Source organism: Oncorhynchus kisutch, linkage group LG7 (genome assembly GCF_002021735.2).
Source record: "Oncorhynchus kisutch isolate 150728-3 linkage group LG7, Okis_V2, whole genome shotgun sequence".
Lineage (NCBI taxonomy): Eukaryota > Metazoa > Chordata > Actinopteri > Salmoniformes > Salmonidae > Oncorhynchus > Oncorhynchus kisutch.
In genome coordinates, this window is record NC_034180.2 from 12,492,286 (window position 1) to 12,564,374 (window position 72,089).

Sequence of the window (72,089 nt, forward strand, 5' to 3'; positions counted from 1 at the left end):
TCAATGGAGGAACGAGAAATGCTGAAATGCTGATGAATGTCTTGCTCGAGTTGTGGTTAACCTCTGATCCTCACAGGCAAAAATATATTTGGAAGATTGGAAGAGATTTCTGAATGTTCTTTGCCCAGCATACACCCCTCCAACCAGACATGCTTTATCTACTCATTTGCGGGATGCAGAGTTCAACAGAGTTCAAGTGAAGGTCAAGCAAATCATAGAGAAAGCAGACTGTATTGCAGTAATCTCTGATGGGTGGCCGAATGTTTGTGGGAAAGGAATAATTAACTACATAATCTCCACCCCTCAACCAGTATTCTACAAGAGCACAGACACAAGGGACAACAGACACACCGATCTCCACATTGCAGATGAGATGAAGGCAGTCTTCAATGACCTTGGACCACAGACGGTATTTGCACTAATGACACACAATGCTGCGAACATGAAGACAGCTTGGTCTACAGTGGAGGAGTCCTACCCTTACATCACACCCATTGCTGTGCTGTCTGCTCTCCAAGGACATTATGGCACTGAAAACAATGGATACACTCTACAAGAGAGCCAAGGTGAAGGTAGGTGAAGGGTAATCAAGTTATAGCAGCAATCTATCTCACCAAGTAAAGTGATAAGAATAAGAGTACCACATTGAAGCTGCCCAGCAACACCCGTTGAGGTGGTGTTGTCATCATGTTTGACAGTCTCCTGGGGGGAAGGAGTCTCTCCAAGAATTTTCCATATCACAGTCTGCCGATATGGACAGCCCCATCAAGAGGATCCTCCTGGATGATGTATTTTGGGGAGATTGGTAAGCAGCCTGAAACCTATAGCAGTAGCCATTGCATGGATTGAGGGAGACAATGCCATCCTATCTGATGTTCAGACTCTGCTTACAGATGGAAGAGAAGAAATCCATACTGTCCTGCCCACTTCACTGTTGCTCCAAGCAGAGGAAACTGCAGTTCTGAAGACTTCTGCCTGATGCCCATACACGTACATGTTGGACCCCAAGTATGCTGGCAAGAGCATCCTGTTTGGTGCAGAGATCAACAAGGCCTGTTGTGTCATCACTACCGTGTCTTGGTTCTTGGCAGTCTGGCGAAGTACACTTCCAAGCAAGGGCTTTGGGATGGAGATGCAATTTGGCAGTCGTGCCAACATATCTCATCAGCCACCTGGTGGAAGGGACTTTGTGGATTTGAGGATCTTTCCCCTGTTGCCTCCATCATCCTCCAAATCCCACCAACATCAGCCGCCTCAGAGCGCCTGGTCCTTGTTTGGGAACACACACACCAAAGCACACAACAGGCTGACCAATACAATGGTTGAAAAATGGGTGGACATCCGGGCAAATTTGAGGCTTTAAGAACCTGACAATGAGCCATCCTCAACAAGGGTAGAAAATGACAGTGAAGACGAGGCCTCAGAGTCTGATGTTCAGAAGTGGACATTGAGGAGGTCCAGGGAGAAGACATGGAAGCCTGAGAGGAAGACAACCAAAGCTTTAGTTTCTAGACTATCATTTTACAGATGTATGTTGAAAACGTTTTTGGGAGATGTGATGGATCATTGGGGATCATTCAATATTCTCTTCCTTTCGCAGTTCAGTGAAATTATCCCATGTGAAGAGTCAACTCATTTAATTAAAGTTTCATCATTTGCAATTATGTCTAATTATGATAAGGTAAAAGTTTATGTTTCTGTCTCCATATGATATGGTAAATATATCCAATGCAAAAAACATCTACATTTAAATGGTATTAATATTAATTTGCATATATTTCCATTAATTCCCATATATTCCCGTTAATTCCCACATAAAGTTTCCACCTCTGAATATTCCCCAAAATGTGCAACCCTATTCTGCTGTACTATTGGATAGAGCGCAATCAGTGCAGCTGTTTCTTCGTGCATGACAATTTTCCTTAGGTGATACCATCCCATGTTAAATGTGAAAGTGGGCATGATCAAAATTTAACTTTATGACCAACATTATGCTTTTACACTTTAGTACATTTTTACAATGGAATCATTTTGACTAATATCGATGCAACATAGGCCGTTTCCAACCAGATAAATGGTTTTTTAAGCTCTATGGCCAGTAAACATTAGTGCCTTGCAACATATATAACAACATATGGATATAACTATTAGAATGGACATGCCCATCAAGTCAACCGTCTGTTATGGGCGAGGGGCTTGGTCACTTCTAGTAATTCTATTTCTGTGTGTGCAATTTTATAGTAAAGCTCTGTGTTCTCTCAATGTTGTTGCTATGCAAACCATAACAGCTAATGGAATCATAGACAATTCTCTATGTGTGTAATTTGGTTTTGGTTTTCTCAGAGAGAGCCCAAGGCCACAATTTGTGGATAGTGCGTATATCAGGGACAAAGTTGATGCAAGGTTACTAGCTTGTGAATCTGTTGGCTTGCTGAGTTTCCAAGTTGCTCTGAAAAATATACCATCCTAGTCAGAATGAGACACAAGACTCTTTCTTTGAAATATTTATGTGAATTAATTCTGCCCTCTTTTCATTTTAGATCAATGTCAATTTCAGGTAAACTGACTACTGTATTCACATACAGTCATTGGGCACTCTCTGAAGTTTGACATCACAAGAACACAATGCCCTGACACTGGTTAACTTATCCTGTTCTCTCAAAATATATATTTAGTTGCTGTAGACACCTGAAAAGGCGTATCAGGGAGTGGGGGGAAAAAACAGCTAGACAATAAAAAACAGCTTCCTTCCCCATCCGGCCCCCCCATTTATTCAGACTCTAATTCATTCAAATGCATTCATTTCACACCGCAGCCCTGTGATTTGAAAAATGTCCCTTCCACTTTGAAATGTACACCGAGCCGCAAATACATGCACGTTTTCCTTCTCCCTCTCGCGGTGAGCAGACCAGCACCAACATTTTAAACTTTAGCATTGCTGAACCCTGCTCCACCTACGCTGCTCAACCCTTTCCCTCCCTCTCGCTCTTGATCTCTCCCTCTTTCCCTCTCTCGCTCACTCTCTCCTTCTACTGTCTTGCTTTGTCTCTCTCCTTATCTCTTGCTCTCTCTGTGTAACAGCAGGTTTACATTTCACTTGACAACAGTCCCAGGACCTGTACAGTTTTTTTTAGGTCATACATACATACATACATACATACATACATACATACATACATACATACATACATACATACATACATACATACATACATACATACATACATACATACATACATACATAATGTCATACAGCATATACCACATATGTCAGCATATAGTTTAATATAATTGATTATGAATTATGCTGTTTGCAAATCATCAACAGAGGGCCTGTTCTTTGAGTATAGGAATCTGGAGCGTAAACAAGGATACATAGTATGTGTCCCAAATGCCAACCTACTCCCTACATATTGCATTACTATCGGTTCCTGGTCAAAATAAGTGCCATTTATAGAGAATATGGCACTATTTGGGATGCCCAGCCTGTGATTACAAGCTTAGCGATATGGCTGCATAAAGTTATTAAACTGACCCTAGGACCTTCTGTGGGTTTAGATTGTATGTGACATGCTTGGGGTCACGGCAATGCAGGGCTATAGAATTGCCTCCTCTCTATCGGGGGAATCATAGGAGAGCTTTTCTGATAGGAATCACACAGGCGGGTGGAATGCAGGATGCAATATCTCCTGCTGTGGCAGTGGGTTAATTTGTTACCTTTGCACTATGTTTGAGTGGTGTGTGTGTGAGTTCGTGCATGTGTGTGTGTGCGTGTGAAACAAGTGGGGACATTTAGCCGGTTCCCACAAGGAAAAAGGCTATTTTAGGATTGTTTACAATTAGAGTTAGGTTTAATTTGAGGTCTTTACCTTTATTTAACTAGGCAAGTCGGTTAAGAACAAATTCTTATTTTCAATGACAGCCTAGGAACAGTGGGTTAACTGCCTTGTTCTGGGGCAGAATGACAGATTTTAACCTCGTCAGCTCAGGAATTTGATCTTGCAACCTTTTGGTTACTGGTCCAACACTCTAACCACTAGGCTACCTGCCACCCCAATGGCTAGAGGATAGGAAAATGAGGATTTTGTCCCCAAAAGGATAGTAAAACAAACATGTGTGTGCGTGTTAGTACACACACAAAAATGGCTAAAACACTGTCATGGGGATACCTCGTGTGTGTGTGTGTGTGTTGACGGTGATGCACTGGCTCACAACAGGAAATGAGGTCACCTCAACAGCATAATGGTAGTGCACCCGAATATGTGTGCATCCAAAATGGCACGATATTTCCTACATAGTGCACTACTGTTGACCAGAGCCCACAGAGGGGTTGTACACTGTATAGAGTGGGAATATTCAACTCTTACCTTATGAGGTCTGGAGCCTGCTGGTTTTCTGTTCTACCTGATGACTAATTACAGCCACCTGGTGTCCCATGTCTATATCAATGCCTAATTAGAGGGGAACAATGAGAGAAAGCAGTGGAATTGGCTTCGAGGTCACGAGTTGAGTTTGAGGGGTCTAGAGAATAAGGTGCTATTTTAAACACAACCTTGGTTGTCAAAAAGGGCGTTGTATAGTAAGGCTCCAACCAGACAGACAAGACCTCAAAAAACAACAATGTGACCCAAACAGAAACAAAAACACACACCACCTAAACAGTCTGAAACAACAAGTATTTGATAGAATTCCCGCAAGGGTCCAACGGTGATTATTAGCTTAACAGTGCTACTGACAGCTCGCCACGCTACACTGGTGGTGGATTCCTGACACATAATTTCCTGTTGTGTGTTTGTTTGCTCACTGGAGCGGCAGTCCTGACATTCTGATAACAGACTGACAAAGTGCCCTTGAGGGAGCTGGGGGAAAAAATGCATCAGATATTGGGCCTTATCGGGGGGAGAGTGTGTGTAGGGGAGTTGGGCGCCAGTCGCTGGGGCGGTTTGGTTCACTTTCTCACAGGAGAGAAAGATAGGGGGGACTAAAGAGATAGATTAGATAGATTAGATAGATTAGATAGATAGATAGATAGATAGATAGATAGATAGATAGATAGATAGATAGATAGATAGATAGATAGATAGATAGATAGATAAACTGGGATTATTTAGCTTCACTTAGCATGCAAAATGCCCAGGGCGAGAGCGAAAACCATTTTCTGGGGCCTTTTTGGGAGATTAACTGTGAGGGAGTAGGGTCAGAGCAACCCACACTTGGCAACTGCACAAGCGAGGGAGAGATAATGAAGGGAAAACTGCAGGCGTCAGATGATTCCAGCGCAGTCATGACAGGCCACGTTTAGAGAGACCGTGGGGGGCGAGCTCTGAGTTTGACTTGTTAGGCCTCCGCCTCACCGATCCATCTGTCGTCGCTGCTGGTCCGGGCCGGCGGTAAATTAATCCGCTTCGCTTGACTCATGCCGCCGTTTTCTCAACAGAGCACCTAGGATCTGGGAAAGGACATTTACCCTCAGATTTCACACTCAGGAATTTGATCTTGCAACCTTTTGGTTACTGGTCCAACACTCTAACCACTAGGCTACCTGCCACCCCAATGGTTAGAGGATAGGAAAATGAGGATTTTGTCCCCAAAAGGATAGTAAAACAAACATGTGTGTGCGTGTTAGTACACACACAAAAATGGCTAAAACACTGTCATGGGGATACCTCGTGTGTGTGTGTGTGTTGACGGTGATGCACTGGCTCACAACAGGAAATGAGGTCACCTCAACAGCATAATGGTAGTGCACCCGAATATGTGTGCATCCAAAATGGCACGATATTTCCTACATAGTGCACTACTGTTGACCAGAGCCCACAGAGGGGTTGTACACTGTATAGAGTGGGAATATTCAACTCTTACCTTATGAGGTCTGGAGCCTGCTGGTTTTCTGTTCTACCTGATGACTAATTACAGCCACCTGGTGTCCCATGTCTATATCAATGCCTAATTAGAGGGGAACAATGAGAGAAAGCAGTGGAATTGGCTTCGAGGTCACGAGTTGAGTTTGAGGGGTCTAGAGAATAAGGTGCTATTTTAAACACAACCTTGGTTGTCAAAAAGGGCGTTGTATAGTAAGGCTCCAACCAGACAGACAAGACCTCAAAAAACAACAATGTGACCCACACAGAAACAAAAACACACACCACCTAAACAGTCTGAAACAACAAGTATTTGATAGAATTCCCGCAAGGGTCCAACGGTGATTATTAGCTTAACAGTGCTACTGACAGCTCGCCACGCTACACTGGTGGTGGATTCCTGACACATAATTTCCTGTTGTGTGTTTGTTTGCTCACTGGAGCGGCAGTCCTGACATTCTGATAACAGACTGACAAAGTGCCCTTGAGGGAGCTGGGGGAAAAAATGCATCAGATATTGGGCCTTATCGGGGGGAGAGTGTGTGTAGGGGAGTTGGGCGCCAGTCGCTGGGGCGGTTTGGTTCACTTTCTCACAGGAGAGAAAGATAGGGGGGACTAAAGAGATAGATTCGATAGATTAGATAGATTAGATAGATTCGATAGATTAGATAGATAGATAGATAGATAGAGAGATAGATAGATAGATAGATAGATAGATAGATAGATAGATAGATAGATAAACTGGGATTATTTAGCTTCACTTAGCATGCAAAATGCCCAGGGCGAGAGCGAAAACCATTTTCTGGGGCCTTTTTGGGAGATTAACTGTGAGGGAGTAGGGTCAGAGCAACCCACACTTGGCAACTGCACAAGCGAGGGAGAGAAAATGAAGGGAAAACTGCAGGCGTCAGATGATTCCAGCGCAGTCATGACAGGCCACGTTTAGAGAGACCGTGGGGGGCGAGCTCTGAGTTTGACTTGTTAGGCCTCCGCCTCACCGATCCATCTGTCGTCGCTGCTGGTCCGGGCCGGCGGTAAATTAATCCGCTTCGCTTGACTCATGCCGCCGTTTTCTCAACAGAGCACCTAGGATCTGGGAAAGGACATTTACCCTCAGATTTCACACGTGGCCTACATGAAAAGGTCGGTGCGGGTTTATTCTGCTACTGAACATCAACTGAACATATTACAAATGTTGGCTAATGTAATTCAGAGGAGCATGAGTGATGTGAGTGGAAAGCAGTTAAAGAAGCCCATATACAGTGCCTCCAGAAAGTATACATGCCCCTTGACTTATTCCACATTTTGTTGTGTTACAGCCTGAATTCTAAATATATTCAATAGATTTTTTTCTCACCTACATCTACACACAATACCCTATAATGTGAAAGTGAATACATGTTTTCAGAAATGTTAGCAAATTTTAAAAAAAATGAAACAAATATCTAATTTACATAGGTTTTCACACCCCTTTTCTATGACACTATGCACACAGTTGAGCTAAGGTGCATCCAATTTCCTTTGATCATCCTTGAGATGATTGGAATCCAGCTGTGGCCAATTCAATGTCCGACACGTGTGTTTCTTTCTAAATCATGTCCAAACAATTGAATTGGCCACAGGTGGCTTCCAATCATAAGGTCCACAGCAGGACCTTGGTGGCACCTTAATTGGGGAAGACGGGCTTGTGGTCATGGCTAGAGCGGAATAGGTGGAATGGTATCAAATACAACAAACAAGTGTTTTACATGAGTTTGATGTCATTCCATTTGCTTCCTTTCAGCTATTATTGTGAGCCATCCTCCCCTCAGCAGCCTCCACTGATAAGATCCTACAGTTGACAGTGCATGTCAGAGCAGAAACTATACCATGAAGTGCAAGGAACTGGCCAGTAGATTTCCGAGATTTGTGATGAGGCATATATCCGGGGGAAGTTTATAAAACAATTTCTAGACTCTAAATAGATCGCGCCGATGAACATCCTGACGTTTTACATTCTCCCAACCAATGTGCTATTTTGTTCGATTTTTTTTGCAACTTATTTTTTTTAACTTATTGTGTACACAATGTTGCTGCTACCGTTATCTTATGACCGAAAATATCTTATGACCGAGAACAGCGATTACTCACGGCGGACTTGAAGAACATTTTTCCTTTAACGAGTTCGATGAGAAGGGTATCATGCTTTCACTGGAACAGGCCAAGATCCACGCCTTTTGCGTGAAGAAAAGACGCAGGAAAAGGGGCCGCAGATCGGGCAGCCTTCTGAAAATCTGTAGGCGAGCGAGTAAACTCCCATTGCCATCTATGTTCTTGCTAACGTGCAATCATTGGAAAATAAAATTGAGGATCTACGATTAAGTTTATCCTACCAACGGGACATCAAAAACTGCAACATCTTATGTTTCACCGAGACATGGCTTAACGACGATACAGACAATATAGAGCTAGCGGGATTTTCCATGCACCGGCAGAACAGAGACGCTACCTCTGGTAAGATGAGGGGTGGGGCTGTGTGTCTATTTGTCAATAGCGATGTATAAAATTAAAGAAGTCTCGAGGTATTGCTCGCCTGAGGTAGAGTACCTTATGATAAGCTGTAGACCACACTATCTACCAAGAGAGTTCTCATCTATATTATTCATAGCCGTCTATTTACCACCACAGAACAAAGCTGGCACTAAGCTGACCGCTCTCAACTCTATAAGGGCATAAGCAAAGAAGAACATGCTCACCCAGAAGTGGCACTCCTAGTTTTCCGGGGACTTTAATGTTGACCACACTTAAATCAGCTTTACCAATTTCTTTACCAGCTAGACACATGCTTCTAGACAACAAAAAAATCCTAGACCACCGTTACTCCACACACAGAGATGCATACAAAGCTCTCCCTCGCCCTTCATTTGGCAAATCTGACCATAATTATATCCTCCTGATTCCTGCTTACAATCAAAAACTAAATCAGGAAGTACCAGTGACTCGCTCAACATGGAAGTGGTCAGATGACATGGATGCTACACTACAGGACTGTTTTGCTAGCACAGACTGGAATATGTTCTGGGATTCGTCCATTGGCATTGAGGAGTACACCACCTCAGTCATCAGCATTATCAGTAAGTGTGTCGACGACGTCGTCCCCACAGTGACCATATGTACATATCCCAACCAGAAGCCATGGATTACAGGCAACATCCGCATCTAGCTAAAGGTTAGAGATGCCGCTTTCAAGGAGTGGGAGACTAATTCGGAAGCTTATAATAAATCCCGCTATGCCCTCAGACGAACCATCAAACAAGCAAAGCGTCAATACAGGATTAATTAAGATTGAATCCTACTACACCAGCTCTGATGCTCGTCGGATGTGGTAGGGCCTGAAAACTATTACGGATTACAAAGTGAAACCCAGATGCGAGCTGCCCAGTGACGCAAGCCTACCAGACAATCTAAATACCTTTTATGTGAGCTTCAAGGCAAGCAACACTAAAGCATGCACTAGAGCACGAGCTGTTCTGGATGACTGTTCCCATCGGCCTTTAAACAGGTCAACATTCACAAAGCTGCTGGGCCAGACGGATTACCAGGACGTATACTCAAAGCATGTGCGAACCAACTGACAAGTGTCTTCACTGACACTTTCAACCTCTCCTTGCCCAAGTCTGTAATACCTAAATGTTTCAAGCAGACCACCATAGTCCCTTTGCCCAAGGAAGTGAAGTTAACCTACCTAAATGATTACCGACTTGTGGCATTCACGTCGGCAGCCATGCTTTGAAAGGCGGGTCATGGCTCGCATCAACAGCATCCTCAAATCAAATCAAGTTTATTTGTCATGTGCGCCGAATACAACAAGTGTAGGTAGACCTTACAGTGAAATGCTTACTTAGAGGATCTAACCAATGGTGCAAAAAATGTATTAGGTGAGCAATAGGTAAGTAAATAAATAAAAACAACTGTAAAAAAAAAAGACAGTGAAAAATAACAGTAGCGAGGCTATATACAGTAGCAAGGCTATAAAAGTATCGAGGCTACATACAGACACCGGTAAATTGGGCTGATTGAGGCAGTATGTACATGTAGATATGGTTACATGTAGATATCCTCCCGGAAACCGTAGACCCAGTCCAATTTGCATACCACCCCAACAGATCCACAAATGACACAATCTCAATCCACACTGACCTTTCTCACCTAGACTAAATTAACACCTACAGTTGAAGTCGGAAGTTTACATACACCTTAGACAAATACATTTAAACTCAGTTTTTCCCAATTCCTGACATTTAATCCTAGTAAAAATTCCCTATCTTAGGCCAGTTAGGATCACCACTTTATTTTAAGAATGTGAAATGTCAGAATAATAGTATAGAGAATTATTTATTCAGCTTTTCTTTCTTTCATCACATTCCCAGTGGGTCAGAAGTTTAAATACACTCAATTAGTATTTGGTAGCATTGCCTTCAAATTGTTTAACTTGGGTCAAACGTTTTGGGTAGCCTTCCAGAAGCTTCCACACAATACGTTGGGAGAATTTTGGCCCATTCCTCCTGACAGAGCTGGTGTAACTGAGTCAGGTTTGTAGTCCTCCTTGCTCACACACGCTTTTTCAGTTCTTCACACAAATTGTCTATGGGATTGACGTCAGGGCTTTGTGATTGCCACTCCAATACCTTGACTTTGATGTCCTTAAGCCATTTTGCCACAATTTTGGAAGTTTGCTTGGGGTCATTGTCCATTTGGAAGACCCATTTGCGACCAAGCTTTAACTTCCTGACTGATGTCTTGAGATGTTGCGTCAATATATTCACACAATGTTCCTGCCTCATGATGCCACCTATTTTGTGAAGTGCACCATTTCCTCCTGCAGCAAAGCACCCCCACTACATGATGATGCCACCCTCGTGCTTCACGGTTGGGATGGTGTTCTTCGGCTTGCAATCCTCCCCCTTTTTCCTCCAAACATAACGATGGTCATTATGGCCAAACAGTTCTATTTTTGTTTCATCAGACCAGAGGACATTTCTCCAAAAAGTACGATCTTTGTCCCCATGTGCAGTTGCAAACTGTAGTCTGGCTTTTTTATGGCGGTTTTGGGTGGGTTCTTCCTTGCTGAGCGGCCATTTAGGTTATGTCAATATAGGACTCGTTTTACTGTGGATATAGATTAATTTGTACCTGTTTCCTCCAGCATCTTCACAAGGTCCTTTGCTGTTGTTCTGGGATTGATTTGCACTTTTCGCACCAAAGTACGTTCATCTCTAGGAGACAGAACGTCTCCTTCCTGAGCGGTATTATGGCTGCATGGTCCCATGTTGTTTATACTTGCGTACTGTTGTTTGCACAGATGAACGTGGTACCTTCAGGTGTTTGTAAATTGCTCCCAAGGATGAACCAGACTTTCTGAGGTCTTGGCTGGTTTCTTTTGATTTTCCCATGATGTCAAGCAAAGAGGCACTGAGTTTGAAGGTAGGCCTTGAAATACATTTACAGGTATACCTCAAATGATGAAAGTTAGCCTATAAGAAGTTTCTATTGACACAACATCATTTTCTGGAATTTTCCAAGATGTTTAAAGGCACATTATAAGTGAAATAATCTGTCTGTAAACTATTGTTGGAAAAATGACTTGTGTCATGCACAAAGTAGATGTCCTAACCGAGTTACCAAAACTATAGTTTGTTAACAAGAAATTTGTGGAGTGGTTGAAAAACTAATTTTAATGACTCCAACCTAATTGTATGTAAACTTCCGACTACAACTGTATGTGAGAATGCTGTTCATTGACTACAGCTCAGCATTCAACACCATAGTGCCCATGAAGCTCATCACTAAGCTAAGGACTCAGGGACTGAACACCTCCCTCTGCAACTGGATCCTGGACTTCCTGTCGGGTCAACGCCACGTGGTAAGAGTAGGCAACAACACATCTACCACGGTGTGTACTTAGTCCCCTCCTGTATTCCCTGTTCACCAATGACTGCGTGGCCAAACACGACTCCAACACCATCATAACGTTTTCTGACGACACAACAGTGGTAGGCCTGACACCGACAACGATGAAACAGCCTATAGGGAGGAGGTCAGAGAACTGGCAGTGTGGTGCCAGGACAACAACTTATCCCTCAATGTGAGCGACGAAGGAGCACATTGTGTACTACAGGAAAAGGCGTGCCAAACAGGCCCCCATTAACATCGACTGGGCTGTAGTGGAGCGGGTCAAGCGTTTCAAGTGCTTTGGTGTCCACATCCCCAACGAACTATCATGGTCCAATCATACCAAGACAGTTGTGAAAAGGGCACGACAAAACCTTTTCCCCCTCAGGAAACTAAAAAGATTTGGCATGGGTCCCCAGATCCTCAAAAGGTTCTACAGCTGTACCATCGAGAACATCCTGACCAGTTATATCACCGCCTGGTATGCCAACTGCTCGGCATCTGACCGTAAGGCGCTACAAAGGGTAGTTTGAACGGCTCAGTACATCACTGGGGCCAAGCTTCCTGCCATCCAGGACCTATACAATAGGCGGTGTCAGAGGAAAGCCCATAAAATTGTCAGAGACTCCAGTCACCCAAGTTATAGATTGTTTTCTCTGCTACCTACCGCATGGCAAGCAGAACAATTAATAAAATCGCCACCAGACAATTTACTTTGACCCCACCTCTCTTTTTGTACACTGCTGCTACTCGCTGTTTATTATCTATGCATAGTCACTTCACCCCCACCTGCATGTACAAATGACCTCAACTAACCTGTACCCCCGCACACTGACTCGGTACCGGTGCCCCCTGTATATAGCTTGTTATTTTTATTCTTATTGTGTTACCTTTTTTTTGTCTACTTGGTAAACATTTTCTTAACTCTTCTTGAACTGCACTCTTGGTTAAGGGCTTGTAAGTTAGCGTTTCACAGTAAAGTCTACACTTGTTGTATTTGGCGCATTTGACAAATAACGTTTGATTTGATCTGATTTGAACGTTTCCAAGAGAACATCGGGAAATGGAAGAAATATGCAACTACCCAGGCTCTGCCTAGAGCTGGCCGTCCAACCAAACTGAGCAACCGGGCAAGAAGGACCTTGGTCATATAGGTTACCAAGAAACCAATGACCAGCCTAACAGAACTACAGTACCCGTAAAATACCAGTCTCAACATCAACACTGAGGAGGTGACTCAGGGATGCTGGCCTCCTAGGCAGAGTTCCTCTGTCCAGTGTCTGTGTTCTTTTGCCCATCTTAATCATTTTTTTTGTTGGCCAGTCTGAGATATGGCTTTTTGCAACTCTGCCTAGAAGGCCAGCATCCTGGTGTGACCTCTTCACTGTTGACGTTCAGACGTGTGTTTGCGGGTACTTTTTAATGAAGTTGCCAGTTGAGGACTTATGAGGCGTCTGTTTCTCAAACTAGACACTCTAATGTACTTGGTCCTCTTGCTCAGTTGTGCACTGGGGCCTCCCACTCTATTCTGATTAGAGCCAGTTTGCGCTGTTCTGTGAAGGGAGTAGTACACAGCGTTGTACGAGATCTTCAGTTTCTTGCCAATTTCTTGCATGGAATGGCCTTCACTTCTCAGAACAAGAATAGACTGGCGAGTTTCGAAGAAAGTGCTTTGTTTCTGGCCATTTTGAGCCCTGTAATCAATCCCACATATGCTGATGCTCCAGATACACAACTAGTCTAAAGCAGGCCAGTTGTATTGCTTATTTAATCGGAACAACAGTTTTCAGCTGTGCTAACATTATTGCAAACGGGTATTCTAATGATCAATTAGCCTTTTAAAATGCTAAACTTGGATTAGCTAACACAACGTGCCATTGGAACACAGGAGTTATGGTTGCTGATAATGGGCCTCTGTACGCCTATGTAGATATTCCATTTAAAAAATGTACTGTTTCCAGCTACAATAGTCATTTACAACATTAAAAATGTATACACTGTATTTCTGAACAATTTGATGTTATTTTAATGGACAAAAAATTTGCTTTTCTTTCAAAAACAAGGACATTTCTAAGTGACCCCAAATCGTGTTTTTTTAAACTGTAGTCGCTCTGGATAACAACATCTGCTAAATGACTCAAATGTAATTGTAGAATGTGGAGCTTGTGGTGACATCTCTATTTATATTACAGGTTAGCCATATAGTACAATGAACACAAAGAGACTACATGATGTGTAAAAGCCCTGCAACATACAGATATGTCTTCATACAGAATGTATTCACATATTCTTATATGTGTGCATATACATCATTGGTAAAGGCTCATGAGAGATATACACTATGCGTAGTGAACAGAGAACATCTCAACTCATTTGAAGGATAGGATCTAGAAAAGGCCAAAGTCATCATGGATCAATTCAAAGCCACAAACATGTACTCAATCAACCAAAAAGCTGCTTTGTTTTGCATAGTAGAGGAGATCTGTTTGTGTTGAATGGGGGCTAAATAACTGCACGGTTCCCCTTTTTCCCTGCTCTCGTGGTTGCTGAATCAGAAGCATTGTCACTATTGATAGAGAGCGTGTGTAGGTAGAGGTTTAGATATAGATCTGTGATCTTCTATGATAGCAGATGGGTATGAAAAAGACATTAGTGATGCACTGCCATCCAACCATTACTGGATCTGGGTATTTGAACATTTTACGGGTGTAGTCCAGTGTCTTCAGAAAGTATTCACACCCCTTTGGCTTTTTCCCACTTCTTGATGTGTTACAGCTTGAATTTAAAATCAATTCAAATTGGACTTTTTGTCACTGGCCTACACATAATATCCCATAGTGTCAAAGTGTAATTATGTTTCTCAAAATGTGTACAAATGAATAACAAATGAGAAGTTGAAATGTCTCGAGTCAATAAGTATTCAACCCCGTTGTTATGACAACCTTAACTAAGTTAATGAGTCAAAATGTGCTTAGCAAGTCACCTAATAAGTTGCATGGGCTGACCCTGTGTGCAATGATAGTGTTTAGCGTGATTTTTTTATGACTACCTCATCTCTCTACCCCAGACATACAATTATCTGTAAGGTCCCTCAGTCGAGCAGTGAATTTCAAACACAGATTCAACCACAAAGACCAGGGAGGTTTTCCAATGCCTCACAAAGAAGGGCACCTAATGGTAGATAAAATAAAATAAAAACCAGACATTGAATACCCCTTTGAGCCTGGTGAAGTTATTAATTACACTTTGGGTGGTGCATCAATACACCCAGTCGCTACAAAGACACATGCGTCCTTTCTAACTCAGTTGCTGGAGAGGAAGGAAACTGCTCAGGGATTTCACCATGAGGCCAATGGAGACTTTAAAACAGTTACAGAGTTTCGCTGTGATAGGAGAAAACCGAGGATTGCTCAACAACATTGTAGTTACTCCACAATACTAACCTAATTAGAGTGAAAAGAAGTAAGCTTGTACAGAATAAAAATATTCCAAAACATGCATCCTGTTTGCAACAAGGCACTAAAGGAATACTGACTCAGGGGTGTGAATACTTATGTAAAGTAGATATTTATGTATTTATATATTTTTTCACTTTTTCATTGTGAGGTATTTTGTGTAGATGGTTGAGGGGGGAAAAAAATCAAATAAATGTTGAATTCAGGCTAGAACACAACAAAATGTGGAATAAGTGAAGGGGTATGAATACTTTCTGAAGGCACTGTAAATTGGTTAAATACAGTTGTGAAACCGGTCCATCTCACCATGACCTCTGGATGGGATGGTGATGGGAGGACAAGACAACACGTGTGAAAGATAGGCATGTTAAAGCAGTCCTCTGTAGCTCAGTTGATAGAGCGTGGCCCTTGCCATGATAGTACAGTACTAAGATAGTGGGTTCAGTTCCTGGGAACACCTGTATGTAGAATGTATGCATGCATGACTACAGTAAGTCGCTTTGGATAAAAGTGTCTGCTAAATGGTATACAAATATATTTCAAATCAGCAAAATCACTGAAAGCTACAGTATAAAAGGTTAGGTGAGGAAGAGGGTGAAACCCAGCAGGTTGACTTTGCTTCAGGCCCGTTTGTCATTACTCCTAGGGACGCAGGAGAGGGACTTTCTCTTGGCGATGGGCGGGACAATGAGATGCAACGTTTTATTCATGGTGAAACGCCAGCATCTATATTACAGCGGTATTTCACTTCAGATCAATTGAATTAATGTGGGAATAGGAGAGAGTGAGTTTAGCTCCGCAGTGCATCTATATCAAAGCTAAAGCCTGAATCGTCCAGTGGGATGTGTTGTTGCTGTTTCTCTCCCCGAAACATCCCAATGGAAGCCATAACTTCAAAACAAACAACAGCCCACTTTGTAGGCCGCTTTGTTTCTTTTAGTTTGTTTGCCTTGTTTTTCGTTGATTTATAATAGTAGTTGATGCTGGCAGAAATTCATAGTTATAAATCTAACAGTGTACACAAGTGGCCTCCCCGTTTCCCCAATGCGTTTAAGAAGGGAGGAGGGTGAGCGCCAGACGATGTGGGGTACTTTTTTACCATGCTGGTTAAATTAGAAGACTGAGACTAAGCCCGTCGGCGTCAACGATGTGGGATATATTGGCTTTGTTTTACTTGTTTTTTTTCTTCCTCTCGAGCAAAATCCACTTGATGTCTTCAAAAGGTAAAAGGGCCCTGTGAGGCCGGCAGCAGATTGAAAAGCACTAAGAACTGTGTAAAATGAAAGAAACTGGAAGGAAATGAAGGAACTTTATTCAATTGTTTTCCCCGTCTGTTGACTTTAGGGACTAGAGAGAGTGGGAAGTCACGTTGGTTTGGGAGTGTTGTTGAGACAGGAAGGAGGATGCCCTTAGGATGCTATTAGTCATTTACTGTTCACTGATGGGGGAAAATACTCTAGATTATGTGTACAACATACTACACACTGAACCCTCACACTTAGGTACATGATGGCACACACACACACACACAAAGACACACACACACACACACACAGATCTCAATGGGGCACACGGGAAAACACAAAAACATGCACACACACGTAACGGAGTTAAGAACATGCCGTAAACTTAATCCACAGAAATGTTGCCAATGGAGCTATTGAATGTGATCCTTTTTCTAAAGCTCAATCAGTTCGTACATTTTTAAGTGTGTGGTCAATTGTGTTGGTGAGGTAGAGGACCCTGGTTTAAGCTCAGTCAGAGGCAAGTTCAGGGAGACAGCGCTATATAAAAATATAGCACACGGTTATGCACACACACACACCGGTGCGTTTAAAGTTTTAACAAATCGTGCTACGAATGGGTCTACAGAAGAAACCTGAAACCCTCTCAACAACACCGGCACTCGCCAGGGAGGGCCAAAATGAGGTCTATGTAAATCCTTCTAAAATAGCACGCGGCACCCTTGGGTTACGACACGAGATGAATCAAAGCTGACCGAGAGCAGGTCTCACGCAGCCTGCTGAGGACACACACACACACACAAACACAGGACTACAGCCATGCCTCGCACACGTACACACACCAACACACAGCCCTGACATTTAAACACAAGGACCTAAGATTCTGCGTATGCCCAGGGGCTGTAGGAGGCTGCAGGTAGGTAATCCACATGACATTCGCAACATGTCCTGACCGCTCCTCTGTGATTCTGGGAATATGTGTGACAGCAGGCGAGGCTCTGCCGACTTCCAACGAGGCACTTTATTTCATCAGACGAAGAGGCTTGGTAACTCATCAGGCTGACGTCACCACTCAAGACCTCTTAAGTGTGCTACTGGAGTACGACTGATATGAAAGGTACAGGGATCAAAGGTGCAAATGTTCATGTTTGCTGAACACACTAAACATGGAAGTGCATACGTGGGCGTGCTCGGCGCACGTATACTAGACTTCTATACGCATACATGGGTGAGTGTGTGTGGGCATGCATACCTGCCTGCGTGAGCTTAAGTTCAAGGCTAAGTGCAAGGCTGATCTCTACCAGTTTCCAGGGTTAGAGGGTCACCTACCACTCCCAGATGAAGGTCCGAGGTGTGGGTGGGTGAGTGGAGGGGAGTTATTTCCAACCGGCCAACCTCTCTGTCCTCACAGGGTAAAGTACCGAAGGGCAAGAGAGGAAAGGAAAGGGAAAACCTAGTCAGAGAGAAGTGGGAGGAGAGAGAGAGGTTTTGATAGAGAGAGAGGAGAGGGGTGACGTGAGGATGAAAATTGATTTATAGCAGTGCCAGGAGAAGCAGGCACTCTGGCAACATAAAAAGTGTATGGCGAGGCCCTTCCCACAGCCTGGTAATTGCTGCAGGGGTCTCGACGGACCTCGCCAGAGATCTGTGTGTGGAGATCTGTGAGTGTGCACCCCAACTTTTTATTTTAGAACTCCATTCAAGTAGTCGCCAGAGGTGAGATGGAGCAACACACCCATTCTGGCAAACACACTCACACAAACACTAGCCCAAACTTTTTTGTTCACACACCCAGTCTCTCAAAAGTAGGGCACACCAACTGCCCTGCAAGTGTACTACAGTGAGGAAGGTCGTCTGCTTAATAATGCCTTACTCACAGCATGCAACAGGAGAGCTTTTCGGAGATGGGATGAGATATGGCGTATATACAGTAATCCCACGTCATGCACTTTTCACGGGTCTGTTTATCTGCTAGCGCCGTATGGAATTTCTGCTTTCAGGGGGGAAAAAATCATGAGATGCAAGGAGAAGTAGTAGTGGAGCTATGTTGGACTTCGATGCAACAACGCAATAAATGGATAACATATTTCTGCAGATGTTGTATTTTTTTAATTACCTGTATTTAACTAGGCAACTCAGGTAACAACAAATTCTTATTTTACAATGACGGCCTACCCCGACCAAACCCTCCCCTAACCCGGACGAAGCTGGGCCACCCTATGGGACTCTTGATCACAGCCGGTTGTTGACACAGCCCGGGATCGAACAAGGGTCTATAATGACACCTCTGGCACTGAGATGCAGTGCCACAGACCGTTTGCGCCACTCAAGAGCCTTATATCTCCTGATGATGAAATCGGCTAAGCGTGAAGTCAAACGTTATGTTGAGTCGTAGTTAATGTAATGTATGCCAAAGTCTGTACAAGTATTACAAGTGTCTACGAGCCAGAAATGTGTTAACGGTATACATGCTTTTCTGATAGAAATTAATTCGCTAGAAAAGAACTAGTCCCACATCACTACTTCATTACCATACTTCCCTCTGTACTCTGGTGCTGTGATCTGTGATGTGTTGGTGATTTAAACCACAGGGCTGTTTTATGGGCCCTCTGTCTGCCTCTGACAACACTGCAATTTACTGGAGCACTCTGCAGTGTGAGGGGGCTGCAACATGGGGCCAGACACATCCAGAGCCAAGCCCAGGCCCAGTCGATACTGCTGACAAAGACTGGGGGTGGAGGGGGAGTGAGGGTCTATACGGCTGGAACTCGGCTCCCATCCAAAGCTATGCTACTGGGAGGTAAGTTGGCTGAATATGGTAGGAAGACACAGAAGTGTTCACACACACACACGAACGAACATACTCGCGCGACGCAATAGCATTTATTTTTCTCTGCAGGGTTTGTACTTCTCTGTCCTCACAAAGAGAGTAGCGGTGGATCTTGACCTTTTAGCTGAGGGTGAACTCAAAGATGCAGTCGGAGGATACAGGGAAAATACTCGGCTCAGGTCGAACAGTGTATAGACCACTGCGAGCCACTTCATTAGAGAGGATGTGTCCTTTAAAAGATGCTTGTCGGAGTCCAAGAAGTTCAAGGCCAATTAAAACACCCCTAAATATATTCACGTAGACATCACGTTTCCATTTCCTATCACAGTGTTCCAAGCAAGCATCTAAAATAGCAATTACAAAGACACAACCTCATTATTATGTCTGTATCTGTGTATAGACCGGGGGAAAAAATACCAACCGTTAGGGGATACAGGCTACATTAAAAAAAAAGTTAATCATAAAAAATGGCTTTCTCCAATGGCTCAACAGAAGTCATCCTCACAGAAATCCACATTATGTACGCCTGTATTCGTTAGAAAACTCAATATAGACGCTGCCAGAAGTTACAGTATGTGGAGCACAAAACACACACACAGAAACACAGAGAGAGAGAGAGGGAGAGACAGAGAGACAGATGGACAGAGGGAGGGAGGGAGAGAGGGAGAGACAGAGAGAGGGAGAGACAGAGACAGAGAGACAGAGGGACAGAGGGAGAGAGGGAGAGACATAGGGAGAGAGGGAGAGACAGACAGAGAGGGAGAGACAGAGACAGAGGGAGAGAGGGATAGACAGAGACATGCAAAAATCTAAGAAAGAAATTGAGAAAACTGTCCAACCAAAAACATAGAGACCCGGAAAACCTGAGTCTATGCCTTCACTATGGTGAATCACTAAAACAATACAGAAATACACTACGGAAAAAGAAGGAACAGCAATCAGCTCAAAGTAATTGAAGAATCCATAGACTCTAACCACTTCTGGGAAAATTGGAAAACACTAAACAAACAACAACATTACGAAGAATTATCTATCCAAAATGGAGATGTATGGGTAAACCACTTCTCCAATCTTTTTGGCTCTATATCAAAGAATAAAGAGCAAAAACATATACATGATCAAATACAAATCTTAGAATCAACTATTAAAGACTACCAGAACCCACTGGATTCTCCAATTACCTTGAATGAGTTACAGGACAAAATAAAAACCCTCCAACCCAAAAAGGCCTGTGGTGTTGATGGTATCCTTAATGAAATGATCAAATATACAGACAACAAATTCCAATTGGCTATACTAAAACTCTTTAACATCATCCTTAGCTCTGGCATCTTCATCATATTTGGAACCAAGGACTGATCACCCCAATCCACAAAAGTGGAGACAAATTTGACACCAATAACTACCGTGGAATATGCGTCAACAGTAACCTTGGGAAAATCCTCTGCATTATCATTAACAGCAGACTCATACATTTCCTCAATGAAAACAATGTACTGAGCAAATGGCAAGTTGGCTTTTTACCAAATTACTGTACAACAGACCATGTATTCACCCTGCACACCCCAATTGACAACCAAACAAAACAAAACAAAACAAAGGCAAAGTCTTCTCATGCTTTGTTGATTTCAAAAAAGCCTTTGACTCAATTTGTCATGAGGGTCTGCTATACAAATTGATGGAAAGTGGTGTTGGGGGTAAAACACGACATTATAAAATCCATGTACACAAACAACAAGTGTGCGGTTAAAATTGTTTAAAAAACACACAAATTTCTTCACACAGGGTCGTGGGGTGAGACAGGGATGCAGCTTAAGCCCCACCCTCTTCAACATATACATCAACGAATTGACGCGGGCACTAGAAAAGTCTGCAGCACCCGGCCTCACCCTACTCCGAAGTCAAATGTCTACTGTTTGCTGATGATCTGGTGCTTCTGTCACCAACCAAGGAGGGCCTACAGCAGCACCTAGATCTTCTGCACAGATTCTGTCAGACCTGGGCCCTGACAGTAAATCTCAGTAAGACCAAAATAATCGTGTTCCAAAAAAGGTCCAGTCGCCAGGTCCACAAATACAAATTCCATCTAGACACTGTTGCCCTAGAGCACACAAAAAACTATACATACCTTGGCCTAAACATCAGCGCCACAGGTAACTTCCACAAAGCTGTGAACGATCTGAGAGACAAGGCAAAAACGGCATTCTATGCCATCAAAAGGAACATACATTTCAACATACCAATTAGGTATGGCTAAAAAATACTTGAATCAGTCATAGAGCCCAATGCCCTTTACGGTTGTGAGGTCTGGGGTCCGCTGACCAACCAAGACTTCACAAAATGAGACAAACACCAAATTGAGACTCTGCATGCAGAATTCTGTAAAAATATCCTCTGTGTACAACGGAGAACACCAAATAATGCATGCTGAGCAGAATTAGGCCGATACCCACTAATTATCAAAATCCAGAAAAGAGCTGATAAATTCTACAACCACCTAAAAGAAAGAGATTCCCAAACCTTCCATAACAAAGCCATCACCTACAGAGAGATGAACCTGGAGAAGAGTCCCCTAAGCAAGCTGGTCCTGGGGCTCTGTTCACAAACACAAACACACCCCACAGAGCCCCAGGACAGCAGCACAATTAGACCCAACCAAATCATGAGAAAACAAAAAGATAATGACTTGACACATTGGAAAGAATTAACAAAAAAACTGAGCAAACTAGAATGCTATTTGGCCCTAAACAGAGAGTACACAGTGGCAGAATACCTGTCCACTGTGACTGACCCAAACTTAAGGAAAGCTTTGACTATGTACAGACTTAGTGAGCATAGACTTGCTATTGAGAAAGGCCGCCGTAGACAGACCTGGCTCTCAAGAGAAGACAGGCTATGTGCACACTGCCCACAAAATGAGGTGGAAACTGAGCTGCACTTCCTAACCTCCTGTCCAACGTATGACCATATTAGAGATACATATTTCCCTCAGATTACACAGATCCACAAAGAATTCGAAAACAAATCCAATTTTGATAAACTCCCATATCTACTGGGTGAAATTCCACAATGTGCCATTACAGCAGCAATATTTGTGGCCTGTTGCCACAAGAAAAGGGCAACCAGTGAAGAACAAACGCCATTGTAAATACAACCCATAGTTATGCTTATTTATTTTCCCTTGTGTACTTTCACTATTTGTACATTGTTACAACACTGTATATAGATATATATAATATGACATTTGTAATGTCTTTATTGTTTTGAAACTTCTGTATGTGTAATGTTTACTGTTCATTTGTATTGTTTATTTCACTTTTGTATATTATCTACCTCACTTGCTTTGGCAATGTTAACACGTTTCCCATGTCAATAAAGCCCCTTGAATTGGATTGAATTGACAGAGTGACAGAGAAAGGACAGAAAGCGAGAGAGAGAGAGAGAGAGAGAGAGAGAGAGACCGAGATAGCCGGCCGCAGGAATGCCAGATTAACACAGCGTTAGGGTGGCTAACTTAAAAATAAAAAAAACATAGTGATGACTTGCCGCAAACCCCCGCTGCTCAATAATAGATGCCCCCCTTTTTCTCACTCGTCGGCCAACTTCTGAGATTCAATTCCCACGGAGATGAAGGGAATACAATTTTTAAAAAGAAGGGATGGAAGAAAAGGAGAGAGAGAGAGAGAGGAAGAGTTTACGTGGCGGAGGAGTCTCTCTCGCAGCGATCAGCACTTTGCCTGTGATGTTTGCCGGAAGCTCTAAGGGGATTGATCAAGCCAGAGGAATCGGGGGATCTGCAGCGCTGGGCACAGATACGAATGTTAAGCGAGACACGTCCTATCCTTGCTTGAGATGTTATCGAAAGCAAACAGAGAGAGAGAGCTGTAAATGTCTCACGACAGACACACGCGGAAGCTCACAAGGCAGCATAAAGGTATCCTCATGGTTTGTGGGGCGGGGGGGGGGTATAGGGAGGTGAGATAAGCTATAGTTTGTTAATAGACTACAGCCAGTGGTGGAAAAAGTACTTAATTGTTATACTTGAGTAAAAGTAAAGATCCCTTAATAGAAAATGACTCAAGTAAAAGTGAAAGTCACCCAGTAAAATACTACACTGTAAGTCTAAAAGTATTTGGTTTTAAATACACTTAAGTATCAAAAGTAAATGGAATTGCTAAAATATACTTAAGTATCAAAACTAAAAGTAAAAGTAGAAATTCCTTGTTTCAAATTCCTAATATTAAGCAAGACAGATGGAACTATTTTTTTATTGATGGATAGCCAGGAGCACACTCCACAACTGGTTTGATACATTCACCTCTGAAGGTAAATAATGTACTTACATTCAGTCATCTTTCTCTGATTTGTCATCCTGAGGGTCCCAGAGATAAAATGTAGCAGTTTTGTTTGGTAAATCAGTTTTTATATTCAAATGTAGGAACTGGGTTCTACAATTTGAAACCCTACTGAACCCCCCTGTCTCTGGCTCCACACCCACCCTGCCTGGCCATCTAGATGAGTGAAAGTTAGTGTATAAGCTAATGATCCAGCATTATTAACATTCCTGGGAGTGTGTAAACTTACATTTTGTTTTACCATATTATTTTTATATGTTCTCTATAGTTTTGTACTTGAAAATGTATCAATTGACCAATTCCACACATTTGGGCAGACTACAAAATACTGTGCAGTATTACAATGCTTCACTGGATCAATTTGAAACTTTGCACAGTGCTGCCATCTAGTGTCCAAAATCTAAATTGTGCCTAAAACTGCATTATATTATATTATGGCCTTCCTTTTGAATTTCATAGATTATTAAATAAAAGAAAAACATGTTTTTTTACCAGATCTAATGTGTTATATTCTCCTACATTAATTTCACATTTCCACAAACTTCAAAGTGTTTCCTTTGAAGTGGCCTCGACAGGTCCTCCGGCCAGGACTAATTGGGTCTGGAGTTGGTGAGTAAATCAAGGGGCTGATTGCTAACCAGCTGTTCAGGGTCCATAAAGCTGCCAGGAGGGCAGCACACGAGAGGGTTGGAGGTAGTGAGAGGTTGCTACTGGCCATACGTCCTCACGGTCTGCTAGAACCGAGGACCTCTGTGTTCTACCCCAGAGAAGACAGTATTTCCCAGGGCCCTGAAGGCGTCAACCCGGAAGAGGCCAACTGAAGGAGTCCGGGTTTTTTTCTTTATTGTTTAAATAAACACCCTTGAAACTGAGGTATCACACTTTTGTCTGATCTGTGTAAACGTCTTGATCAAACTCCCTGGTCCACCACAAACCACACTGGTCACACTCAGACAGATCTATAAATATTACACCATTTACAGTGGTCCTACGTCACAGTAGGGCCGTTTTAAAATATATATTTTTTCAAGCAGAAATGCCTTTTGAACTTTAGCTAGGTGGCTAACAGCGGCTAGGCTAGAGGTTAGGGTTACGTTTAGTTAAATGGTTAAGTTTAGGGAAAGGGGTAGCTAACATGCTAAGTAGTTGTAACGTAGCAAATTAGGTAAAATTCTAAAGTTGCCTGTGATTGAAATGCACTATATACAATAATTGTATTCTGCACACGAAAAAATACATTTTTTTGTGTGCCTATCACAAATGTAAGCCTCAGGCCCACCTATCTGTCTGTTTCACAATGATCTGTGACACTGGGTTGGGATAATAGAGAGACTACTTTCTGGAGGACAATGCCATGCTGCATTTACACATTTATTCTTAAAGAGATGGGTGGGGCTAAGGCTTAAGAGGGTGTGAACAATGCTGAATGGGCGGAAACAAAGATGAGCTCTCTAGAAAGTGTGAAAATCATTCAAGGGCATTTTAGTCCTTCTTGTCTCCAAAGTGGGATGACACGTTTAAACGTGTCTAAGAAGCATAACGTTCCGAGTTCTCCAACTGTAATGTATGATATACCACTTTGAAGCTCTGAGTCTGGCTTCTTTTGCATTTTATAAAAGTACAATCTTGAAAATGTGACATTAAAGTTCACCTTCCTGAATTCAGTCATATATATATATACGATGCTTCTATCAATAACACACATATATATATATATATATGTGTGTTATTGATAGAAGCATCGTAACACCCTCAAGTTCACAAATCAAATCAAATTAATTTATATAGCCCTTCGTACATCAGCTGATATCTCAAAGTGCTGTACAGAAACCCAGCCTAAAACCCCAAACAGCAAGCAATGCAGGTGTAGAAGCACGGTGGCTGTGAAAAACTCCCTAGAAAGGCCAAAACCTAGGAAGAAACCTAGAGAGGAACCAGGCTATGTGGGGTGGCCAGTCCTCTTCTGGCTGTGCCGGGTGGAGATTATAACAGAACATGGCCAAGATGTTCAAATGTTCATAAATGACCAGCATGGTCCAATAATAATAAGGCAGAACAGTTGAAACTGGAGCAGCAGCACGGCCAGGTGGACTGAGGACAGCAAGGAGTCATCATGTCAGTTAGTCCTGAGGCACGGTCCTCGGGCTCAGGTCCTCCGAGAGAGAGAGAAAGAAAGAGAGAAAGAGAGAATTAGAGAGCACACTTAAATTCACACAGGACACCGAATAGGACAGGAGAAGTACTCCAGATATAACAAACTGACCCCAGCCCCCCGACACATAAACTGCTGCAGGATGATCACATCAGTGACTCAACCCACTCAGGTGACGCACCCCTCCCAGGGACGATATGAGAGAGCCCCAGTAAGCCAGTGACTCAGCCCCTGTAATAGGGTTAGAGGCACAGTTCACAGACAGTTCTATAACCATTTACACTATTCCTACTGTAGTTTCTCTCAGCTGTTCACTTCATTACTTCCTCAGTTTTAGGTAACTCAGGTGAAGAAAACACAACTCCAGCACCAGAACGAGTTGTAGAGGTGGCATCTACTTTTCCATAAATGCTCGGACTGTCTGGTTCTAGTAATTAACCTTAAAGCCGTGACAGGAGGGACAGGTAAGGGGGACAAAACCCAGGCTACAGTTTTATCTGGTTGTCGGTGGTCAGTAAATAAGGGAGCTTGGTGGATTGCTTTATTGAAATGCTTTCTCGGGTCGGCCCTGCCAGGCTGTCAAGCTTTATTGGGCAGGATCACTGGGGCCCAGCCAGCAGGTGTCAGTCCTGGCAGAGAGGAGAGAGGGGTGGGGGGAGAGCACTGTGGCGTGCCCTCTTTTTCCCTCTTTCCCCTGTTGTCTCTCTTCCACCCACTCTCTTATTCCTCCTCTATCTCCTCCTTTTTCTCCACCTCTCTCTTCCTCCCGTTTCTGGTGGAGCGTCTGCCCTCAGCTGGCAAGGTGTGTATGTGTGGTGTGTGTGTGTCAGGTCCACACGGTATTTCCCTCCTTCAGTATACCAGCTATTCATCCAGTCTTCTGTATGATCAAGAAAGTGGAGGACAAGCACAGGTAATAAACTAGACATTTGATCCCAGCATGTCAGGAGCCACGACACTGACATGTACAGATTATACCAACATGCATAGCATGAAGCTAGGGTGAAAGTGAGTGGGGAAAAGAGTGTAGTCATGCATATAAAGTAAACCAATTATATGACATTGATTCGCTTCTACTGTTTTTTCTTCCCAATTATTTTATCATGGTTATTAGGGACTTTGAATATTAATGACATGTTTACCTTCTTATTTTGATTCTCTCAATATTGCTAAGTGCTCTATGAGGTGAATGGGAGGTGGGTGGGTGGGACGGGGGGGGGGTATTCCAGTGTTGCTAGGCAACATCCACCACAGCAGCCTAACTAACCCGACGGTGAGAACACAACAGAACGGTTAATGAGGATACAAAAGGCGGAACTTCAAACGCCGCTGCCACAGCTGCCGAATGCCGCAGTTTGAAAAGAACAGGCTTTATGTGTTTGGTGGGAGGTGTGGGTGTAATTCAAACAGTCACGACAAGAGAATACAGTCTACCGTCACACCAGAGACACTGCTACAAGCTACATTCATGGGTCTCTGAGATTTGGTTTCAGTCAATCGCTGGCAGGCTGGCAGTGCCGGGTTGTTTACAGCGATGGTGACAGTCTCCCTCAATGTCAACAAAAATAAGGAGCTGATGGTGGACTTCAGGAGACAGCAGAGGGAACACGACCCCCATCCACATCGACGGAGTCACATCACTGACAGTCTGAAATGGTCCATTCTCTCAACCAGCTTCATAAGAAATGCTTTTCCAACAGTCTTGATGGAGTTCCCACATATGCTGAGCACTTGGCTGCTTTTCCTTCACACTGCGGTCCAACTCATCCCAAACCATCTCAATTGGTTTGTGGTCAGGTGATTGTGGAGGCCAGGTTATCTGAAGCAGCACTCCATCACACTCCTCCTTGGTCAAATATCCCTTACAGCCTGGAAGTGTGTTGGGTCATTGTCCCGTTGAAAAACAAATGATAGTCCCACTAAGCACAAACCAGATGGGATGGCGTATCGCTGCAGAATGCTGTGGTAGCCATGCTGGTTAAGTGTGCCTTCAATTCTAAATAAATCACAGATGGTTTCACCAGCAAAGCATCCCCACACAATCACACCTCCTCCTCCATGCTTCACGGTGGGAACCACACATGCGGAGATCATCCGTTCACCTACTCTGCGTCTCACAAAGACATGGCAGTTGGAACCAAAAATCTAAAATTTGGACTCATCAGACCAAAAGCCAGATTTCCACCGGCCTAATGTCCATTGCTCATATTTCTTGGCCCAAGCAATTCTCTTCTTCTTATTGGTGTCCTTTAGTCATGGTTTCTTTGCAGCAATTTCACCATGAAGGCCTGATTCACGCAGTCTCCTCTGAACAGTTAATGTGAAGCATTTATTTGGGCTGCAATCAGAGGTGCAGTAAACTCTACTGAACGCATCCTCTGCAGCAGAGGTAATTCTGGGTCTTCCTTTCCTGCGCATGAGGTCCTCATGAGAGTTCAGTTTTCATCATAGTGCTTGATGGTTTTTGCGACTGCACTTGAAGAAACATTTAAAGTTCTTGAGATTTTCTGGATTGACTGACCTTCATGTCTTAAAGTAATGATTGACTGTCATTTCTCTTTGCTTATTTGAGCTGCTCTTGTCATAATATGGACTTCATCTTTTACCAAATAGGGCTATCTTCTGTTTACCACCCCTACCTTGTCACAACACAACTGACTGGCTCAAAAGCATTAAGAAAGAAAGAAATTTCACAAATTAACAAGGCACCCCTGTTAATTGAAATGCATTCCAGGTGACTATCTCATGAAGCTGGTTGAGAGAATGCCAAGAGTTTGCAAAGCTGTCATCAAGGCAAAGGGTGGCTGCTTTGAAGAATCTCAAATTTAAAATATATTTTGATTTGTTTAACACTTTTTTGGTTACTACATGATTCCATGTGTGTTAGTTCATAGTTTATGTCTTCACTATTATTCTACAATGTAGACCATAGTACAAATAAATAAAAGCCCTTGAATGACTAGGCGTCCACACTTTTAACTGTTACTGTACAGGTTTACGCCTCTGTTCATGCGTCACTTTTCTCCTCGCACTCCTTTTCCCTATCTCGGAATTTAGATTAATGTCTCCATCTAGTGCCAGGCCCATTGAGGCATAGCTAAAGAGTCTGTGGCTCCAGCCAACGAGGTAGTAGTGACAGCATAAGCCTGGAAGGATCATAGGAGTGTGTGTGCCCGTGTGCGTGTTTGAGGGTGTGCCTGTCTGTCTGTGTGTGTGTGTGTTGTGGAGCATGGCTGTAGCTGGTACCGGATCACAGTGTGTTATAGAGTTTAAAATGATGTTTTGAGCACTCTTTGGGTTACTCTAGTATGTGTGTGTAACTAATGAGACAGCAACATCCAACGATTGTTTTGGTGCTCCGCAGTGTCTCAGTGAATCATTATGCTCTCGTTTGTGTTTGAGAGGCGAATATGAAAGAGAAATAAACTTGGTTGATTTGCATGGCGGGAGGTTGTGACTCGAGCACAATGGGGGAAATTGAGGACTCGCTGTGCCGCCGCTGGTCCTAGTTTGGGTATCATTAAACTAAGATGCTTCGGCAGGACTTTTGTATCCTAAACAGCTTCTAAATCATCTCCAGGTCCTCATTTGCCTTGTCTGGTTGGTGGCAAATTAAAGCTGGAATCCATTGCGGTGAAACTGCCACGTCGTTTGCGACAATACAACAACAAAGACTTTACTTGAAACCATAAAACCTTTCCCCCCCTCAGACATCGTTGCACATGAGATAGAACAGCAGAGCATGTATGTACTAAAAAAAAAAAATCATCACAATGCTGGATGCTCATTTCGTCAAAACAAAAACAATAAATGCCCTCGGGGCGGCCAGCAGTGGGGGAAAAAGTACCTGTAATGAATACTCAGGGAGAAAAAGGTGTAGATTCAGGCACAGAGCGCCGCAGGTGTTTATTTCACCTTCGCAGAAGGCAGGAATCGTGGTATACTTAAATATTGAAAGTAAAAGTATAAATCATTTCAAGTTCCTTATATTAAGCAAACCACAATGATATTGCGTTCTTGTTTTTTTTACGGATAGCCAGTGGCACACTCCAACACGCCAGGGCACACATAAATTACAGATACCCCCAGAAATGACTTAAGTAGTACTTTCAAGTATTTTTACCACTGGCGGGCCAGTGGTGCTGTCGCACCTATTGTGGATCTCAGCTTTAATGACTGCAAGAACAACATGTGGAAATGTGTGGAAAAACACTTTCCACCAGAAATTGTAGGGATTTGAGGCCTTTAAGCCACGCTATAAAGTAGCATGTCTGGTATCAAATGGAAAATTGTACTGCTATCCTACAGTGCCCACTCTGGTAGCTTGCATAGTGCTCTGATCAAAAGTATTGTACTATGTAGGGAGTAGGGTGCCATTTGGGACGCAAGCATAGCCTACTAAATTCTACAGTGGCTACAGCCCTAAAAAAACTAATTTAAGTCAATAAAGGTCCCTATGGTCTAATGCAATTTGGACGGGTGTAGCAGAGCACCCCAGGGCTACTTCTTCCTCAGCTCCTTCCCTTGCCCAACTCGGCAGGTGTTCACGCTAAGCCATCTTGCTTAATTTTGCATTCCCCTCAGCGGGAGCAGCCGAGCATGCTGTAGATGAGAAGTGTATTTAAGTTTGTAAACTCCACAGAGGATTGACCCCTTATCATAATATCCTTTGACTACTTGCTGAAGGCAAGGTAATGGGATTAAGGTAAATGGGAGTTTTACAGGCACTATTTCAAACAGCAAGGAAGTTTTTCATAATTTACCACCATTAAAAAGGAAGAGGCCTTGAATTTAAATTAATGTGTGGATTAAAAGTTGTTCTGAAAGTTATAGTATGTGTCCGAAATGGCACCCTATTCCCTATTCCTTACATAATGCACTACATTTTGCCAAAGCCTTATGGCCCATGATCTTCTACCAAAAGCCTCGTAAGCATCACACCAGACACGAATAGTTTTCCACTTAAAGACCACCAATATGTGGAGACAGTAATTATTGAATTGACACTTCATTCCACGTACCTAATTTAACTACATGTGGAGCGTTGGGCAGACAAAGGTAATTTGACCAGCAGATACACAATGTACCATTTATAGAAGGGAAAATATCAGTTTTCAAATCAAATTTTAACTGGTGTATACCTTACAGTGAAATTCTTACTTACGAGCCCCTAAACAACCTTCTCCACTGCAACCCTGTCGATGACAACAGGGGTGTGCTCGGTCCTCTTTTTCCTGTAGCCCACAATCAACTTCTTTGTGTTGATCACGTTGAGGAAGAGGTTGTTGTCCTGGCACCACACGGCCAGGTCTCTGACCTCCTCCCTATAGGCTGTCTTGTCTTTGTCGGTGACCAGGCCTACCACTGTTGTGTCATCGGCATACTTAATGATGGTGTTGGAGTCGTGCCTGGCTGTGCAGTCATGAGTGAACAGGGAGTACAGGAGGGGACTGAGCACGCAGCCCTGAGGGGCCACTATGTCAAGGATCAGCGTGGCGGATGTGTTGTTTTACCTACCCTTACCACCTGGGGGCGGAGGTGTTTAGTCCCAGGGTCCTTAGCTTAGTGATGAGATTTGAGGGCACTATAGTGTTGAACACTGAGCTGTAGTCAATGAATAGCATTCTCACATAGGTGTTCCTTTTGTCCAGGTGTGAAAGGGCAATAGGTGTGGAGTGCAATAGAGATTGCATCATCTGTGGATCTGTTGGGGTGGTATGCAAATTGGAGTGGATCTAGGGTTTCAGGGATAATGGCGTTGATGTGAGCCATTCTTGGGCACAGACACTATGGTGGTCTGCTTAAAACATGCTTAAAACATGTTGATATTGCAGACTCGGACAGGGAAAGGTTGAAAATGTCAGTGAAGACACTTGCCAGTTGATCAGCGCATGCTCGCAGTCCACTTCCTGGTAATCCGTCTGGTCCTGTGGCCTTGTGAATGCTGACCTGTTTAAAGGTCTTGCTGCGGAGAGCATGATCACACAGTCTTCCGGTATAGCAGCTCTCGGATGTGCATCCCTTTGTAGTCTGAACCAGTGTAGTACGATTTGATCTTAGTCCTGTATTGACGCTTTGCTTGTTTGATGGTTCGTCGGAGGGCATAGCGGGATTTCTTATAAGCTTCCGGGTGAGAGTCCCACTCCTTGAAAGCGGTAGCTCTAGCCTGAGTGTAGATGTAATCAATGGCTTCTGGTTGGGGTATGTACGTACGGTCACTGTGGGGACGACGTCATTGATGCACTTAGTGATGAAGCCAATGACTGATGTGGTGTACTCCTCAATGTCATCGGAGGAATCCCGGATCCAGTCTGTGCTAGCAAAACCGTCCTGTACCTTAGCATCTGCTTCATCTTACCACTTTTTTATTGATCTAGTCACTGGTGCTTCCTGCTTCCTGAATTATGGTCCAATTTGGTCTTGGCCATAGTGGAGTTTGGAGTGTGACTGTTTGAGGTTGTGGACAGGTGTCTTTTATACTGATAACAAGTTCAAACAGGTGCCATTAATACAGGTAACGAGTGGAGGACAGAGGAGCCTCTTAAAGAAGAAGTTACAGGTCTGTGAGAGACAGAAATCTTGCTTGTTTGTAGGTGACCAAATACTTATTTTCCACCGTAATTTGCAAATAAATTCATAAAAAATCCTACAGTGTGATTTTCAGGATTTTTTCCACTCATTTTTTCTGTCATAGCTGAAGTGTACTTATGATGAAAATTACAGGCCTCTCTCATCTTTCTAAGTGGGAGAACTTGCACAATTGGTGGCTGACGAAATACTTTTTTGCCCCACTGTATATCCCGCTCTTTACTGGGCTTATTCGCAATAGCGTTATAATTTTTTTTCACCTCTTATCGTAACTTCCTCTGACAACTAGCTGAATGTAAGATAATGTGACAATTAGCTGAAGGCAAGGTATTGTGATTATGCTGTAAATTAGACTTTTGCAGACACCATTTCAAACAGTGTTCAAACAAATTGCAATAAAACATAGGCAGGATTGACGTTTCTCATAATTTACCATCATTAAAAGAATTTGGACTTAGCCAAAGAGTTGTTCTTAAGTTTATGTTCTTATAACGAAGAGCGTCGTCACCCCGGACACAAAAGTTTTTCACTAAGGAACATTTCACTCATAAATGAAAGTTTGTCGGATGTTTTCAGATCTCAAAAGAAAAGGAGTGTCAAGACAGAACCACTTCCCATAACATCGTAGGATTGTGGCTTCCTTCTGTCATTAGACTACTTAGAGGTCTGAAAACATCTGACAAACTTTGATTTGAAAGTACAATGACACCAAGACAGCAAAAGTACAGAAAAAGAGATAACACAATTATTCTTAACTTGACACTTCATTCAATGTGACTTATTCAACTGAAGGAGTGCCGGACAGACAGAAAGGTAATGACCAGCAGATACATGACGTACCATTTATAAAAAGGGAAGAGATCTGTTTCTCCCTCTCGTTACAGTGTCCATTAGCCGTATCTAGGTGATTACTCTTTATCTGTCGGCTTCGCTGAGGAAGATCCGGGAGTAGAGGAGAAGAGAGGAATGAGGTTGAGAATAGAGGGAACGTCCTTCACTTGATCCCCATCTCCCTATTCTCTCTCCAACCCTCTTTCTCTACCTCCCCCCCCCAGGGCTACTAGCTATGATAGTCTTCATGGTTGCCTGCCGCTGACTTGCTGGTCTGAATATTGATTCGGCGGATACGGTTCAATCTTGAAACGGTCGGTTGGATCGTACTGTAGTTAGGCTGCGCTGCACATGGCTTATTGTGTGCGGTACTTTAATATTGCAGTTGCTCAGCATGACATTGATAGGGGAGAAATACGGATGTGGTAACCACCAACTAGGGTGAGTAGGCTGTGGTTGAAATACTCACAGATAGATGGGTTATTCATATCTGACAAGATCAGAGAAGTGATCGTTATCATAGAAAATGTATACATCATATTATAAACCGGGTAGTTTGGGTCATGGATGCTGATTGGAAGAAATAGCATTTCAGCAGTGTATATTAGACAATATACCACAGGTATGACACAAAGATACTTGCTTACAGTTCTATTTATGTTGGTAACCAGTTTGTAATAGTAATACGGCAACTCAGGGGTTTGTGGTATATCAAATTAAATGTTATTGGTCACATGTGCCAAATACAACAGGTGAAATGCTTACTTACAAGCCCCTAACCAACAACGCAGTTAACAAAAAAAATACGAACAAGAATAAGAAATAAAAAGTAACAAGTAATTAAAGAGCAGGAGTAAAATAACAATAGGGAGACTATATAAAGGGGGGTAGCAGTACAGAGTCAATGTGTGGGGGCACCGGTTACTCGAGGTCATATGTACATGTAGGTAGAGTTATTAAAGTGACTATGTATAGATGATAACAGATACTGGCTGTACAGTAACAGGTTATTCTTAAGCAATAAGGCCCGAAAGGGTGTGGTATATGGCCAATATACCATGGCTAAGGGCTGTTCTTAGGCACTACGCGAAGCAGGATTCCTGGACAGAGCCCTTAGCCGTGGTATATTGGCCATATACCACACCCTTTAAACATCTGCTATCTGAGCAGCTAACCGATTTCTGGAGCTGTACATAGTCCATCGGTAAATATCCCACCCATTTTACCTACCTCATCCCCATACTGTTTTTATTTATTTACTTTGCTCTTTTGCACACCAGTATCTCTACCTGCACATGACCATCTGATCATTTATCACTCCAGTGTTAATCTGCTAAATTGTAATTATTCGCCAACCTCCTCATGCCTTTTGCACACAATGTATATAGACTCTTTTTTTTCAAATTTTTCTACTGTGTAAATGACTTGTTTACTGTTTACTCCATGTGTAACTCTGTGTTGTTGTCTGTTCACACTGCTATGCTTTATCTTGGCCAGTTCGCAGTTGTAAATGAGAACTTGTTCTCAACTAGCCTACCTGGTTAAATAAAGAAAATAAATTATATATATATACACACACACAACACCCCCTCGGGCCTTATTGCTTAATAATAGCATGTTACTATATAGCCACTGTGTTACAATTTCGACGCATGTCAGTGCCTAAATCTGCCATGTCAACCCTTATACGGGTACAAGTGCAAAGGGCTATAGGTCCAAAACCACATCTCCAAGTGTTCTAAGTATATATATTTCCACACATTTCCACAATCTAGTTCTAATTTACCTTGTGAATTTGATTAGTTATCCATTACGTTATCCCTACATTCTACTTGATGGTGAAATGCCCTGCTACATTGGCTTTACTGGTGTTCTGGTGGGTGAATAGAATAGACAAGCAGCAAACAAGTGATTTATCACTATCATTTGGCTCGTGAGAAATGTGAACGTGAATGATTCCTCCAGCTATAGATCATAGATCAATGAGGCGAGGCAGCTGAGCTCACTGTAAAATCTGCTCTTTCAATACACAGTCCCTCTTCTACAGTGAGAAGATAGCAGAGGAGGAGCCTGTGTCTTATTGACCCTTCAATAAGGCAATGTGCCTCCAGCAAATCATTGTTAACGAGCAATTCATTCCAGGAACCAGTGCGGGCAACCTCTGGTTGATAGCAGCAAACGTGACAATGGCTGTGTGTGTGTGTTTGTTTTGGTGGGGATAATATACAGTCACACACACAGAGGTGTTGGATAATGTGGAGAGTGAGATGATAGATGATGTATAGAATGAGACAATGGATCATGTGCAAGAGGTTGGATAATGTATACAGTGAGAGGTTGGATAATGTACACAATGCTAGGTAGAAATCTATAATTGTGATGTCTCACAGCACTGACTACTGGATAAGAATTACAATGTGGTGTGGGAGAGAAAAGCTTATTAAAACGAATACATAGTAGTGAAGTTACTTAATTCCCCTTAACAAAGCCTAGGGGAATGAATGCCGTCACATAATAAATTCCCTCATTCTAAATAGTAATGTTTCACTGAGTATACAATGTCTTTTGGAATCAATACAACCAACCGAGGTATGGAGAGGTATTCATGCCAAAAGTACATTTAGCACATAGGCATATTTAAGGTAAATCGCTACCTCCAGTAAATGAGTGCAAGCTACTTTATTCTGAGCTGCCAGGTCTTCTACAGAAGTCATCATAATGTCGACGTTGTTGAATTATCGTCTTTGTTTTACCACTTGCCCACACAATGCTGTTCATCTCACTTGCAGTCATGTTTCATATCGTCATCATCACACTTCACATGAATGCTTATCCTATCATCGTCATTGTGCCAATCCAACACAGTGATCTCATGTACATTGTTGGAGATTCAGAAAGCTGGAGTTGATATTTACTCAACGTTTATTCACGCTTTCAGTTGTTTCATGCCACCAATGAATTAGACCTGGTTTTCTTTTAAATACTTTGAGCGGTGAATTGAGCCTGCATGCCCAGAATGCTTCGAACGGTGGGGTTTGCACTTTTCAGACTACTTTGTTGGTTCCATTGGCAGCAGGTGAGCTCAATCGAAGCGCAGCTAAAGTAACAAAAATGATATATAAAAAGGACAAATACTATTTGGATCAAGGTCTGCAATGAACTGCTTTGCCCACACATTAAAGGTATGAGAAGGATGAGGAAGTGAGTCGAGGACATTAGATAATGCAGATCCTCATCTAACCCACTAATGTGGGAAGAAAACAAACCTCAGCTAACCTCCGGTATGACACCTAGTAGTTTGAGCTACAGCAAGTCCCGAGTGACTTACTAATGCATTACAGGGTGCGACCTGTGTCACCCATCAAAGCAGAGGTGAGTAGGAGTGGCAAGAGAGATGGGGGCAGAGAGCAATGGGAGGAGAGGGAAGAGGGAGGGGACATTGGACTGTTTCCCTCTTATGCTTCCTAGCTACCCACTGTATATCTAGTCCTCTCCATCAATCGCCTCCTCTCTTAACCGGTTTGTATAGTTCTTTCCGTCTCCCTTACCACTTTCTCTCCCTCTCTGTCCTCTCTCCACCTCCCTCACACTTCCTCTCCCTCCCCTCTATCTTTCATCCCCCTGTCCCTCTCTCTTTTTCTCAGCCAGTTCAGGGATAATGAGCAGAGGATGGGTGTCTCTGCTCCAGGTCAGAGCAGCTATACTGAGGGCACTCGGTGGCGGCTGCGAGGGTGGGAGCGATATACCTCCCTCCCATTAGAGTCTCTCGTTTACCCAGCGTGAACCCCCCCCCTCACTGAGCTTCGAGGGCAGGAAGGGAGACGGGCAGGTGGCAGAGATCTAAGGGACCCGCCGGAAGAATGAAGAACTATTCACATCTGGTGCATGCTTTGGTGTGGGGAAAAGCAGGGGGGGTGATGAAGGGGGTAGAGAGAGGTGAGGAATACTGTATGTTATTCAGTCTATAATTATGCATTTTCATATCTCGCGAAGAAAGAAAAGTCAATGAAAGCGGGCAGGCAGACAGCTTTCTGGGAGAGGGTGGTTAATGGGAACAATGAAGTTGAAAGGCGCTAGAAACACACACAATGGTCCAGCACCTCTAAAGAGAGTCATCCATCCATCCATAGATTCACATTTAATCTTGCAAGATGAAATCTCTTTAGATGCACTATCAATTTTTTTTCTCATCCATCCATATCTATAACAGTATAAACTACTATAAATTGCCTAACACACATGCGTTCATGTCATGTTAGGTGAGAGGTTGCAGAAAACAGATACCAACGACTCCCTCTGTTATTTACAAACGGAATCCACACTGTACCAGCTTAAAGTACACACCAGTTCCTCTTATTCCCTCGGTTATATGTCAGAGCATGACAAATGGCACAGGAGATAGTTGTATGCGTTTCCATTCCTCCTGAGATGATGTGAACTATGACAGTAATTCTGATAATGTCTCTCGGGTTTGAAAAGCAGGGGAGATGGGAGTATTTCCATGGTAACTGTGTCAAGTGCCACTAACGTACAGTACATGGGGATATATGGTGTGTTAGAAGACTATTATAGCAATTAAATCCTAGCTGGGCGGCATCGCAACATAGAAGGGCACTGATATCATGGACATACTTTAGTGAAGAGTCTAGGGCCCGTCCCAAAGGCACCTTATTCCCGATAGGGACCTGTTCAAAAGTAGTGCACTAAATAAGGAATAGGGTGCCATTTGTAACAAACTCCTAGACTTTTTGATCATCTATGCTGATCAAACAAATATTGAATAACAACAAAAAAAGTATTATTCCAAATACTGTACAGGCAAGATAAACCAGTGTGAATACGAAAATATGTTTACTAACAAAATGAGCAACACTCCAGACAAATGTGTCTCTTTTAGTCTGAAAACAAAATGAAAACAAGTGTTAGGATGTTCTGACTCCAGATGCTGATTACACATATCAATTACAGTCTGTTAAATTGTTTTACGAATAATGTGGGATGTCGAGCAAATGTACCACCATGCCACATTTTATTAAATTGTTATTTTCCTCAACAGCTGCATTTCATTGAGATCAATTAGTAGAAAAATTCCCAAAGAGATTCATCTGGCGATATTGAATTTCAATAACCTCTGTGTAGGAACATGTCAAAACAACATAATTAGTGAATGGTTCATGTACAGGTATGTGGGATCTGGCAGCTCTGTTATGGTGTGGGGAGCATTTTCCTGGCGTGGGTTGGGTCCACTTCAAACCCTTAGAGGGCCAGGTAAACGCCTGTACATAAACAGCCATTCTGGGTAATCACCCATGGTGAATCCTTTATATCCTGATGGGTGTGGATGACAACGCCCCCATCCACTGAGTGGTTTGATGAGCATAAAAACCGATGTCAACCATTTTCCACTGCCGTCTCAGACACCAGATCTCAACCCTATTGAACACTTAAGGGAGATTCTGGAGTGGCGCCTGAGACAACGTTTTCCATCACCTTCAACAAAACACCAAATTATGGAATTTCTCTTGGATTCTGTCCTAGAGTTGCGTACACTTGTAGAATCCATTCTGGGGGTTTGTGATGGCCCAAAGCCCTATTATTAAGAAGACACTTTATGTTGGTGTTTCCTTTATTTAGGAATTACCTGCATCTATCCTTGGGCTCTGGATATTCTCCACGTAGGCTGAGAGGAGTGTGTGTGGGTGTGTGGACTCGCAAGAGAGGGGGGGAGCAGTACAGGTCAACAACATATCAATCATAGTGGAGAGGGTAACATGCCACGTGGGCTATATTTTCTCAGCGAGGTTTGACGACCCCAATATACTTTCTGTCACCTCTCCTCCCTGCTGACTCGAGTGGTAGGGAATGAAAACGAAAACCCAGGTTTTCAGATTGTATATCAGCAATATTGTATTACATGGGGGGGGGGGCTCCATTCTCTTTGCTACCTCTCTCCCATCTCAGATCTTCTATTCAGCACAGTCAGTTTGGCTACACTACAGTGACCACATTACCCCACAGCTATGGTGAAAGACAGCGGAATTTCTCCATACTGAGAAAGACTGGTAGAAGAATCGATGCCTGTTTTCACCAGATACCTTTTATCAAAAAATATTTTTGAACAATAAAAAATGAGTTTTTATTATGGCCATGGGGATTGTTTTCTTCTTTCTGATCCTTTATTTCACCAGGTGAGTCCCATTAAATCTCTTTTTTAAGGGAGTCCTGGTGCCGTAAGAATCCCGTCAATCTTACATGATATGGCCGAGATTCTATATGTCCGTTTTCCCTCTCAAAAACTGACCCTGAGTGAACTAGCTGACAGAGAACGGGTTAAAGAGACAGCTAACAAACAAACATGGCGGGGGTGGACAGGGCAAAGGAGAGGTTTCTTCACAGGGTTGGTTGTGACTGGGCAGGACAGGAGAAACTGAAGAGTTCTACTTCTTCCCCACTGAAAGCTCCTGCGGGAAGGCCTGGGATACTGTGGCTGCACAGGCTGCCCTGGGCCACTGAGACACTCCAGTTGGACCCCGGTAGACTCTCAAGGGTCTGTCAACTCAGCTCCGGGGTATCTGGGGGACTCAGAGGTGTAGAAAGAAGCGAAAGAGCAAAAAGGGCAACATGTCTCACTGAGGAGCCCTTGAAGTGACACTTCTGACCTGGGTGGGAGGTAAGATTAGCCCCTGGCTGTCCAATCGCCGTGGCCGCCCCACATAGCGGATCTGTGCCAGGGAGAGACAAAGCAAGCTGCTGGCCTAAAACCATGACCTGTAGTCAGTGTCTTGTGCCGTTAGAAGTAGGACAACAAGACTAAAAACTTTCACCAACGTTTTAATGTTGGATAACATAGAGCGAGAGTGCGAGTAGACAAAATGTAGGCAGCAAGCACAAAAAGACAACCAATTATACCAGACAGGTAACGCGTATTTAAAAGCGCAAGAAAGCGAAACACAAAATAGATCCAGGCTGATCCGGAAGAGGTAGCCTACGTAGAGGGAAGGCAGGAGCGGAAGACAAGGCCGAACCTTGGAGTTTTACATTTGACATCCATCACTTTAATGTACAAAATATGGTTGAGCGCACCAAATAATGGAATTGAGGATTTACAGTGCAGAGAGAAGGTGCTTTCGAGAGCATAAAAAAAACTGTATATCAGAACACCTGTTGTTTCAGCTAATAGCATAAGCATTTGTGTCTCGCTTTGACTATGAATGAGGCAATGTGCTTTTATGCTATAGAAATGGGACTTTGCTTCTCCTAAATGTCATGTGCAGGTATCCAGGGGTGGTGATGTTTGAAAATCAAGGCCAAGGGTTGGAGAGGTTGAAAAGTTTCTCTCATATTGGGGTATGGTTGTGATGTAGTTGGGGGATTTATTGTCCGTCTACCGAGCAAAACAAAATCGCTGCAGGCTCAGCTCCTCTTACCCTTCTGTCTCGGTCCAGATGGCGGTTAAAGACCCCAAATATTCCTGTTCGTCCTGGTAAAAAAAAGTTGAAGACCTCAAAGTGGCAGACTATACTCAGTGGTTATGCTATATTGTGAGGACAAGTTGTGTCCGTTGTATTAACACCTCCGATACAGCATAAATATTCTCACTGAACCAACAGAGTGCTTGACCTACTGTATATCAGCAATTGATTTAATTATACAGCCAATAATTTAGGATGTAAGTAAAGCCGTGGACAAATAGCCCCACATGCAAATAAACTACGTGAAGGGAATGGGCTGGCATTGGAATGTGGCATGAAATTCATAAATATACCTAATGGCTCCATTTTATGGACAGAGATTCATTCTTCTTCTTCCCCATTCCTTTCTTCAAACTGATTGGTTTTGAAAGATTGAGATGATAATGATCTGCGATATAAAATGGGGAGGCTGTGAGAAATCTAATTTGAAAAACGAAGGGGGAAGCATAGCCTTGTAAACAAAATTCTATTTCACATTGTTAAAAGGTAATTTGTCTCCATCGTGAGCTGGCAGAGCCTTCATAAATAAAACAATGCAGTGTCTCAGGTGAGCTAACTCTCTCTCTCGCTCTTTCCACTGCTTTTTCTCCACTTTGTGTCATTTGCTCTCCTTGCATGCAAATCAGAAAGTAGAGAAAGAAAAACTAAACAGATAAAAGTTGGCGCTGGAGGAGGACTGTTGAGACTTTCTTGGTAAGTTGTTTGTAAAATGGACAACAGGAAAGTTGAATATCATTGTCATACTTACTAGGTCTTGACCAGTTTACATGTGTAATGTGCTATAGTGTTCATCAGGACCATGCTCAGACCTTTCAGGGAGCAGGTGGCTAGCCTGGATATGTAAGTATATGGGGGTTAGCTAGGGTTTAGACTACCTGTGCTGCTGCTGCCCTGACACACATGTCCAACTCCCGACCGAAGAAGGGACGGAGTTGAATCAGAGGGTCCAAGATGCAGCTGCTCCTCTGTCTTTCTGCCTCTATTAATCAAATGTTATGCTGCAGCTGCTGTGGCAGTAGTGTTGATGTTTAAACTAGGTACCTTGCCCCCCCCACCCCCCCCCCCCACACACACACACACACAGTGACCGCATCTCAAACTTGCCAAAACTATAGTTTGTCTACAAGAAATTTGTGGAGAGGTTGAAAAACGAGATTTAATGACTCCAACCTAAGTGTATGTAAACTTCCGACTTCAACTGTGCCGGGTTCACCTTGGGGTCATGATAGGGGCTGTACCAAATGTTTGATGTATTATAATCATTGATTTTGCGTATATTGTATTAATAGAAGGGTTATAAGGGTTATAAGACACCTCCTTCCTTACATTTAGAGGGTCTTATACTACAGATTAACAATATATATTCATTAAAATGTTTAATATTGTTTCACCGTCTATTCTAGTCTCTGAGAGATTTGGGACTGAGAACTCTGCAGGGGAGTGTAAGAGATGAGACTAGTCAGACATTCCACTATAAATCAACTTGGGGAGTGGACATTTACTGCTGAGCTTTTAGATAACACTGAAACTCTTGTTTGTATAGTTGTGTAGTCATGGGTTTGGTCTCATGAGTAGAAGGCAATGACGTAGGCAGTGACATCACTAAGATATATGACTGTAGGCATAATAAAACAACTCTGACCGTTTTCTATTTTGCAGAACTTACATGTGTGCTATGTCCCTGTTGTCAACTTCTGTCTGCAATTGCATTCATAAATGAATGATTTACTTAGATATTATCTGAATGCCAATTTCACCAATGATTGACAAGGAACAAGGAACTAATCCCAACAACTGTATGTGGCAGGGTCTACAGACAATCACAGATTACAAAAAGAAAGCCCCCTCGTGGATATCGACGTCTCGCTCCCAGACAAATTAAAACAACTTCTTGGCGCGCTTTGAAGACAATACAGTGCCACCGACATGGCCCACTACCAAAGACTGTGGGCTCTCCTTCAACGTGGCCCGACGTGAATAAAACATTTAAACGTGTTAACCCATGCAAGACTGCCGGCCCAGGCGGCATCCCTAGCCGTGTCCAGAGCATGCGCAGACCAGCTGGCTGGTGTGTTCACGGACATATTCAATCAATCCCTATCCCAGGCTGCTGTCCCCATATGCTTCAAGATGGCCACCATTGTTCCTGTTTCCAAGAAAGCTAAGGTAACTGAACTAAATGACTATCTTCGATCATCATGAAGTGCTTTGAAAGACTAGTCAAGGATCAGATAACCTCCACCCTACCGGATACCTTAGACCCACTCCAATTTGCTTATCGCCCCAATAGGTCCACAGACAATGCAATCGCCATCACACTGCCCTATCTCAACTGGACAAGAGGAATACCTATGTAAGAATGCTGTTCATTGATTACAGCTCAGAATTCAACAGCATAGTACCCTCATAGTACCCTCAATTAAGCTTGAGACCCTGGGTTTCGACCCCACCCTGTGCAACTGGGTCCTGAACTTTGAAGGGCCACACCAATGTGGTGAAGGTAGGAAATAACATCTCCATCCCGCTGATCCTCAACACTAGATCCCCACAAGGGTGGGTTCTCAGCCCTCTCCTGTAGTCCCTGTTCACCCATGACTGCGTGTTCACCCATGACTGCGTGTCCATGCATGCCTCCAACTCAATCGTCAAGGGTGCAGACGACACTACAGTGGTAGGCTTGATCACCAACAACTAGACAGTCTACAGGGAGGAGGTGAGGACCCTCGGAGTGTAGTGTCAGGAAAATAACTTCTCACACAACATCAACAAAACAAAGGAGATGATCGTGGACTTAAGGAAACAGAGGGAGCACCCTCCTAACCACATTGATGGGACAGAAGTGGAGACGGTGAAAATGTAAAGTTCCTCGGCGTACACATCGCTGACAAACTGAAATGGTCCACCCACACAGACAACGTGGTGAAGAAGGCGCAGCAGAGCCTCTTCAACCTCAGGAGGCTGAAGAAATTTGGCTTGTCACCTAAAACTTCTACAGATGCACAATTGAGAGCATCATGTTGGGCTGTATCCCCACCTGGTACGGCAATTGCACTGCCCTCAACCGCACGGCTCTCCAGAGGGTAGTGCGTTCTGCACAACACATCACCGGGGGAAAACTACCATCTCATGTGTACACTGCATTTTAAACCATCCATTGCATCTTGCCTGTGCCGCACGGTCATCGCACATCCATATATTTATATGTACATATTCTTATTCCATCCCCTTACATTGTATTCCAATATGTTTTCATTAATTGAATTCCCTTAATCTATTTTATGAGAATTTGTAAGATTCTTGTTTGCATAAAATAGACGGAGACCAGTCTTATCAATAATAGGTAACAGTATTTAAGACCTGGGTTATAAAAGAAAAATGTACTACAAAAAAGTTCTGATATGTGAAAACTTTAAAGCTCAATATCACAGAACCTTATAGTCCGAAGGTCTTAATGGTACATACTAGACCCACCCCCATCAGTTTACAAACAAGAACAGAGCCAGACCCTTTGACCTGGAATATTATATACACCCAAGTCATTATTGTGCCAAGCTGGTCATGTCTTTATGGGGGACTATGACACTGCAGTGTCATTACAAGAGATTCAGCCATTAATCAATCAGAGATGTTGACAGTGAGACAACCCGACGCAGTGCAAAGAACTCCAGCCCGCCAAGAGCTTTTGAGACTTTAACACCTCCTCCTTGCACAAGGTTACCCAAGATCCCCGCCGTATTTCACCCGCCCCATTTTCCGTCCGACAGACAAGTGCTGCGTGACTACCTGGCGTTTGATATGAGTTAAGGAAGCACTAACAGTTAATGTAGCGTTCATTGAGCGGGGAGAGTCGTCCGACAAAGGGGGCTTCTTAAATCACGGCCTGGGTCCACATGCAGATTCAATTAGCCAGATTTACATTGGTAATCCCACTTTGATGGGAGGCCGGCGCTGATGCCGCCAGCAAGTTGAGAGACAAGGTGGTTGTCTCTCCTCTGATCTGATCCACCTCCAGTCAACCTTTTATGAGTCTGTACCAACAAAACACATTAAAGTTAACTTCTTGCAGCTCCATTAAAGATGAGCAGAGGACGTGTGATCACCCCACACAGTCTCCTTCACAGACAGCAAAGTCACCGCCTCATCGAGCATTTGCTCAAGCCTGCTTGCCTGAAGTGCCAGAATGGGGGGGTGGGTCTCACAGTGACTCTCTGTACTGAAGCCTGTAACAAGTACAGTTTTGTCATTCAGATCAGCCTGCACAGTGACAGGTCACAAGCAGCCAGGGGCTACAGGCTGTAAGTGGTGGATCAACCAGACAGACAGTCAGTGAGAACACGTCCATCTGCCTGCCGCCTGCTCCTGACAGACAAAGAAAAGGGACACAAAAGAAACCTCTAATCTAAGTAACTCTTCCTGCTGCTGCTGGTCCCTCTCTCTCTCTCTCTCAACACTCCAGACCGGTGATTTGAAATATGATGGTGACAAATTCAGCAAAGCTCTGTCTGATATTATAAAAAAGACTCCATTCCCATGGACAGTGATAAGTGTAGCGTATGTCTTTAATGGATCACACGTCAAGATGGATGGCGGCGTCAACGGTGATGGGCTCTCAAGGAACGGTCGGTAATCACGTTCAGGAGAGAGAGAGAGAGAGAGAGAGAGAGAGAGAGAGAGAGAGAGAGAGAGAGAGAGAGAGAGAGAGAGAGAGAGAGAGAGAGAGCGCAAAGTCAACACAAAGGCAAAGGAGTTAAAACAACATGGCACGAAGAAACAAGCACTTGAAAACAATGACTGGAATTCTGATGTTGATATGAAGTCAATACAAGGTGTCGGACCCGCACAAAAACATTTGGCCTCTTGGTTTCAATGGCACAATCAAGACTCGCAGCACTTCTATGAAAATGTACTGCCGTTCTGACAGCCGAGCGCTCTTTGAATGGCGCAACTCATCTCCGACAAAGTGACACAAGAAACACATTAGCCACATCGACCATATGTGAAGTGACATCTCCCGATGTATCCTTCCTCACCACCACCCGTCTGCATTTCCCATCTCCCTCTCCGTGTACTTAGCCACTGCCACACCTAGCCTGTTGATGCAGACACTTAAGGTCCTCCAAGTACTCTCCTCCATGACCCGGAAACCAATAAGTAGTCGCGGAGAGTGTCAATTCGTTAGTAGGCAAAGGTAAGATGGTCCTCCCCTCCTTGATAGCCTCCTTTTGGCGAGGAAGCACAAATGTATTCCTTCAAGGAAATCAGTTTTTACATCTGCCAAACCCCCTTTGAATCAGCTATTGTTTTCTCGAAGGAGAAAAGCATTCAAACATTGTATAGGTAAAAGGATAAGTAACATATCGCTTTTCAATGTCTTGCACATCTTAAACTAATTTAGTATCACTTTATCCATTTTTGGTATACCACCCTGTAAACATATATTGCCTGATGACACACGATTAGAGAAGTCTCATTTCATACAGTGCATTTTTGTCCACTTTTCCTCTCATCACCACCTCTCCTCAATTACCTTTGACCTTTTTCAAAAGTCGGTCAGAGAGGATGGAGGAGAGATGATGCAGGAATTGAGAAAATCCGACTGAGAAAAGGCCTATGATAAAAGATGAGGAGAGAATGGAGAAAAAAAACAATGATCCCATGATTTGCATGCTGATTTCAAGTGTAATCAAGAAGCAGTTCTCTGGGTGTTGTGGAGCTCTGACACCCATCTCTAATCTTCTCACTGGCGCGCTTATGCCCGTCAATAGCAAAATCCCCATTTTTATACCCTGGCCCCACACCGCCGCCGATTGTGCGGTAAAGCACACCTGAGTGGTGTCAATCAACGCTAACTGGGGTGCGTTCACTTAGATCTAACCGCGCGTCAATCAACGGGCAGGCGCCGTGGCAACAGCAACAGTATTCTCTGTAGGATTAAGCTGGCTGTTAATTTGGCTGCTAGCAGCTGAACAGAATGAGATGTGGAGTGGGGAAATAAAGTGAAAAAGAGGGCGGTGGAGAAGGGTGGAGAAGAGGAGGGGGTGGAGAAGAGGAGTGGGGAGGAGGGAAGAGGGGAAAAAATGAATGTGTGATTCCTGTGTTTAAGATTGGGAATTACATCCCCTTGGTTGTGTGTGGGGGAGGGGGGGGATGGGTGGAGAAACTTAAAGGAATTATTCACTGAGACATAATTAAATGCACTGTGAAACTTTAAATCAACTAAATAAATAGCTTTTCTCAATTACGCCACCTTTCCTCCTCTCCTCCCATTTCCTCATAAAAAATAAATAAATTTGCATTTAACGTCTTTCAAACCGTGGGTTTTACATGAATGAAAATGTTTAGGGCGGTTCATCGTTGCAAAATAGATATTTATTGAAATTGTCATATGAAAAAGTAATAATTACGATTTGCCTTCCTCATTACTTGGGTAGAGAGAGAAAAATGAAGTCAATTTGTTTGATAGATAAATAAGAGAGAGTGCGAGAAGAACACCAGTCATCCACCTAGCTATAACTGCAAATTATATTTCAGTTATAGCTAAATAGGCATTTCCCATTTTTAGAGTGCGAGTGTCCCTCCCAATATCAACATTGCAAGCGCTAACCAACCATACTTAATTTTATTGGCTTAGAGTTAAAAACAACCACTAATATACTGTGGTGTGGCGGCAGGTTGTCTCGGCTTGAGCTTTTGAAAATGCAAATGTTGTGTGGAGAGACACTGGCTTGACTACTAAAATCTGGTTTGACTAATACTTACTTAAACTGCTTGCTGTGTGTTTAGTCAAATAATATATGCAGTACACGCAAATAAACATACTAGGCTCATCCATATTGCAAAGGCATCATCTAATGCGCAATTGTGTTGAATCTTGCCATTCGTTCATTTTGGTAGAGCGTGTCCCCTGATTATCAGCTGTTGTCAAAAACATGTGGGTCTCAAAAGACGATCCTCTTCCTCAATAGTGTGTAGCGATTTCTACTAGATGAAAAGTCAAAATTAGTATGACATCCTGGCATTTAAAGCATACGAAATTCATGAAATTTCGCATACTATCATAATTTATATTTTTGCATACCCAGATGGCTACTTATTTTGAATGCCAGTATGTACTCGGACACACCCACAGTTTGACAAGAACATGTGGTAGCTAAACTACAAACAAATTAGTGAGTGTCCTTGCAAGCTAAAAAACTAGCTAGTTTGTTGACTGTTGTGGCTAGCCAAAAATAGCTTGTTTTGAAAAGTTGGATCATCTTATTATCCTTTGGGGCTTGAAAGGTGTACTTACACTATAATTTCAAACTAACTGGAAAACTTCCATGGCAGGCATTGTTGTCACTTTATGGCGCTTTTTCCCTGCAGGGCCGTGTCATGCTGTGAATATCACGGTTCCTATTTAATTTCCATTTGCCCGTGGCCCGTTTGATTCCTGGAACGAAGTGGAATATTCAGCCTAGTTTGATGTGGCACTAACCTAGTTTGATCTGGCACTGATAATACTTGCCAGCCTACCAGTAACAGACTGTCTCTCCACTACAACGCCGGATTCCTGCCGTAATCCCTGGACCATTCTCCTGATCTTCACAGCTAGCTAGCACCCACCGAGTTACCCAGTACCGAAGCTATCCCTGAGGCCCACCTCCCGGCCTACTCAGTTGTTCACCCCGGACTCCACCCAAACACGGCTAGAACACACTAGTCCACCGGATCCTTGCCATAAGCTCTGGACCTTGACACCGGATCACCGCTGCTACCGAGTGGCTATAGTGGCTAATGCCCCTGCTCCGAAGCTAGCACCAGTTAGCCGTGAGCTAGGTGCATCTCCCGGATAGAAAACTAAATTACTACAACTACAATACCTCTTTCGCCATCTGGCTTGGATCCTTAGCGTCGGAGCAGACACTTCTACTAGCCCCGGGCTACTAACTTTAAATGCTGTGTAACCCACGTGCTAGTGTAGTAACGACTACTCCGCGGCTTAAATGTTCCATCTATTGTTGCCCCCTGGACCCTATGATAACTTGGCTACATACAGTGCCTTGCGAAAGTATTCGGCCCCCTTGAACTTTGCGACCTTTTGTCACATTTCAGGCTTCAAACATAAAGATATAAAACTGTATTTTTTTGTGAAGAATCAACAACAAGTGGGACACAATCATGAAGTGGAACGACATTTATTGGATATTTCAAACTTTTTTAACAAATCAAAAACTGCAAAATTGGGCGTGCAAAATTATTCAGAATAGTCTGATGGGTGACAATATTAGCCTATCACTTGTGAATGATGCCCAGCATAAGGCAAGAAACAATGCCTTTTGTAACTTTCGTATCACAGTGGTGGAATAAGTACCCAATTGTCACACTTGAGTACAAGTAAAGATACCTTAATAGTAAAAGTGAAAGTCACCCAGTAAAATACTACTTGAGTAAAAGTCTAAAAGTATTTGGTTTTAAATATACTTAACCTCTAAAAATAATATGCCCAAAGTAAACCGCCTATTTCTCAGGACCAGATGCTAGAATATGCATATAATTGACAGCTTAGGATAGAATACACTCTAAAGTTTCCAAAACTGTAAAAATATTGTCTGTGAGTATAACAAAACTGATATTGCAGGCGAAATCCTGAGAAAATCCAATCAGGAAGTGACTCTTATGTTGAAACCCCTGTCTCCCTATGCATCTCTATTGCCCATTGAAATGGATATCAACCAGATTCCTTTTTCTGTGGCTTCCCTAAGGTGTCTACAGCCTTTAGACGTAGTTTCAGGCCTTTATTTTGAAGAATGAGCGTAAACGACTACATTGCGTAAGTGGCCAACTGAGGGCTTAAAAGGGCATAAAAGACAGAGGTAGTCTTTTTTCCTCTCGCTCCTACTGAAAAGCCAAGTGTCCCAGTTGATATATTATCGAATAGATATTTGAAAAACACCTTGAGGATTGATTATAAAAAACGTTTGCCATGTTTCTGTCGATATTATGGACATAATTGTGATATTTTTTTTGCCGTTGTCGTGACCGCTATTTCCGTTAATTTGATTGCTTTTCTGATTTTTGTGGCCAAGCTCACGGATCCGGGATGGGTAGTTCTAAGTTAAGTATCAAAAGTAAATAGAATTGCTAAAATGTACTTAAGTATCAAAAGTAATTGTAGAAATCATTTCAAAGTCCTGATATTAGCAACCCAGAGGGCACAATTATTATTTTCATTCACGGATAGACATAATTTACATGTTCTCTTCATAAGCGTGGGAATTGGACCATTTTCCTGTCAAACTGTAATGAGTAACTTTGGGTGTCAGGGAAAATGTATGGTACTCCATACATTTTCCCTGACACCCAAAGAAGTACATTTATTGTCTTTGGGAATGTAGTGAACTAAAAGTAGACAAAAATATAAATATTCAAGTAAATTACAGACACCCCCCCCCCCCCCCCCCAAAAAAAAAACTTAAGTAGCACTTTAAAGTATTTCACACCACTGGTCGCACACCTCATGTAGCCTAGCTCACAGGTTAATATGTTATGATAAGATTTGTTTCACATCTAAAGTGGCCAAATAACTTCTTAAAATTAAACATTAATCCATTTTACAAGTGGTGTAGAGCCTAACTGGCATAGTAAGCAGAGTTCCAAACTTGAAAATAAAAATAAAAATGCACCTTTATAATAAAAGCATTACATTCATAATTATATATGCAGTCACTTTTGATAATGGCGTTTTGCCGCTAATGGAACATTCGAGTTTATAGCCTACTGCCATGTGCTCATTGCTGCACTTATAAATGTGGAGAAATAGCGTAACAGTTAATCAACACTTTAAGCTGAACGTTCTGATCCGTTTTTTTATGCTAGTGTTTGTATTCATTTGGGATCTATTGCATCCCACAACTGTCCCAGACTATGTTTGGAATATGTATATCTCGCACAGAATAGGTGAACATTTGTTTCACTGAATCTCCATCTGTATATTTTGTTAATTGATCTTGGCTGGGCAAATAAGTGGAGGTGATCGATGTGCAAACGAATAGATGAGCCATCACTGACCAGAAAAATTTAGCAGGCTACAAATGTTGCTTAAAGAGTATTGCTAATGACTTGCACACTCCAAAAGCCTGCAGAGGTTGATTCATTTTCTATTGGTATGATCAAGATTAATTGGGACTAACGCCCTACACCTGTTCCCGACAAGGCGTCGAATCTACGCCTAGGCGTGGCTCAATTGAAGGCTTACACCCACGTTGTGCAAGAGGTATAATTTATAGGTCCGCCGTAGAGCGCATTTCACGTGGGACGTAGAGTTACGACCAACAGATACAACCGGCCCCAGGACTTAAATGTTCTAAGGACTATATCCAGATATGTAACATTGGAAAATGGAGCCATTTCCTCCGAATCGGTCTCGACTGAGCCCCCTCACAGTACAGCAGTAATGATCATTCAGTAATCAAACTTCACCCCAAGGTCCAAAAAGCCATTATGCTGTAATGCGATACAGCTCACACAAGTCAGAGTAATGCAATGTTGCCTCATAACAAATAAGGTTTTCATAGCTAAAGGAGAGGAAGATGTGTACAATATGCAAGAAGCAGATAACAATAATGAAGAACTTGTTAGTACATCAGTGTTTGGAGCTGCTGTTTATTCTAGAAACGGGGGGGGGGGATCCTTTTATAATTGCATTCCCATTAGCAGTAATATTATCCTGACGTCTCACACTAAATTATTTAGATTCTTTGTCATTTGCTACATAATTTAGTCTGAGACCACCACAAATGCCTTTGATGATGACAAAGTGGGGCACGGGAGGCATGGTACAAAACAAAGTAACGTCGATTGGATCAACGCTAGCCAATCCGAGTATCAAAAGACAAATGACACACCCACGTGTGTTCTGGCTCAACCCATTGGTTTCTGGACCAATTAGATGACCCCGATTGTGCTCACAGTCGGTGAAGAGTCGGGCTTTGTACTCCGATCCAGACTCAGTGAGGAGAAGAAACTAACGTCCGTGGGTGTGGCTAAGCATTTGACTGGTGCAAGGAGTCTGGTTAGGTGGCACCTGCGCTCCGATGCAATTCTAGGCCCTTGTGTAGATTGGGACTTAATCTGCACAGGATAGAAAGGAAAAAGCTATTATCGTAATTTGTATATTGGGATAGCAACAAAACAGCTGTTGGATGAACAGAGCCAGAGCCTTGGGAAAGAAAAACAACAGGCTTGAAATGGGATTGGATTGATAAAGAGCACAAGATAGATGGTCCCTGATCATTCTTCTTAGCAGATAATTGCAATTTCATACCTTCGATTATTTCAGACCTGGCTGCAACAGCTGCTGCATGCACTGTACTTAATGGTCCCAATTCGTAGACAAAATTACCTGTTTGGGCGTTTGTGGAAAGTGTAGTCTGGATGAAAAGGGAAATGCTGATTCTTCTCTATGGGGAGAGTCAGTGATATTTGGTTTGATCTGAAATTACACACTATTCCCTACATTGTGCACTACTTTTGACTAGGGCCCATAGAGTTCCATTAGGTATGCAGACTTGGTTTTCAAAGGCAAGAGATCCTATACCTTGAAAGGCGATCCAATTAAATGCATTAGCAGCTAAGGCTTTATGATCACCTCAAATGTTGTTACTTTGAGTGGCTATGAAACGCTGGATCTCCACAAAAAAAAAAACTCAATATGCGACATACAACAGATGGCAGTGGCAAATGACCCCCTTCGGGTCCTGGTCAAAGGTAGTGCACTATATAGGGAACAGGGTGGCATTTGGGACACACATAGTATGTAGTAATTGGGTTACATGGAGAAATATTAGCATAAGATTCCCATATGTACGTCTAATTGTGACATTGTGTTTTTCTGTTTTCAAAGGATTGCTGTTTTCTCTGACTATAGTTGTACTTTTGTCTCTCTCCGCTGTCAAACTATTGAGGGTATAGTTAGAAGTATACCCAACCACACCGTCCCACCTCATACTCTTCTTTCTGATAGTGATGAAACTCAGATCTCCATTTTCTATGTCTCTGCTGTCCTTGTCTTTGGGAAAAAAAAAAGAAAAACACTGCTGTTGTGTCCCCTTGCTCGCTCTTCTCTTTTTTTCCCCCACTCTCTCTTTTCAGATTCATAATTATTTCAAAGGGCGCGAGCGGCATCAAAGGACTCCTCGTCGGAAGGAGTTGTCTCTTCAAAGTGCCACATCTCCAGTCTCTCGCCACAACCCTCATTCCAAACAAATATAATTCAATGAATTGCCAGGGAGAGGTGGAACAGGCAGGACATTTCCCCCTCTTCTAGATATTCTAATAGACATACCATGTCAGGTTATTTAATGTAAAGGCGATGAGAGTGTGTGTGTGTGTGTGTGTGTGTGTGTGGGGAGGGGGGCAGACAAAGGAAAGGGAAATTCTTCTAGGGGGGTTGATACGGGTACTAGCTAATGAACAGATTTACCTTTAACCTCACCCATATGCTATCAATAAGGAAGGTCCTTATTAGGACCTTCCTTATAGGTCCTTAGGTCCTAATTTTTGACTCCCACATATAGTGTGTATATCCAAAAATAGTAAAAATTTCTTGTTATCCTACTAGTGCTGAGCAATTAACCAGAATGTTGGTCAATTAGTTGTTAAAAAAAAGAAAAATAACAGAGGTAGGTTCAATTATTTGAATTCCATTTAGTTCGTTTTTTTCTTCCTGTGAGACCGATGTTCAGTTTCTCTAGAGATAAATCAGATGAAAAATGAACGGTGTGATGTACTAGGGAGTTGTAGTTTCCAACAGGACAATACTCTTGTTCAGTGCAGAAACGGTGGTAATCAACGACAATTAACCTTAATCCATTGCGCGTCCGCTTAAACTTTGAGTCTGTGCTGAGCAGACACGGAGACAGAAGGGAACACGTGATCAAGAGGGATAGAAAGCAATTGCTTTGCGAGCCTGAAAATTCGCCAGCTACGGTATGTTAGGTTAGTGTGGGGGAGAGAAAGAAAAGAAGACTGCATGATCGAGAGGGATAGAGAAGGGAGATATCTAGCTGAAATTACATGATCTTAGTGATTGATCGTTGGCCTTCAGCAGTCATAAAAGTATGCCTTATTTACTTTGAAGAACTAAAAAAAGCGATTTTGTCAGACAACATGGGCAGCAGCTCTATAGATATGATGGTGATTTGGAATGATAAAGTCCTCAAATAAAACAAATATTTTATTAATGTGAATAAAAGGTTAATAAATGATAAGCAGGAAAGGGTAACTAAATATTAGGAAGGTGTTCTTAATGTTTTGTACACTCAGTGGACAGTTCATTCGGAAAGTATTCAGACCCTTTGACTTTTTAGTCCCCCCCCCCCTCAATCTCCACACAATACCCCATAATGGCAAAGCAAAAATCGGTTTAGACATTTTTGCAAATGTATTACAAATAAAAAACACTGAAATATCAACTTTACATAAGTATTCAGACCCTTTACTCAGAACTTTGGTGCGATTACAACCTCAAGTCTTCTTGGGTGTGAGGCTACAAGCATGGCACACCTGTATTTGGAGAGTTTCTCCCATTCTTCTCTGCAGATCCTCTCAAGCTCTGTCAGTTTGGATGGGGAGCATCACTGCACAGCTATTTTCAGGTCTCTCCAGAAATGTACGATCTGGTTCAAGGGGAGCTCTGGCTGGGCCTCAAGGACATTGAGACTTGTCCCAAAGCCACTCCTGCGTTGTACTGGCTGTGTGCTTATGGTCATTGTCCTGATGGAAGTTGAACCTTCACCCCAGTCTGAGGTCCTGAGTGCTCTGGAGCAGGTTTTCAAGGATCTCTGTACTTTGCTCCGTTCATCTTTCCCTCGATCCTGACTAGTCTCCCAGTCCATGCCACTGAAAAACATCCCAGGTTTCCTCCAGACATGACGCTTGGCATTCAGGCCAAAGAGTTGGATCTTGTTTCTCATGGTCTGAGAGTCCTTTAGGTGCCTTTTGGCAAACTCCAAGTGGGCTCTCATGTGCCTTTTACTGAGGAGTGTCTTCCGTTTGGCCACTCTAGCATAAAAGGCCTGGTTGGTGGTGTGTTACAGAGATGGTTGTCCTTCTGGTAGGTTCTCCCATCTCTACAGAGGAACTCTGGAGCTCTGTCCGAGTGACCATCAGATTTTTGGTCACCTCCCTGACCAAGGCCCTTCTCCCCTGATTGCTCAGTTTAGCCGGGTGGCCAGCTCTAGGAGTCGTCTTGGTGGTTCCAAACTTCTTCCATTTAAGAATGATGGAGGCCACTGCGTTCTTGGGGACCTTCAATGCTGCAGAAATATTTTGGTACCCTTCCCCAGATCTGTGCCTCGACACAATCCTGTCTCGGAGCTGAACGGACAATTCTTTCGACCCCATGGCTTGGTTTTTGCTCTGACATGCACTGTCAACCTTGGAACCTTATAGACATGTGTGTGCCTTTCCAAATCATGTCCAATCAATTTAAAATTTACCGCAGGTGGACTCCAATCAAGTTGTAGAAACATCTCAAGGATGATCAATAGAAACAGGATTTACCTGAGTTCAATTTCAAGTCTCATAGCAAAGGGTCTGAACACTTACAGTTGAAGTCGGAAGTTTACATACAACTTAGCCAAATACATTTAAACTCAGTTTTTCACAATTCCTGATATTTAATCCTAGTAAAAATTCCCCGTCTTGGGTCAGTTAGGATCACCACTTTATAAGAATGTGAAATGTCAGAATAATAGTACAGAGAATGATTTATTTCAGCTTTTATTTCTTTCATCACATTCCCAGTGGGTCAGAAGTTTACACACTCAATTAGTATTTGTTAGCATTGTCTTTAAATTGTTTTACTTGGGTCAAATGTTTCAGGTAGCATTCCACAATAAGTTGGGTGAATGTTGGCCAATTCCTCCTGACAGAGCTGGTGTAACTGAGTCAGGTTTGTAGGCCTCCTTGCTCGCACACGCTTTTTCAGTTCTGCCCACAAATTTTCTATAGGATTGAGGTCAGGGGTTTGTGATAATCACTCCAATACCTTGACTTTGTTGTCCTTAAGCCATTTTGTCACAACTTTGGAAGTATGCTTGCCCAGAGGGGGTGGGACGAGGTACTAAAACCACACACACACACACGGTGGGAAAGAGAAGAGGACAGGTTGCGGCGAAGGGTCACACACATCCCTGGGGCCCTGGGTCGCCTATGGGGCCAGGGATGACACAGGGGAACTCCTAGCTGAGTGGACCAAAGCAGTGTTGAAATAGTATTTGGTTTTTGAGGGCACAGAGAAGGTGAGAGCCGGGGCGTCCAGAGAATAATCACCTCAGTGAGCCCTGCCATCCGTAGAGGCGGAAATGTGGCCCAGCTATAGATTTCAGATCGGGCTCAGATAGAGGGCGAGAAGAGAGGGAGGAACAGAGAGAGAGAGAGAGAGAGAGCAGCCATCATTACTGTCAGGCAAAAGTTCAAGCTGATCAATCTCGCAACTAAATAAAACTCACCGTAATCTTCTGCGGGGGCCCTTCCTAGGAGCTCTCCATCTCTCGCACCGCAAGGGTGCCTCAAGGTTGCCTTAATGGGCTTATACTGTATGTCTTACAGAGAGAACTGAAGGCTTAAACTATCCTCGATTATGCTGTGATATTATAAATGTGCTTCTCATCGTATTAAAGGTTCTGCTGTAAAAATGGGGTGGCCGGGAGTCTGAGGTTTTGCAAATAAAGTCTTTGAGGATGTTGTGAGCTTATCCCCATATGCACCAACCTGTAGGGCTAGGCTATAAGAGCCATGGACTGTGTCCCAAATGGCACCCTATTCCCAATACAGTGCAATACTTCTAACCAGGGCCCATATATATATTTATTTATTTGAGACACACACTAGCTCAAGCCTGAGAGTGCAGTGTACTCCTGTTATATCACACACACTACACTAATACAATGACCAATCGGGCTAATTGTGCCCTGGTCAAAAGTAGTGCATTATATAGGGAATAGGATGCCATTTGGGATGTATACTAGGTCTGGAAGAGAGCTTCTGAGATGTATTTATCATGAATGCTTTAATCTGGCAGTACTTAGAGTAGCAGCATGGCGTGCTGTGCCAGAGTGCCTTCGAGCACCAGAGTTTAATGCACAAACATTTGCTCCAGCCCTATCTCAAATTGGTCCAGGGCCTGCTTAATCAATGCATACAGCTAACCACACACAGACACCCCAAAATACACTCAATGCTCTCAACAACAACAAAAACACAAGCACAATTGCGCACTCACATGCTAAAGAGCCCAATTGGTCAGACCAGGGTTGAATCGTCACATCGTGTTTGAGTTTCTGCCAACAAGAAGGGAAGAGCAAAATGGAGTCTTGGTTAGATTTTCCCGAAAGTAGGGCGGGGCAGGGCCTTGTTTGCGTCACGGAAGTTAGAGTAGCAGTGATCCGGAGTTTTGCCAGCAATATGCTGATAGAACAATTTAGAACAAGGCTACCTAAATTATTTTTTTAAATCCCCAGCTAAAATAAATGCAGCCTCAGGAAATATGGTTTCCAGTTTGCATAAAGTCCAGTGAAGTTCCCTGAGGGCCGTCGTGGTATTGGCTTGAGGGGGGATACCCAGCTAGCACAGTGGATCTGGACCGATTCCGGCTGAGAGTCGTGGCACTCGGCTGAGAGTCAGACTCGGCCGACATGTGGCCCGAGTCTGGGCTGCATTCGGTAGTATTACGTATGGCTAGGAAGCAGGGATTGTGCTCGTCCTGATTCTGGTGCGAGTTTTCTGTCCCAAATGTATTACTTGGGGCTTGGGCCAATTGTGACTACTCTCTGGCAGATGATTACACGGGCTGCTTTATATAATTAACATTTCATTATTTCCATATTTTCTCATTGCGTCTGTGATCCCCCCCCCCCTAAAAAAAATAACATTTAAGTTAAATTCTTTAAGAGTTCTGTTTGCGGGCCAGGCGCATGTATGCGGACATGGTGTTTCGGAGGACGCACAGCTCTTCGCCTCTCATGAGGGCGCACCGGAGTGGCAGCGATGGGACAAGACAATTGGCTATGACAAAAGGGGGAGAATTCTTTAAAATAATTGTATGTATAATAGTAATATTTAAAATACTTTGTATACATTTATTTACGTTGGGCCGCTTCTGGGGGGAGATTCTGTTAAGATGTCGGCACAGTCGGCTGAATTCCGGTAGACGGAAACAAACGATTCAGTCATTCATTTTTTTTCCTGCCTAGTCCAACACCCAATTCAATCCGCTCTGGCCCCCCGGAAGAGGGCCGCTTCTGGGCCGATTCCTCATTGCAAGCTGGGTATACATGGCTGTGACAATAACCGAGAAGAATTCTCTTGGGAGATAATACGGTCGGCATTTTATTTTGATTAATTCTCGGTCAGGTAAACAGAAGGACATGAGTTCCTATATGTCGTTACAATTACACCGCCTGGTACAGCAATTGCACCACACACAACCACAAGGCTCTCCAGAGGGTGGTGCGGTCTGGACAACGCATCACCAGGGGCAAACTACCTGCCCTCCAGGACACCTACAGCACCCAATGACACTGGAACGCCAAAAAGATCAAGGACAACAACCACCCGAGCCACTGCTTTTTCACCCTGCTACCATCCAGAAGGCAAGGTCAGTACAGGTGCATCAACGCTGGGACCGAGGCCATCAAGGCCATCAGACTGTTAAATAGCCATCACTAACACAGAGGCGCTGCTGCCTACATACAGACTTTAAATCATTGGTCACTTTAAAAATTCCACTTTAATAATGTTCACATATCTTGCATAACTCATCTCATATGTATATACTGTATTTTATACCGTCTATTGCATCTTGCCTATGCCGCTCTGTCATTGCTCATCCATCCATCTAAATATCTACAGTTGAAGTCGGACGTTTACCTTAGCCAAATACATTAAAACTCAGTTTCACAATTCCTGACATTTAATCCTTGTAAAAATTCCCTGTTTTAGGTCAGTTAGGATCACCACTTTATTTTAAGAACGTGAAATTTCAGAATAATAGTACAGAGAATGATTTATTTCAGCATTTATTACTTTCATCACATTCCCAGTGGGTCAGAAGTTTACATACCAAATACTAATTGAGTGTAACCTTGCCCTTAAATTATATAGCTTGGGTCAAACGTTTCGGGTAGCCTTCCACAAGCTTCCTACAATAAGTTGGGTGACTTTTGGACAATTCTTCCTCACAGAGCTGGTATAACTAAGTCAGATTTGTAGGCCTCTTTGCTCGCACATGCTTTTTCAGTTCTGCCCACACATTTTCTTTAGGATTGAGGTCAGGGCTTTGTGATGGCCACTCCAATACCTTGACGTTGTTGTCCTTGAGCCATTTTGCCACAACTTTGGAAGTATGCTTGGGGTCATTGTCCATTTGGAAGATTTTGACTCAAATTAGCCTATCAGAAGCTTCTAAAGCCAGGACATAATTTTCTGGAATTTTCTAAGCCGTTTAAAGGCACAGTCAACTTCGTGTATATTAACTTCTGACCCACTGGAATTGTGATACAGTGAATTATAAGTGAAATAATCTGTCTGGAAACAACTGTTGGAAAAGTTCTGTGTCATGCACAAATCTGATGTCCAAACCGACTTGCCAAAACTATAAGTTGTTAAATCTCTTGATTGTAGGGGGCAGTATGTTGATGTTTGGATGAAAAACATACCCAAATGAAACTGCCTATTTCTCAGGCCCAGAAAACTCTAAAGTTTCCAAAACAGCCGAAATATTGTCTGGAGTATAACAGAACTGATATTGCAGGCAAAAACCTGAGGAAAATCCAACCAGGAGGTGCTGTTTTTCCTGAAAGCTCTCTGTTCCATTGCCAGCCTTCGCTCCATTTAAAGCGATATCAACCAGATTCCTTTTCCTACTGGTGTGAACAGTCTTCAAACAGTTTCAGGCTTTTATTTTGAAAAATGAGCGAGAAAGATCACATCGCGTCATTGTATGGCTGGGTGCCAGTAGCGTTTTGCATGCGCAACAGCTTGGAGCAGCCATTTTCACTCTCTCTCCTATTGAAGAAGCTACAGTCCCGGTTGAAATATTATCGATTATATACTGTAAAAACAACCTGAGGATTGATTATAAAAAACATTTGACATGTTTCTACGAACTTTACGGATACTATCTGGAATTTGTCTGCGATGTCGTGACCGCTCAAGCCTATGGATTTCTGAACATAACGCACCAACCAAATGGAGGTATTTTGGATATAAAAATAATCTTTATGGAACAAAAGGAACAGTTATTGTGTAACTGGGAGTCTCGTGAGTGCAAACATCCGAAGATCAAAAGGTAAGCGATTCATTTTATTGCTTTTCTGACATTCGTGACCAATCTACCTGGCTGCTAGTAATGTTTTTGTCTACTGAGAGAGATGTCCTTACATAAACGCTTGGTATGCTTTCGCCGAAAAGCTTTTTTGAAATCTGACACACCAGATGGATTAACATCCAGCTAAGCTGTGTTTTGCTATATTGCACTTGTTATTTCATGAAAATTAAATATTTTTTGTAATTTAATTTGAATTTGGCACTCTGCAATTCAGCGGATGTTGACGAAAATGATCCCGCTAACGGGATGGGAGCATCAAGAGGTAACGAGAAAACTGTGGAGTGGTTGAAAAACAAGTTTTAATGACTCCAACCTAAGTGTATGTAAACTTCAGCTGTATATATAGTCTTATTCCATTCCTTTACTTATATGTTTTTTAGGTAGTTGTGGAATTGTTAGATTACAGTGATTGCTGCACTGTCGGAACTAGAAGCACAAGCATTTCACTACACTCGCAATAGCATCGGCTAACTATGTGTATGTGACCAATAACATTTGATTTGAAAGAACAGATATAGAACTGCCAATCACCTCACAGCAAATGTGCAGAAGCCTGAGTGGAGGAGTAGGAGATGGTGGGTCTTTAAAAAGACACTCTGAATAGGCAGAACCACACACAACCTGTCACCTCAAGGACACTGTCATTCATTGGCGTTGTCACAGTATAATTCAATGTCAGAGGGTCCGCTTTTACGGGAGAAATATGACTGGAATATGTTATTATGGCTTTGAATGGAGGGTGATTGAGGGAGAGATGAGAAACATTATTTAGAGTAGATGTAAAGCCACTTTTTAGATTGCATTTCTTTGATGTTTTGAATTACTGTATATTACTGCAAAGGTTTTTTTGTGGTGTTTAATGGCGATGTAGAGAGGTGGCGTTACGGCGTGGATGACCCGATAATTACACAGTTTAGGGGGGCTGCAATGCTGGAGGTACACATTTCCAGGTTGTGTGTGTGGGGGGGGTGGGCTGACCGATGACCGTTAGGATGACATGGACAAAATGAAGAGTAAAACGACGTGGCAAACCCCTCAATTAATTACGTGGAAGGAGGGGAGGATGATTCATGACTCAATCATAAGACCGCCCCCATCCTTTCCCCATCCCAGCCATTGATTAAAACACGCTTTTTAATATTCCTCTTTTTAAAGCCCTGCCAATATCATTTCAGGCAAACGACAGTAACTTCTATTTTTGGCAAGATTGAGGGCGGACGAGCCCGGCCCAGCGAGTGTGGTCATAAAACTAGCTGAGGATATGAATGTGATATTACTCATTTGACAGCAGTCTGTTTATATTTTGATAGAAATCCATTGATTAGTTGTCTGCCCGGGTGAAAGAGCATGGGACTATCTGGAGGGATATAAGCTTAACTAGCCAAGAAAGGCCCTGTCGGCGATCAGGGTTTATGAGTTAGGGCTAATATAATATATTTGGGACAAAGCTATTAGAGGCTACATAGACATGGAAATGACATGTTCTGCATGCGATAGTGCTAATCAGAGTCGTGAGTACAGTAGGTCAAAATAAAGTCTCTGGTATCAACATCCACACATAAAGAAAATGCCAGGCCTACATCATGACAATGCATGCAGTCGACAACTCCGACAATATTGTGCAAACAACCACACTGTGTAATTTATGAAGACGACTTGGAATGTTAACACTCAAGAGTCCCATTTTATAGTAAAATATGTATTTATAGGGTAGTTACATCAACTGGCGGCTTATACAATTTCAAATATTTCCACAAAAAAAATCTATGGAATGCTAAGCAATCATTCTAGAGTGGAGGGGAGTGTCAATTAATTAATTTCGAGTTTTGTTGCAAATTCTGGGGCGGCATAATTACTCTTAATGAGGTCGATGGGGACAACCCAAAAAAAAGCCCTCTTTAAATATTATCCTTATGACATGAAACGTCCATACACCAATAGACTGACAGCCCTTGCCAATTTGCAATGAAGGCTCTCGAGAGCAGTCTGTAGGACTCTCCCTTTGCAGGATATGCCAATAGCCTCGCTTGGAACACCCACAGGAGGTTATCTTGTAATGCTGGAGACTAAGCTCTGTGATTGAACAGAGAGCTGCATGAATGCAGATGTATTTACTGAGGTGGTTAGCCTGCCCTGGGAAGAAGCATCAAGCTCCGTCCTTCCAAAGTTGGGAGTTATTGATCCAAAAAAAAACGCAACAAAATTATTTCAGATCCAGGCAGTTCTCCAATGGCACTTAGTAGTCCTTGTAGATATACAGTACAGTGAGGCCCCCATCTTGAACTGCATTTGCTTTTTGATTGCCCAGGAGCAGTAATTAACTTATATAAATTCAGCATTCTTCAGATTAAATAGCTCCCAAAATGTTGCCAGGGTAGTTTAACCCACCATATTTATGTAGCTGCCAGACTTCGCTCGGGAACAGACCAGAGATTTAATATAGTTCTCATTTGTAGTTCCAGAATCCAACTTTGTGTGATCTGCATATAAATAAGTAAAGGCTCAACGCAGTCAAATAGACTGCACAATAAAATGTAGCAAGATGCTCACATCTACGTGTTTGAAAGCGATAACACTTGAAACTATAGTACTGTGCTGTGTGTGGAAAACTGAAGGCTACGAAGCTAATATGGTGAGAGACTACTTGGCAGCATAAAACGTACTGTAGGTTTAAAATTCAATTCACTACCTTCTCACCATCCCTCTCACAGTCCAAGGTAATATAATGATTTATTTGACAGGCACAATGCACATTGATCAGCATTTTAGCATAAAATGTGACAGATGCCTGAATTTCATGGGCAATCCCAGTCACAGCACTATTCAACAAGTTATACTCTGTTGGTATAGCCTAAGTTTCCGAATAATTCCACTGAGGAACAGTCAGCCTTACAGTACATGCAAGTTTTGTTCTGACAAGTTGTCTTCATAACCTCCCTAGCTGCGTACTCCCCAACCGGACTATGCTACGCAATAATTTTTTTCTCTGCCAAATCTCTCATTCACAATTCATGTCCTTGCCTCCCCTTCCCACCCTTTTCTTTAGGTTACGAGCCGATGCCTCGCAGAGAGAGTGAAGTAAAAAAACATTTTTAAATAAACAACTCTTCATCATGCCGATTCGCACTGCCCCAGCACTGAGGCACGTTTTGAAGCGTCGCAGTAACAGCCACTTCCAGGGAAGGCCTGTTCTTTATTCATCAGAGGAAAGGCTGTACTGCCACTGTCTTACCCTCGTCTCCATACTGTGTGTAATGTAGCCAACTCTAGTCTTCTATCGCTGCCATGTCACACATAGAAGACTAGAATTCTCTGCAGCACATACAGTATGGATACAAGCTTAAGTAACTCATCCTTACCTAAGAGGCAAGGGCCCGGGTTCAAATACTCTCAAAACGCATCCTTCCTTGCACTCCCTTCCTTCAACTGACCATCTGACGTTTTAAGAGGTGAAAGCAAATACAAATGGGAAGCTTTCTTACACCAATCCAGTCACAACAGATGATTAGTCCGTGACAAGGCTACTTCAAAGAAGGGGAAACGGATGCACTTTAAGAGTATTCAAACAGGGCACTGGGGCCATATCCACAAAGCACCTAAGAGCAGAAAATTGGTGCTGAGAAGATACATTTGACTCCTACTCTTATGGGTAAATCTATGCATGAAGCCTTTTTAGTCCTAAGAGTCCCACCTAGTCGACAGATAGACATATTTAGGAGACCTCATGTTGTCCTAACCAGTTAAGAGTTAGCAGCAGGTATCTTGATAATAGAAAAATGCAGCGAGTCAAAATTGGGTATGCCTATATGTTGGGCAAAGCATCTAGGGTTTACGTTAACTTTGTGTTCGATGAAAATGATAGAGCTTTCAAAACACCGTACACAACATTATCGGCATGTTACTTGATGCCTACTGTGCCAAAGTTATTTAGAGTTGTTTAACAACTGTGGGAAGTGCTGTGTGTTGATAGAACGATAATATTGTCAAGATTCCGCATTCAACAACCATCAGAATTGGTTGGGAGAAAAAGGTTAAGCATGCCAATATATCAGGCAATAATTAAGAGCAGGCAAAGTGTTTGTCAGAAACTATATAAAACATTTGACCATTGCAACATTTGATGTACAGTCACATTCACCATGGTTGTCTGAAGTGTCCTATAGAGTTCAAAACTGGCGATGCCTCATCGCGATTGGTTATTCCTCATCATTTGCAATAATGTCAATGAGCGTCATCGCCATCTTTCCTTTGCAGTATCTCAAACTGTTATGATTACCAGTTGAGATTTTCTAAGTTGATTTTACCCCCGGCCCCAGTTTGTCTGGGCAGTGTTTATCATCATCATCATCATCATCATCCAAAAACCTACTCTGAGCTGGGAGCTTTTTAAGTTTTAAAAACAAGTTAACAGGTTTCCCAGGACCGTTTCTGAGATGCTTTGTGGATATGGGCCCAGGTGTTCTTTCTTCATGCTCACATTGAATGACAGCCGTTCCTAGTAGTAAACACTCCCTCTGGCAGACCAATGGCGAAGGTGCATAAAGATGTTGAAATTCAGATATGTCATCGTTTTACCACTAGCCACTGAATGTTTAAATTACGGTGTGCAACATATTGGTTCAACATGCCAATAAATCAGTACAATCTACATTTTTGTTCTTTCAAATTGCTGGCGTCTTGGAGCTAGAATTGGGATCATGTGTACTGTGCTAATGATGAAAGTAAAAAAAAAAAAGGGTAAAGGAGAGCAACATACAATACAGAGAACTTAGCAAACAAGTACATGGGGGCCACCATCTTGATGCAGCTCCGATAATGATAGTCGTCTTCCATTCTACACTGACACCATGTCAGTCAATGAGTGGGCAGAAGGTAGTTAATTAGCTGACAACACGAAATGCTCGGCTGGCGTACTAATCAATTTCTAGCTGATTTTTACAGTGCCAGTCAAAAGGTTTGGACACCTACTCATTCAAGGGTTTTTCTTTATTTTCTACATTGTAGAATAATAGTGAAGAAATCAAAACTATGAAATAACATATATGGACTCATGTAGTAACCAAAACAAAAAGTGTTAAGCAAATTCAAAATATATTTTATATTTGAGATTCTTCAAAGTAGCCACCCTTTGCCTTGATGACAGCTTTGCACACTCTTGGTATTCTCTCAACCAGCTTCATGACATAGGCACCTTTAAACTTTTGTTAAAAGTTAATATGTGGAACTTCTTTCCTTCTTATTGCATTTGAGCCAATCAGTCGTGTTGTGACAAAGTAAGGGCGGTATACAGAAGATAGGCCTATTTGGTGAAAGTCCATATTATGGCAAGAACAGCTCAAATAAGCAATGAGAAACAAGAGTCCATTACTTTAAGACAATAACTTTCAAGTGCAATTGCAAAAAACATAAATGAAACTGGCTCTCATGAGGACAGCCACAGGACAGGAAGACCCAGAGTTGCCTCTGCTGTAGTTCATTAGAGTTACCAGCCTCAGAAATTGCAGCCCAAATAAATGCTTCAGAATTCAAAGTAAGACACATCTTAACATCAACTGTTAAGAGACTGTGTGAACCAGGCCTTCGTGGTCAAATTGCTGCCAAGAAACCACTACTAAAAGGACACCAATAATAAGAAAAGACTTGCTTGGGCCAAGAAACACAAGCAATGGACATTAAACTGGTGGAAATCTGTCCTATAAACTGATGAGTCCAAATTTTAGATTTTTGGTTCCAACTGCTGTGTCTTTGTGAGACGCAGAGTAGGTGAACGGATGATCTCCGCATGCATGGTTCCCACTGTGAAGTATGGAGGAGGTGTCATGTGTGGGAGTGCTTTGCTGGTGACACTGTCTGTGATTAATTTAGAATTCAAGGCACACTTATCCAGCATGGCTACCACAGCATTCTGCAGCGATATGCCATCCCATCTGGTTTGGGCTTAGTGGGACTATCATTTGTTTTTCAATAGGACAAAGACCCAACACACCTCCAGGCTGTGTAAGGGCTATTTGACCAAGAAGGAGAGTGATGCAGTGCTGCATCAGATGACCTGGCCTCCACAAGCACCTGACCTCAACCCAATTGAGATGGTTTGGGATGAGTGAAAGAAAAGCAGCTAACAAGTGCTCAGCATATTTGGGAACTCCTTCAAGACTGTTGGAAAAGCATTACAGGTGAAGCTGGTTGAGAGAATGCCAAGTGTGCAAAGCTGTCATCAAGGCAAAGGGTGGCTACTATGAAGAATCCAAACTTTTGACTGGTACTGTATAAATAGCGAGATGATTGTTACACGTTTGTCAGTAGTTTGGCTGCATAGCTTACAAGCACCTTACCACATAAGCTGCATTTACACAGGCAGCCCAATTCTGATATTTTTCCCACTAATTGGTCTTATCAGATATTCAGATATTGTCACACCAGATCATCAGAGTTGTCAAATGTCCAATTCGTGATTTAACATATTTTTTAAAATACAGAATTGGGCTGCTTGTCTAAACGCCGCCAAAGAGACTCAAATCAGCAAATACTAAGAGTCTGCGAGGAAGACAAGACTCAAAACAGCATGACGGCTAACAAACAGCAATCAAAAGGCATAAAGACGTTGGGCTTTCAGAATAATGATTTCTCTGCACAAGCAAGTACTTTGTAACTTTGCCTCGAAATGATATCCATCTCTTCTGTTTTTAATCTTGACAAGCTCACAGGGGGATACCGGTGGAATTCTATTTAAACGATAGACTCATCGTGCTGCTGGGTCAGCGCTGTTACGCAGGAGGAATATTAGACATCTCAGAGGAGAGACAAAACAAACAGGTAGGTAAAGGCACCACCCATAACAGAAATGCAACGGGAATCCAAGTTGGTCTTTTGAAGTCAATGTTCAGAAGTAACGAAAACTAATCATCCGTTTTGAGAGTCTAGATAGGAACCGTTTAACAATGAGCTAAAACATTGAAAATGATCTGAGAACTAAAGTACAAACTATACTGAGCAAAAATATTAATGCAAAGTGTTGGTTTCTTGTTTCATGCGCTGTAATAAAATATCAACATTTTTCATACGCACAAAAATATTTTTCTCAAATGTTGTGCACAATTTAGTTTACATCCCTGTTAGTGAGCATTTCTCCTTTGTCAAGATAATCCATCCCCCTGAAAGGTGTGGCATATCAAGAAGCTGATTAAACAGCATGATCATTACTCAGGTGCACCTTGTGCTGGGGACAATAAAAGGCCACTCTAAAATGTGCCGTTTTGACGCACATCACAATGCCACATATGTCTCAAGTTTTGTGGAATTGTACAATTGGCATGCTGACTGCAAGAATGTCCACCAGAGCTGTTTCCAGATAATTTAATGTTAATTTCTCATCCATAAGCCACCTCCAACATCATTTTAGAGAAATTGGCTGTACGTCCAACTGGCCTCACAACTACAGACAACGTGTAACTACACCAGCCCCGGAACTCCACATCCGGCTTCTTCACCTGCGGGACCAGCCACCCGGACAGCTAATGAAACTGTGGGTTTGCACAACTGCCCAAATTTTGGCACAAACCCTCAGAGAAGCTCATCTGCATGCTCGTCATCCTCACCAGGGTCTTGACCTGACTGCAGTTCGGCGTCGTAACCAACTTCAGTAGGCAAATGCTCACCTTCGATGGCCACTGGCATGCAGGACAAGTGTGCTCTTCGCAGATGAATCCAGTTTCAACTGTACCAGGCAGTGGGCGTGCAGAGTGCCCCATGGTGGCAGTGGGGTTATGGTATGGGCAGACATAAAACGGAATAGAATTGTATCAAATGGCAATTTGAATACACAGAGATACAGTGACGAGATCCTGAGGCCCATTGTCATGCCGTTCATCCACCGCCATCATCAGCATGATAATGCATGGCCCCATGTCTCAAGGATCTGCACACAATTCCTAGAAGCTGAAAATGTCTTACATACACACTAGACCTATTGAGCATGTATGGGATGCTCTGGATCAACGTGTACGACAGCGTGTTCCAGTTCCCGCCAATATCCAGCAACTTCGCACAGCCATTGAAGAGCAGTGGGACAAAATGCAACAGTCAACAGCCTGATCTCTATGCGAAGGAGATGTGTCACGCTGCGCATGAGGTAAATGGTGGTCATACCAGATACTTACTGGTTTTCTGATCACTACTCCTAGCTTTTTTTTTATGTATCTGTGACCAACAGATGCAGATCTGTATTCTCAGTCATGTGAAATCCATTGATTAGGGCCTACTGAATGTATTCCAATTGACTTATTTCCTTATGTGAACTCTTACTCAGTAAACTCTTTAAAATTGTTGCATGTTGTGTTAATATTTTTGTTCTGCAAACACACACACACCATGGAATCCACATTGAGTATAAATAATCAAAACTAACTTGTATTTATTTTGGGGTAAAAAAATATTTCAGTTAAAAGCAATTTAAAAGTACAAAGAACCCCAGAGGCACACTTATTGACACACTTATTTTCAATATCCTCCTCGGTATTAGCACACAAGTTGATATTCTTAAAACTGGGATGAATGCTAGCCTTACCAATTCATCAACTAGTGAGACATAATGGCATATCAATATGGACCATATTTTGAAGTGAACTTCGGAATTCTTGTAAACTCACCATGGCATTTAAAAAATATAAATAAATCTAAGCCTGTAGATAGAGGTTATGCTCACCTGACGGTCTGTCTTCTCTACCCTTACACTCTCGTCAATTTGAAACCGGTGAAAATTCACTGTGGCAGCCTTCATATTCTGAATAATTCCAAAGTAACCCATCAGGGACAGACTCAAATAAAGTTTCAATTTCTCAGAATTGTGGGCAGAGTTGTCATGCTCCCGTGGCTAAGGAAGTCCATGCATCAAGATGGGTACTGGTCCCACAATACAGCATGACTGTGAGTAGAGGAGAGCGAGAGTTGGTAGAGAGAGTGTGCAGGTATAGACAAAAAAAGATGAGAAAGATTAGAGCGGACAATCGATGATTCTGATGAGAATCTAAAAGAACAACAATGCCAAAGTTGTTCGGTCAATTCCATTTGTGCACAAGGGACAACCAAGAATTGTATTGGGCCTTTAATTAAGATAGCCAGTTACCCAAATAAACCAAACTGCACTAAAAGTCTTCTCTTAAACTGCCACACCCAAAGAGTATTTTAATGAATCCCACAATGACAATTTAGATGCCAAACCAACAAGCATCACAACTCTGTGTTCTGTAGGAACAGATCAGTATCAAACACTGGAAGCAAACCAGAATGCCTTTCATATGCAAGTGGTGCAAATACATTCTGAGAAGCAACATAAAACCAAAAGTTGAGGGATGTAAAAAAGAAAACACTTTGAGGGTAAAACAACCTCAGAGGAAGAAGAAGTTTGAGGGAAAGAATTGGAAGACACCTCAATGAGCACCACTGGTGTATTAATAAATGGCATTTCAGCTGAGAGGACGAAATGCATTGAATGGATGCTTGGGTTATTCAAAAGAAGAGCTGCGACTACACAGCAATACGATTACAGTGTACCAACGATCACTGCACAACTATAAAGCCAATATACCTATAGTGTAACAACTATCACGACAAAACCATAAAGTTGTGACTCAATCACTACACAGCAATACGACTACAGTGTACCAATTACCCTTACAATTATGACCCCTTCACTATATAAACCAATTCAACTGCCGTGTAACAACTACAGCCATAAAGATGAATACAGCATTTATTATTTCTCCAGGGACAACAATCTTTATGCTGGTAAGAACATAACCGAAACGCATCCAAAACGTTATTACTACTTTGGTATCCTTGGCAAACAAGTGTGTTTCGATTCAATTGTCCGCACCAAAGAGTGACAGTGTTGGAATAAAAACATGTTGACAGTGGGTATTTGGTTATTATGAGCAGAAAAACGTGTCCATCTCTATTCCATTTCTGATGCGATCGGGAGATCACCAAGTGAGAATGAGTGATGGGCTCATAACATGGATGGATGACTGATAGAGTAAACAGTTTTATAATAAAAAGGCTCAGAGACGCCCATCCCAGACTGTCTCTTTCTCCCCTCACTCCTCTCCTCCCTCCCTCTCCTGCTCTCAAAGCTCTCACGAGTTGCCACGGCACTGATAAATGAAGTTGCTTTAAATCAACAACTGTGCTGGCTCAAAACTCTGGGATCATAGAGCCGCCAGACAAGGGGGAGGAGAGGAGACAGAGGTGGAGGAGTAAAGATGGAAGCTCTCCTTGAGGGGAGTTGAGGTTTACTCTTACTGGCTTGTCTCATGGTGTTTATGCTGTTGCTGGTCCGACATCATTCCACCTTGTAACACGTTTAACAGTGCCTGAGCCACTTACTTCCTCTAATGGGAAAGTCAGACGGAAATGTAATTTGCATGCGATTGCATCAGCCAGAGATTCGTCAGTGCCGAATTTCTTCTGCTCCTTCTGCTGGTGATAAAAAAAGGTCAAGACCATAAGCTGTTTTCACAAGGCATGGTACCACGAAGTAAAATATTTTCTCTCTGTAGATCCATGATCATTGCAAAACCGTCACAAAAGTCCAGTTTAGAAAAGGTTCTCAAACTGCAGTGAAAACTAACACACTGAGGCACTGAAGTAGTTCTTACAGGCCTGTGAAAGCTACTCATTTGACTACATGCACTGGAAGGTGAATCCATGTTTAGGGATCCAACGGCTGAGATCATTGGTCTTCTGATGAGATACACAAAACTGCAGTGGAGCCAGGAAGGGCCTACGAGGGGAATCGGAGATGTTCCTCCCCCTTTCTCACCATTAAAGAGCAGGTGAGTCACATGGGGTGCATCCCAAATGGACTTCCTATTCCCTATATAGTGCACTACTTTTGACCAGAGCCCTGATCATCATTAAACATCCTCACGGGAATAGGTGCCATTTGGGACAGAGCCAATGTGAATCACCTAGTATCCACAGAGGGGGTATAGTATGAATCACAGGTGGGAACAAGATACAGACAGCAGGTGCAGTACCTTGTTCTATGAACCCTTTAATAAATTGGGCAGATCAGGCATCTGGATCCTTATCTTTCCCAGGTCACTTTTGAGTATAGTGAGTCACTCAAACCACTGAGATTGAGTGATGGGAACAGAGTGAGAGCTAGGCACCTGCTGCAAAGAGGAGCTTCATGGCTATTCTCAAGTCTTTGACAGCACTAGGCCTTGGTGAACCAAATATGGATTATGGCACTTCCTGTATGAGCCTGAACTTTGCCAAAAAGACAAAGAGAAAAGAAGACCAATATGTCAACATACTCTAGGTTGAAGGCCTACTAATGAATTTGAAAAACAGACCGCCCTGCCACTTGGTTTGATATTAAGATGGAAATGTTATTTTGGGGAGAGGGGCTTAGTTCAGTCAGTAGTGAGACACTACCACTTTGCTGAGGTGAAATGGTATGTTTTTTTCTAACCTTAGGAAAATGTATACATGTAAAAAGTTATTCAACCTTGAGCTCAATAAATATTTACAAACGATTGCATTAAATTGTACCCTTAGTTGCATCCTAATACCTATTGGTGCAGTATCAACTGCTAAAAATGAATTTCTATGGCAACCCATTCCTGAGAACGTCTGTCAGAATACCCACAATTTCATACACACAACAGAATGATGCACACGCATACACACTGGGAGAGGTTGCAAGGAGTGCACTCATCACCAGGTGGTTTGGACATCATTGCACAGCAGGAGAACCATTCCCCAGCCATCATTAAACATTCTACAAAGGAGAAGTGTTGGAAAACAACTCCATGTCCCCACCGTTTAGATAGAAGGGTCTAATGATTAGACGATAATGAGACATGGCACATACGTAACTTTCCTTTCCTTTTTGTAATGGCATGGGAATAGCATCTCGTGTACTTGTACATCAAGCTGCCTCATGCTACAGAAACACACATTTATTTTAATGTTACGTAATGTTAATAAATAATTA